Here is a 72,089-nt window from a genome sequence, read left to right as displayed (position 1 = left end):
ATTTTGATGATTAATATAATTAATTTTATTTTTTAATTAGTACAATTAATTTAATTTTGATGATTAGTATAATTAATTTTAATTTTAATTGGTTAATACAATTAATTTTAATTTTCAGGATTATAATTAGGAATGGATAGGGGTGTCGATGTGCTCCTATTATCCTATATTTGTATGCATCATATCCTTAGTTTATTGTTTAGTTCTCTAATTTATGATTGATTTATGTTATTTTAGTGTGTTTATAGGTTTGTGTCAAAACGAGAAGAAAATAAGCTAAAATGAGCTAATATAGATTCAATGACAATTATATTCTTCATTGTCATAATCTACATGTGCAGAACGTCCAACTTTAGTGAGCTACTGTAAGAGTTCCAGATCGAATCAGACCATGAGCCTTATATTATTGGAAATATATGGATGTCTATTTTATGTAGGATTTTACGGATCTTGATTTCGATAATCTGAGATGAAGTTATGATCGTTTGAGTGACGAGAGGTCAGAGCTGAAACCTACCCGGATTCACTAACATTCATGGAGAACTCAAGTTTCATGGCACAAATGCATCAATTTTAATACATCAAGATCAATGATTCAGATGGTGATGCAAATATTATATGGATTCCTACTTTTACAAAAGATATTTCAAGGTTTTCTCATTTCATATCAAGTTATGAGTCTTAAACCAAGTCTTATAAGGAAACTAAAGTAAAAAATGAGCAATAATCTTCCCTATATAAATGAGCACGAATTTCATATGAGACGAGGTCTCCGGAGCACAATGTAGACGACTAAGGAGCAGAGACAATTCATCTATCTTCACTATTACATTCTTTTATTGTTTTTGTTATGTTTTTCTTAGTTATAGTTTGGTAAACCTTTTTCTAGGATTAGGATTATGCGCTATCATGATTATTTATGTAGTTTGATATTTTATTGATGACTTTATAATTTATTTATGATGAATGTTTAAGTTATTTGATTGATTACCTTAGGGCTTTGCATATAGTAATTCGAAGATAAATTTGAAGCATAGATGCAATATAGTTTATGAAGCTTCTTGTGATTAAGTGTGGTGAATTACATTGTTACTCGAGAGAGAATACTGGTTTGCTTGATTTCCTTATTTTCTAGAACGTAATGAGTCATGCATGTTAAATTTATACTTGAGAATGATAGATTGCATAGCTAGGATATATGACCTTACCCGAGAAGGAGAGCATCATACACATAAGGAAAACTATGGTTTCGAGTACATGAGAATGACATAGATACGAGAATTGTCATCTAGAGGGACGAAAGAATTCATTAGTTACATTGACACATAAGTATGATTGTTAGTGGTTGATTTTGATACCTTTATCTTGTTTATTTGTTATCTTATCTAACTTGTTATTTGAGAATATAAAAACCATATTCTAATTATTTTTGTATTCTTAGGTTAGATTAATTAAGTTAGGATTAAATCGATTCTCAATCCCTAATTGGAACGACCTCGTATTTGCACACTATACTAACGACGATTCGTGCGCTTGCGAGTTTTAATTAAAATTTCACAAAAGGTGTAAATGAGCGGAGCCGAGCTGAATACTAGGTTATTTATGTTTGACACATTTTCATTTGATCGAACTCGAGTTGGGCTACACTTTGATTTTTGTGCTTTACGTTTAAGCTCGGTTCGGCTTGGAAAAAACTCAAGCTGGGCTCGGGTCGGCTCATTTTATTAGACGAGCTTAAACTTGAATCAAGCCAGCTTGAATTATATGAAATTAAAATTTTAAAATTAAGAAATTATAAAGAAAATTCAAAATTTGATGGCATAGCATCACACAACATCTTTTTTATTTGTAATAAACTAAAAATATCAAATGGATTAAAGAAAATAATTTTATAATGAGGTTGTATAGACCATCTTCTTTAAATAGAAAAATATAATGAAGCCGATATATTTATACACACACCGTTGAGGGATTCCTTTTTGGGTCTCTTAAAGGGATATCTTATCTACCGTTGGATCTGACTGTGATAAAATTGATTGGTTGAGATTAAAAACAACAATCTTTCACATCGCTCACTTCGAGTCTCTTCTCTCGCCTTCTACCTCTGAAAAATCTCTCTTTAGTTCTCTCTAGTCGGCCACAAATCCACCATTGTTCTTCCTCTAATCCAAATACCCATTACCCAAATTCATTAGATCAGATTTTTTTTCTTCCTCTTATCGAAATACCCATAACTCAAATCCATTAGATCAAATTTCGTGAGGCTAGATCTGAGTTTTTGCTGTCTCCCAACCAATGGTCTAAATAACGGTCATCGGCATCGTATCGGTTTTGTAAAATAAGGATATAACGGGGATATATCGAGATATATCAGATTTATCGTTTTTTCTAACTTTTAATTAAATTTAATATATTGATAAACATATACATCAAAATATACCAAATAAACTTGAGAAATTAAAACTTATAGAAGTAAATGTACTAAATAAACTTCATAAAAAAATATTTGATTGTTTTGACAATTAAAATATATAAATAGTATTAATTAATAAAAATAGAGGTGATTATTCATCATAAACTCTCCCGTCATCGAATGTTATCGACAAAATTTTTATTTTCTTTAAATTATTTTTTCAAAACGACATGGTTTAAAAAAAACACCGATATATCAGGTCAAACTCAGTTTGACTCGATATATCGTCATTTGACTTGATTTTTCGTGTTGACCGATATAATAGACCGATAAGCAACTTATCGTATCGTTTTCTTAATATCAGGGATATATCGAGAATATATCGGGATATTTAGAACATTGCTCCCAACACAAACATTTACAAGATATTCTGGAACTGAAAACAAACTTTGGGTTTGTTCCCGGAGGTTGGAGAAAATAGGAGTTTATATTACTTTTGGTAAGAATTGACGGATCTAGAATTTGTTATGTGATTATGCTACAAGTGATACTAGATTAATTGGAGTGAGTTGGTTTCTGGGTATTGATGAAAGAAGAAGAAGAAGAAGAAACAAGTTAGTGAAATTTGGAAATTTACCCAGCTTCTTCATCACAAAAGTGGCTATTTCAAAACTGAAAAGGGATTGAGAATTCGGATATTGGGGATATGGCCATATGGGCATAAGAATACCTAGGTATAAGAGAGATGGTTGATGTTACATTTTTAATGATTATAATTAGGAGCTGAAACTTACACTCCCACTTTTACCAACCACACTCCAATTTAATTGTTTAATATTATTTTTGTAGTACTTGTGATTGTCTACCATAAATACCCTCACTTGCTTCTTCTTGGTCGTTTTCCTCCTCACAACTATTTACTCTCTCATAATTCCCAGAGGAACCAGACTTAAATTACAGAAAATAGAGAAATAGGATGAACCCTTAAATTGCCAAAAATCTTTTGGCTCCAGCCTTGCAAAAGGGAACAATTTTCTCTAGCAAATTAACTTGTTTGACATGCAAATTTGATTTTAAATTGAGAGAATAGATGGTCTTAGAGATTCACTTTCTGGAAATTTAAATCTATCACAAATGCTAGAAAATCCGTATGAGTGGTTTGGATTTTTGGGTGCGTTTTTCTGATTAAGTTATTGGGTGGAACTTAGAAGAAATTGGGTTGAAGTATATAGTTTAGAGTTGAGCAAGGTTATGGCTTTAAAGAACTTCTCTTGCACTACTACTGAAGTAGCAGAGTGAAAGCTCTCGCAGTTTTCTAGCAATCCTAACTCAACAACTAGGGGCGGAAGTAAGTGGCGGGCTGGTAGGGCTATAGTCCATCCGAAATTTTGGCTAAAATATCTCCAACTATATGTATATCATGATCTCCTCCCTTGTTTCCTTGTTTGGCTTATAGTTTCGTTAACAAGCACTCTTTCTGAGCCCAAAGATTTTATCTTTGTTTTTGTTATGCTGCAACTTGTTATAGCCAAGCAGTAAGAAGTTGATGAATTCATGTACGTGTTTAATGTTGGTAGTTTTGATTGGATCATTGAATTTGAAGTTTGTTTGAGACGCTGCCCATTCGATCGAATTTTTTATGCAAATTATACTTGCTCTTGTTGTTTCTGGGAGGCTTTGTTCATGAAGTTATGTTCCTTTTCTTGTCATATTTCAATGTCTCAAATTGGGATTATCTGTGTTCATTTAGGGTTCTTTAGAGATTTGTAGTTTGTTCTGCAAAACAAAAATTGAATTGAGTTCGTTATTATTGAGGTATCTCTTATTTTTCGTATAATTTTCATTCTCTTATTATTTCTTATCATGAGATGCTGAGAAATTTGATGTGGATCGGATCTCATGTATTGTGGCTACTCAAATAGTTATTATGAGGATTCTCCAGTTTTCCTTTGCAATTGGTCATATTTGTCGACTTTCTGAGTTATCAAGCTCTAATAATGAATGAGGTTGTTTTTTTATATGACTTATATCATAGGATATGGAAACTATATGCCTCGAGTGAGGTTTCTAAGAATGATAAGATTAGCTTCCGGGTGGTATATTTTGAAACTTGAAGTAAATCTTTGTTGAAATCAGTTCGAAGCAATTCGACTTTTTAGCTCATATAGAATACGAAGTGAATAGTATGTCATTTACCATTTGATATCCGATAATGTTGATTCTTGATTCTTAATTTCTTATCATATGTCATGGACACAGGTTTGCAACTTATTCTGGAAGTGAAAATCAGCTTCATGGATGATGGTCTTGGGAAGATAAAAGTGATTCCAGATCATTTTAAAGCATCCCCACCCAGTGGTGACTCTTCTCAAAACGTAACTTCATCTATTTCACGGCCAAGAGCAGATAATTGCTTGAGGCTAATTTCATCTGTTCTACATCGAAATATAATGTAAATTGAAAAACTGTGTGTTGATTGTATTCACTTTGCTTGATCTCAAAACGTAACTTAATCTATTTCACGGCCAAGAGCAGATAATTGCTTGTGTTTTGTGCAGATTGGAACATGTTGATGAAATTTTGCGATCTGCTCGTCTGTCTGGCTATTTGTACATTCGAACTGTAATGACTCTTAAGTATTAACAAGTAAAATTCTACTTTGAATTAACGTTGCCAAATATGGTCTGCTCACTTTGATTTTTGTTTTCTTTATAATAGAGATGGACAACATTACCAAGAGAACCTCCTCCCCTTGATGATACTGATGTTGATGCTGGCTTCCGCGCTTTGTTGTCTTGCAAGGGACCTGTATGTTCTTCTACTTGTTATCCACAAGTAAGTAACCATTTAATCAGACATAGTCATGTTTCTTGTGCCTCCTTAATTTGTGTTTGCCAAATTATTTGCCACTGTCTGGCAACAAGATATAGTTTAATGCCGTAAGATATCCTGGTTTGATTGATTGGCCCTGATTTCTCATTTCATTGCATTGTGCATTTCGTTCAAATCTTAATTTATGGTCAAAAACTCAAACTGGGGTATGGTAGTGCTAATTTTCAAACTTTGAAGCTCATACGAAATTCTCCATCATGGCTTCTCCTATAAAGTGTAACATAATATGTTCACTGATGAGCTTTATTTCTTGTTCATTTTTCAGATATAAGTCCTCAAGACTCTACCCTATTATCTGATATTGTTGAAATAGGCCCCTTGCCAAGCTTTACACGAGATGATGAAGGAACTCGATATGCATTTTATATTTTAACACGTCAAGGACTGCGGTACGAGTGCTCTAGTGTTTCTGAGATACTAGTAGGGTAGGACGGGGTTTCTGTTTCAAGATTGACATTTTGTTTTTGGCTTAGTCCTGAAATATGTGATCAATCCCCTAATTTTCATCCCTCTTTATGTCCCTCATGTTGTATTTTTGAATTTAAATAGTAAAGGCGTGAGGATGAGCCTCCAATTGGGTTCCAAACCTCAAACAAAAATTTATATGCATGTGAAAAGTAGCCATACCCATCTTGAATTCCTAGTTCCGCCCCAATCAACAACATGAACTTTAATTGACTATGGAAATTTGTATCTAGCCGGATACCTGAGTTTCAATCTTCTTGGGGATGAAAGGTGCTTGTAATGACTATGTCATTATGGCTTTGAATATTCTGGAAACAACTAGTTTGGCCATGTAAATAAGGTAGGGATCATGTGGCCTTGAGTTATAAATGGGACGAAAGCAATATATATGAACTATGAAGCTGGTGGCTTTGACTTTACATGGCGGTAGTTTTATCTCTAAGCAATGCATATCTTCATCCTATTTGGTTTCTTCATAGAGAACAATAAAGTGAGAGAAGCCTCTCAGTTCAGTTGAAGAGAAAAGGTGGGGTCATGTGGGGATAAGTTGGAGGGGTGTTTTCAGAAAAAGCAGCATAAATGGAGTGTGATTTGTAAAATTTAGAGTGTAAATTTCAGTTCCCTTATAATTAAAGATTGAAGAAGAAGGAAAAATATACATATCCGTAGTGGCGGATCTAATGGTCGAAAGCTAGGTGAGCGGAAAAAAATAAAATTTTATTAAAAATTGTTTAAACTCTTGGTATTCGCAAAAAAATATTTTTCATAGCGTTCATTGAGAATTCAAAAAAGATATAACAATCACAAAAGAATCAATAATTAATATTACATATAATACTCTATTTGAATTGTGCTCTACAATCTCCGGTATACTCAAAATAGTCAATCACAATAAATGAGTCAATATCGTCTACATAATTATTCTCACATGTATTCATATATCTATAGTTTTATTCTAAATTAACGACACTCATATAACCTACCTACCACAATTTGGCTTTAGCTAAAACCTAAAAGCTTATTATAATTATAGTCTATCATCCTAAAAACTCCCTGCAAACCTTAGTTTGAAACAACCAAATTATATAAAATAATTACAACAATAAAAGTATCATATCATTCATAGTTAGATAATAGAGAAAATTAGAGTTAAACCCAACAATGGAACACTTCTTTAAATCTAAGCCCACATCCATTTTTTCTTTCATTCTACACCCAAAATTATTTATTATTATTAATTTTTATTTTTGTATAAGTCTAATCTACCCTTCTAACATATAAAAGGTTATATTAAATAATTTTCCTAATCTTAGGTTTTAAAATCAATTTTGAATGTGAAGCTCGTCAATTATATCCATAATTATTTCATTGTATTTAATTCATACTGCTAACATCAATGTGTATATATATTCATCACAAAATTCAGTTTTACAACTTCTTGTTCTTCTTCTATCAATTTCATTTTGCAAAATTTTACACCAATTATTATTTTTCAAGCAATAGGTCATGTGAAGATTATATGAGAAATTCATATGAAGGTATATAAGGTACCAAATAATCTTGATTCAGTAAGTGTTTCTTATCGTGAGGTACATATTGTTCTTGTTGAATTATCTTTTTTTTCCTTCTTGTTAGGTATATTGTCACATTAATCCATTGTAAGAGGTATTAAACAATATTTTGGACAAGAATCATAGGTATATACATACACTATAACTTCTAATAAAGAGGCATATTAAACTTCCCTTATATATTGTCTTCCTCAATAAAATGTAGATTTCTATAGATGAGACATATATATCTATGAACTAGGAATTCTACATGAACCTTTTAAATAGATATGCTTCTCATTCTTAGGTTGTAATTAAAGAGATATCTACTATTAGGTTAAACACTTAAAGTCCCACATACCTTTAATTTAGGTTATTTAATAGATGAATGAAACTTAAAAAAATCTGAAAAAAAGACTATGATATAACAAAGTTCTTCAAGTTAACAACCTGATCGAAATCTTAAATCACCAAAATATAAGTTTTACATTCATTATCTCAATGTATTTAAATATAATCTATTGGTAATAATGATGAGTTAAAAAGAAAACTTGCAAAATCGTATTCAATCTATAATTAAGGTAAAAATAAATTTAATACCAAAGTTGACTAATTAGAATTAAGAGGAAAATTCACCAACAGTCTCTGAACTCATGTGGTAAGGACAGTTTGATTCCTGACCTTTAAAAAGGATCAAAGAGATCACTAAACTCTTATTATGATATCAATAAGGTACCTCTGTTAAAACTTTTGGAATATTCCGTTAAAATATTATTTTTTCTGTTAATTTTGTCATTTTGTTAAAATTTTGACGGAGCATGGTGGACCTAATTCTTAAATTTTATTTTTCTAAGCAGTTTACTAATCTTTAAATCTACCATCTATATTCAAAGGTAAACAGTTATTTTATCATCATAGTAATTATCATAGCTTCTAGACTTAGGCTTTTAGCGTTTGCTAAACTGTCTTTAAAAGAACTGCAACAAGAAAAAGAAAAATATAAAAAACTAATAAGAAATAGAAAGAACCTTCCAAAAAATACCAAAAATTATTGGGATATTATCTATAGAATATAGCGTAGAATCTACGCATCCCAAGAAAATATGAAAGTTCTTCAATAAATTTTTGAAGAAGATCAGAAACTTCTTCACATTTTGATCATCAGTTAGATTCGCCCTAGCTGGTATCAGAGCTTGTTTCGCTCAGAAACAAGTGAAGATCAAGCTTATGCCACAAAATTGGTTCCTTTTATCCAATAAAAAAGAGGTCAGACCTAAAACTTACCAGTCTTTTTGTACTGAAAAAAGCTACTGATAAGTGGCAAGTGTGCTTTCATTCAAAACATATTCAAGAAAACCAGTACTCCATAGAATACATTTGTAGAATATTAAATATCTTATGCGACAAACATATTCATCTCCAAAAGGAGATTGGAGTAGCATATATTGATCCGTTAAGACCTAGTCTGATTGAATTTCTATATTATCTATATAGAGAAAAATGCAATAACAAAGTTGCAGAACAACTCGAAAGGTTTAATCTTCGATTAGATCAACTCAAATAAATAAATTCCCAACTAACAAATAACAAAATGACAAAATTAACAGAAAAAAGAATATTTTAACGGAATAATCTAAAAGTTTTAACAGAAGTACCTTATTGATATCAGAATAAGAGTTCATGGATCTCTTTGATTCTTTTTAAAGGTCAGGGATCAAACTGTCCTTATCACATGAGTTCAGGGACTGTTGGTGAATTTTCCTCTAGAATTAAATAGTGGTAATATGTAATTTTTGTTAAAACAAAAGACAATTTAGTATCTTATTTGATAATATTTGAGTAAAAATTATAATTAAATAATAGGTGGGTTCATTTTAAAATTATGCACTAAAAATGGGTATGAAATGAAATACCCATAGATAATACAAATCGAAGCGAGGGGCATAGATTGAAGGGTTTGCACTAATAGGCAAAGCTTCAGAAATCAAAGCTAGGGTTTTGCAGAATTGAATCAGAGAGAGGTTTAGAGAGAAAACTCAAATTGTATTATCATAAACCCTTACAAAGGAAAGAGAGACTGTAGCTATTTATACAGAGTAATTATACATAGCAATTGATAATACAGGTGGCAGAAATACATTTGAGACTTATGTAATCTGTTAGAAAAATATAAGAGAAATATAACAGTCTAAGACCCCTCCTCAATCTCAGCTAGGGTCACTAGTCTGAGATTGATACAGTGTGTTCTAAAAATTGGAGCAGCCAGGCCTTTAGTCAATACATCAGTTGTTTGCTCTGTGGTAGGCACATATTCTAGTCGCAAATCATTACGCTGGACTCTTTCTCTAACAAAATGAAAATCGTTATCCAAGTGTTTAATCTTGGAATGAAAAACTGGATTTGAAGCAAGAGCAAGAGCTGACAAATTATCACATTTAAGCAAAGGAGCATGAGGAATGTTAATCTTTAAATCACATAACAAATGACGAATCCAACTCACCTCTGCTGCTGTATTAGCCAAACTTCTGTATTCTGACTCAGTAGAACTTCTAGAAACAGTACCTTGTTTCTTGGACTGCCATGAAATAGGACACAAACCAATATAGACAACAAATCCAGTAGTAGATCTCTTTTGTATCACTTCACCAGCCCAGTCTGCATCACAAAAGGCTTTGACATTCACTGCATTCTTTAAGGCTCCAACAGAACTATATAAAACTCCTTTATCTATAGAACCTTGTAAATACCTCAAAATTCTCTTTACTGCTGCATAATGCACATCCGTAGGACTTGTCATAAATTGGCAGACTGTATTGACTGAATAGGCAATATCTGGTCGAGTAAAGGTTAGGTATTGTAATGCACCTACTATGCTTCTGTAAGAGGTTGGATCTTTAAGAGGAGTACCTTCATCTTTTGTCATCTAATAATGAGGAAGGCAAGGAGTATTGCAGGGTCTCATAGTGCTTAATCCAACTCTTTCAAGTAGATCTTTAGCATACTTTGTCTGACTCAAGAAGAGACCATTTCTGACTTTCGTAACTTCTAAACCAAGGAAATAAGATAAAGATCCAAGATCTTTCATATCAAAAACCATGCACAATTCAGAAATAACATTATGAATTCCAGAAGTATCAGAACCTGTAATTACTATATCATCAACATATAGTAACATAGCAATCATACCTGCTGAAGTATGTCTCACAAACAAGCTTGGATTACTGTGAGAAGAAGCAAAGCCTAAACTTGGTAAGAAATTTGTAAATTTCTCATTCCAAGCTCTTGGAGCTTGTTTCAAACCGTACAACGATTTCTTTAGCAAACACACATGATTAGGATAATCAGAATCAATAAAACCTTGTGGTTGAGCTATGTACACTTCTTCCTTTAAATCTCCATGCATAAAAGCATTCTTAACATCCAACTGCCTTAATTCCCAATTACTCATAGCTGCAAGAGCTAAAATAACTCTAACAGTGCTATGTCGCACAACGGGACTGAAGGTTTCATCATAGTCAATACCCTTTGTTTGACTAAACCCCTGAGCAACAAGTCTTGCTTTGTATCTAGACACAGATCCATTAGGATTTTTCTTTATTTTATATATCCATTTGCATCCAACAATATTTCTATCTTTAGGACATGGAACTAAAATCCAAGTACCTTGTTTCTGTAGAGCTTGTATTTCCTCCAACATAGCTTTGTCCCATTTATCCTTTCTAGTAGCTGATCTGAATGACTTCGGCTCAATAACATCACTAATATCACTTACAGCAGTAAAGCCACTAAAGAAAGGAAATTCTCTGTAAGACTTTTCTTGAGCAATAGCAGAATAACAATAAAAGTCTTCAAAGGTTTTAGGTTTGAATATACCATTCTTAGCTCTGGTCATCATAGAATGATCATTGTAATATTGATTTACAATGAAATTAAGTTATTCTGGAATATCATGGTCAGCTTGAATATTTCCACCAAATTGCAAAGCATTGACCTGGTTTATACTTAGCCCACCATCTGCCTCATTTTCATGACCAACATCACCATTTGCATGACCAACATCACCAATCTGAGCATTATGACCATCACCATCACTCTGAACATCCCCATTATCCATATTCTGCAATGCAATCTCATTAATCTCTCCACAAGTAACCCCCCCTTTGATCATCACTTATCTCAACAATGTTTTCACCACTTGAACCATTTAAAACATCTAAGCTATGCTGAGAAGCTTTATCGGAGTTGGCGGAACTACACTGAGAATTATTATCTGAACCACTGACTGAGGAACTATTAATAGAGTTACTAACTGAATCACTACCAACTGGACCACTACCACTATTCTGAGAATTATCATTCAAATTTGAAGTACCATATGAGCTTCCAGCACTACTTGAACGACCAATACCCCCGTCCAATGCAGTGGAATGGTCACTAAGTTGGACAACATCACCTAGGACAGGCATCCTCTGAGGAAGAGTAGTGAGACTTGAAGAGGAAAATGAGGACGGAAAAAATGTAGCAGGATCAATTGGAGTTGAAATGGAGGAAGAGTGAAACTTGAATGGAAAAATTGATTCATCAAAAATCACATGCCGAGACATCCACAGCCTATTGTGAGATATGCTATAACAGATTGCCCCTTTATAACCTAGAGCATATCCTAGAAAGACGCACTGAGTTGTTCTAGGATCTAATTTGTCATGATTGTACGGGCGTAGATAAAGATAACAAGCTGATCCAAAGACTTTGAGATGAGAAAGCTCAAGAGCTTTATGGAAGACCAGCTCAAAAGGAGACATCATATCTAACAACTTGCAAGGCATTCTATTAATTAAATAGCATGAATGAGCAATGCTATGATACCAGAATTCTTTTGGGACACAAGAAGTGGACATCAACGAAATAGCTGTCTCAACTAGATGCCTGTTTTTCCTCTCGGCAACTCCATTTTGTTGAGGAGTGTAAGGACAAGTTATGTAATGAAGAATGCCTTTTGAGTCGAGAAAATTTTTAAGGGCTTTACTATTGAATTCCCCTCCCCCATCTATTTGAAATATTTTAATCAAGGAATTGAACTGAGTCTGAACAAAGGTATAAAACTTCACAAATGTTGTAAAAACATCAGATTTATTGATGAGTGGAAAAATCCACACAAACTTGGTACAATCATCAATGAATGTAACATAGTACCTATATCCTTCTATAGACATACATGGAGTCGGACCCCAAACATCAGAGTGCACTTTATGAAAAGGAACATCTGATGTTGTTACAGACTCTGAAAAAGGAAGTCTATGCATTTTACCATCTAAACAACTGGAACAAAGGTGACTAGGAACACAGTTGGGCACTTTTATTTGAGAACTAGACAACATTTTAGACATAATGGGTTTAGAAGGGTGACCTAAACGTTGATGCCATACTGGATAAGTCGAAGTAGAGCTTGCAAAAGCTGAATGAGATAGCGTGGGAATAGATGAAACATGTGGAGACTTGAACAGGAACAAATCCTCCTCACTACTCTTTCCTTGATAGAGAATTTTTCTGGATGCCTTGTCCTGCACAACAATATCAGATTCATCAAGAGTAATAAAACAACCATTATCCTTGCACAGCTTCGTAAATGATAGCAAATTCATAGTTAGATGAGGCACATGTAGCACTTGATTTAGATTCAACAAACAATCTGCAGGTTTAATATAACTAGCACCAACATGAGCTATATTCAAACCTGCACCATTACCGATGGTGATTTTATCATCGGACTTGTAAGGTTGAGCAATTGTGAGATTCTGAAGATCAGAGGTCATATGGTGTGTGGCACCAGAATCACCAACCCACACCTCAGTATTTACATGAGCATTTGTTGGTGTTGTAGAAGATGAGGCACCACCGCTAGGATGAAATCCACCAGGAAACACTGTACGAGGAAACATTGTATGTGAAGAGCCAGTTGGATTATAATTCCCTCCTTGAGTTTGAAATCCAACATTATAAGAACTAGTTGACTAAGCAGTTAAGGCAGTGAGTGAAGCTGGAGGCTCAGTTCCCTGATATGCAAAGTTTGTTCTATGAGAACAGCTGAGAGCAATATGTCCTTTTAACCCACATATTTGACAAGTTGGGATGAACAATGATGGATGATCAACATGAACATCTGTCCTATAAAAACAATTTGCCGCAATGTGACCTTTCTTTGCACAAATCTGACATTCTGGAGAAGGACCTATATTAGGTGTCCTGTTTTGTATTTGGGATGAAGCATGAGCTTTGTAATCTGGATTTTGATAGCAAGTACTTGTCAGATGACCACGTTTGCCACATATTTGACATTTATGGACCTTGAAACAAGTGTCCACAGTGTGACCACGTTTTCCACACACTTGACACTCGAGGCTTGAAGTGTTTTGTTTTTCATCTTTGTTTCGACCATCACCCTTCTGAATCTAGCCTCTGTTAGCATTGTCTCTATCACCATTCCGGAAATTTTCTCCTCTAACTACCATAGCACTCATGCTAGAGTTGAGAGAAACATTTCCCTCAATGCGCCTTTCTGCTGCAAGTAACTGAGACCTCAAGTCTCTAAGAGATATAGGGGTTTCTCTGCCTTCTATGACATTTCTAACTATAGAATATTCATCTGGGAGTCCATTGAGAACAATTATGATTATGTCTTCATCAGGAACAGTAACTCCGACAGATAGAAGTTGATCTCTAGCATTCTTAACTCGCTGCAAATACTTCTCAATTGACTCTCCACCTTTCCTAACTGTTTTTGAAGCTCAGTCTTCAGCTGCATAATACTCACTCTAGATACAGCAGAGAAACGTTCCTGTAAAGCAATCCATGCTTGTTTGGAAGTCTTGCAACCAATGATAACATCAACTATATCTTCATCCAAAGTGGCCATGAGAAGACTCATCAAAGCCATGTCAGTTTGTGTCCATGCTTTGTAAGTAACATTTTCTTCATTAGTAACTCCACCATCAGTAGTGAGAGCATAGCGAGGTAGAGCTAACTCAGTCCCATCATAGTAGCCAAATAGACCATTTCCAGCCATAGTTGATTGAAACTGGAAACTCCATTTTATGAAATTCTTTTCTCCAAGGCGCATAGTAATAATACCCAGCAATGAGTGCACATCAGAATGAGTGAGAGCAGGCTTAGGAATGTCCTGATTAGTCATGACTAACGTTGCAACAACCTTTCAACACAAATCTAAACAGTATAAGCCAACCACCAATTTCAACTAAACGACAACAATCTTCACCAATTAATAGAACTTGATTCTAATCACACAACAATAATCTTCACCGGAGCAACAAGATAGAACACTTTTACTACTCCAATTTTGCACTACACAAATCAGAACCTCAATTTCTCAAAAAAAAAAATTAATCAAGAACAACAAATCTCTAGTATGATTTCACAACTCAAGCTCAACAAGATAACTCTCTCTGCGATTTTGCACAAATTTTTCAACACAAATTTTCCAACTGAATGACGCATCATTGCATCATACTCAGATTTTAACTCATACTCCAACTTAGAGAAATAACTTCAAAATTGACTGTAACAAAAAGAACAAAAACAAGAGCGATTCACCTTACGAAGCTTAGAATTGAAGATTGAAGACGATCGGCACTAGATTTGAACACGGCGACTATCACCGACTCAAATCAAAACAAAGCAAGACTAGCTTTGAGAACAATGAAGGCTAGCGGAAGCACAAGCGCAGGTCCAAGATCTATGAGAGCTCTGATGCCATAATAGGCAAAGCTTCAGAAATCAAAGCTAGGGTTTTGCATAATTGAATCAGAGAGAGGTTTAGAGAGAAAACTCAGATTGTATTATCATAAACCCTTACAAAGGAAAGAGAGACTGTAGCTATTTATACAGAGCAATTGATAATACAGGTGGCAGAAATACATTGGAGACTTATGTAATCTGTTAGAAAAATATAAGAGAAACATAACAGTCTAAGATGCACATTAGTTATTTGAGAAGAGAGAATTTCATATTGAGATTAGCAACGAATTAGTAGAGTATTAGAGTAGACTCAGGAGAGACCAACTGAGTTGAGAAGAGTTTGGTGCGAAGGGTTTGCACATTAGTTATTTGAGAAGAGAGAATTTCATATTGAGATTAGCAATGAATTAGTAGAGTATTAGAGTAGACTCAGGAGAGACCAACTGAGTTGAGAAGAGTTTGGTGCGGCTCTTCACAAATTGAAGAGGAAGTGAGGAACAGACTGTGATAGGGATTGGCGAGAAAGTCAGAGTGAGGTCTAGCAGTGATTGTGGAAACCCTAGCCGTTGCGCGATCTAGTTTTTACGATCTGACATCGCCGATCAACTTCTCCGGGGTGGGGGTTGCTTGTTGTCTTCATCGACCATGAAATTGCTCATCTGGAATTGTCAAGGGATTGTAAACCGACAAACTTGTCATGCTCTGAAGCTTCTGATACAAAAGCATCGCATTTGTATGGTTTTTCTGATCGAAACGAAGTGTAATGTGAGGCAACACAAATCTCTCCAACGCGCTGTAGCCTGTAGGTATGGCTCACATAGAGAAGTTTGATAGAGTGAAGAGGACATGCGGCCTTGCTTTGCTCTGGAATGACTCTGTCCAGATGCATATACGTGATTCTCAATATTATTTCATTGATGCTGACATCACGGGGCTGGGGAATGAGGTTTTCTGTTTCACTGGATTCTATGGCCATCCCAATACGAGACAACACCATCTATCCTAGGAGTTATTAAGGGCCTTAAGGGGCTGCACTAATGAATGATGGGTGGTAGTGGGTGATTATAATGAGCTTCTCAACCTCAATGAAAAATATGGAGGTAGATTACGGTCTGTGGCTCAAATGACTGCTTTCCGAGAAGCTTTAACAGACTGCAACTTGGCGGATATAGGTGCTGTCGAAGGTTAGCTTACGTGGAGTGATAGCCACACGAATGAAAAGTTGGATAGAGGTACGTGCGCGGATGTTTGGCTGTGGGAGCTTGCTTTTTCTTGCATTCTTGTACTGCCTCCTAGTTGTTCTGATCATGCTCCTTTGTTGCTAGAAGTGAGGAAGAAGAAGCCGAAATTAGATCATGATCGGCGTCGTTTCAGGTTTGAAGAGATGTGGGTCTTTGATGAATCTTTTAAGCCAACTTTGGAGCAGATTGGGGTCTGCTGCAACAAGGGGGTTCGATGGTGCAATTGTGTCGTAAGATCAAGGATACCGGGCACCATTTACTCAATTGGGATCGAACAGTGTTTCATGGTCGAAGGTTAGAGATTGAGGCAATTAAGAAGGAATTGAATGTCCTGCTTCAACGTCCTTTTGATCCAACAAGCCAACCCGAGAAGCTTAGGTTGGGAGAGACTGAATGTGCTGATGTCCACTGATAAAACTTTCTGGAGATAACATTCATGAGCTATTTGCATGAAAGAAGGGGATCAAAATTCTAAATTATTCCATCACTGTGCTTCTAATCGAAGGAAGAGAAACAAGCTGAAGGGTGTTTTTGATACTGAGGGGCGTTGGAATGATTCCCCGGGTGGTATTGAGAATGTGGTCATTCATTACTTTCAGGATTTATGTGCTCAATAGTCTCCGAATGTTGCTTCCCAAGATAGAGTTCTCGAAGCTATTAGTCCTCAAGTTACTACTAGCATGAATCAGGGTTTGCTTCGTATACGAAAGATAAGGTACGAAAGGCTCTCTTTTTGTGAGTTCCGAGAATTTTACTATATTAATTTTGGAGGTTACGACAAAGTTAGTAACTAATGATAAAATTCTATAGTAATACGTCATCTCTTCCTACGACGATTTCCTACTTTCGTCAATTATTCAATTTCTAGCTACAACAATTAAGCTCATGTTGTTACGAATTCACCGGTACTTCCAGATTATTTTTCTGAGCTTTGATCTACTTTCTATGATTTTTGCAAAGTTTTGTAATCTTGGAAAATCATTTCTTTTTATTCAGAAAAAAAAGTGAAGAGATCTTGGCCATTTGCCTCTTCCACCTTTTCCCAGATTTAATCTTAGCCCTCCTTTATGCTTACTTGTCCTTTCATTTAAAATTATGACCAGGCTTTTAATTCTAGCCTTTGGATCAAATTCCACCTCTTAATCATAGCCCTTCATCCTTTTATTTAAACGGAGAGAAAGTCAGCAATTTGGCCAAAAAACCAAAGCCACACCGAAATAGCTTCTTTTCCCCCTCTGCGTTTTCTTCCTTTCAGACCTGACAACCCGACTTAAGGAGGCGGGTCGACCCGACTTCTCCGGCCAGCTCCGGTCACCGCTCGATGCCGCCAGCTCCAGATCGGCTTCTCTCGCAGTCACCGACCTCCTGGTGATGACATGCAGAGGAATGGAGCAAAGGACAACGAGCTGGAAATTCAAGTTCTCCACCTCCACGGTTCATCATCTTCAACCTTGCCCAATTTCGATTCTCCGTAGCTTTGGGTAAGAATCACACTTCTTTTTTTTGAAATTCTGGGCCATTTTCCCTTACTCTTTAAAATTCTAATTATTAGTTCAACTAAACTCATTTCATTCACTTCCTCTGTTTTACTGCATGTCTTCATTGGTGTATTCGTCATTCGAATTCTTCTGTTTAGTCACCGAAATAAGAAAGAATTTAGCTAATAGGAAGGGAAACCAGAAGGGAGTTTAATCAGAGAGCAAAGGACTGATTAAATTGGAAGGACTACGTTTGGTAACTTATCGGAAAGTCGATTTCATTAAGGTAATCGTTTCTACCTTGAACTCGACATTTTTCTGGGTCTAGAACTTTTATCTGATCAACTACGTTTTGATATAAGAGATAAAGGGAGTAGCAGCTAGTCAACAAAATCATATTTGAAGATATGGAGTTGGAATTTTGGAGTTGAATTGAAGACACTGGACCTTGTGCTTTTAACTTGGGTGTAGAGATCAATTTTGGTCTCAATATCAACTGTAATCGGTGAGCTGCTTGATCTCAATATACTTTTCTCTCCACATCTGGACTCAAGTTCTAACTTGCTGGCATTGATCTCGATTTAGGAGAAGATTGAGGGAGGATTAGAAGGCTTAAACATTATTTACATAGAGGAATAGAGAACGTACTGCAACCATCTATTTTACCTTCACAAACGTGTAGAAGGTAACTCACTTGATTCAGTTTCACGGTTTTAATCTTCACATTTTGATCTTGGAGTACAGTACTGAGTTGTATGTCTTCACTCTAGTCTAAGGAAATGAAGAGGAGCAGCAGAACACTACCACAAGTTGAATTGAAGGACATAAAGGATAAGAGCGACTTGTATTGACTTCATTCTCCTGGAAATTTCATAAGGTAAATGCCCAATTCCTTTGGGTTATTTCCTTGATTTATTTCCAGTTTGGAATGAAAGAAATATGGATTGATTATCCAAGTAGATATCGTAGAAGGTTGTAAATGAATTTGTGCATCCTTGGTTTTGAGCAGAGAAGGAAAAAGGAGGACTCCGGCAATGATGTCAACTTTCTGACAAGAACACGTTCTATTTGACTAAGGCCCTTAAGGTAGATTTTCCCATCCTTCTAAGTTATGTTTATGACAAGTTTCTAATTGGGAAATATATTTTGGGTGTCCTTAGTAATTTTAGAGATATCGGTTTATAGTTAATACGACTTAAAAACTTAAGTCGTAAGTTACACTACCTTATATTGTCGACATATTAATTTTGTTAAGTATTTGTATGAGTGTAACTAAGGTAATAAATACGAGTACTCGATAGTACTCAAATAAATATGTCGATAAGTGGGTATCATAGTTAGCTATAATCGATATTTGACCATCACTTTCGTCAAACCAGGAATAAGGAGTCAAACCTCATATTTCGTTCGTGTAATGACATTTAAATTATTATTATATTTACAGTCGCTCGTTGATCGATTATTCTGAGACTTGGATGCTTGGTGAAGGTTTTAGCTTAGCGGAAGTAAGATCGTGGATTGCATTGGTTTCGCATATTCCAGGTATGGTGAGCTAACCCCCTTTGTGTATTTCGTGCCCGTTAAAATTCATTGTCTATGCCTCGGTGATGTTTATTGTTGGAAATGTACATATGATTTTAAAAATGTTAAAACCCGAGGATAGGCGGATAGATTGTGAGTGAGTATACCTGAGAGTGTATGGGGCCCGATAATCCGGTAACCCCTCGGTGTCGAAAACCGTAAATCTCTGGAGGGACAATGCCCTGTTTATTATTGGATCCATACCTTACAGTATTATTTAGGGCATTCCATTAAATGGACACTCTCACTCCTTTGTTGTTACAACAAAGGCAGTTGACATCGACTTAAGTGGTGACTCATTCGCCTCATAGTCGTTAGGATCGTTCACCACTAACTTGATATTATTGATGGTCATCATGCATATTTTGCATTGTTTTCTCGTGATTATTAAACTTAGCATGTTTCATATTAAATGATTTAAAGAGCATGCTCATATCTAAATGTTTTAAGTTTTCATAAAACTTAGCCAACCTTACTCTTAAATCACATTGGTGGGCTGGCCCCTACTGGGTGAGCTTCGTCCTCGCTCACCCCTACTTTAGATTCCTTGCAGGTTTTCTGGATTTATTTTCGGGGCTTAGGATACGAGAAGTGTTAGGAGTACATTCCTTATATTTCAAGATGCTTAGACTAGTTCTTTGTATATTATTCTTGATTGATGTTTGTACATTGAACCTCTTATTCTGAGGTTGTGATTTCATTTCTGTCACCATTCTTGTTTATCTTGGGTGCTTGTATTATTTCTAGCTATGGGTTGGTGACACCCACTTATGTTTCCGTTGTTTTGAAACCTTGTTGTAAAGCTCGCATAAACCTTGTTAATATCCTTTTGTGTTGAAATGTAAAGGTTTCATTCGTTGTAAGAATTCTTTCTTGTTTCCTTTCCTTTTGTGAAAAAATTACAGCAGGTTTTCAGTTATCGAGTGTTCAACTCGAACTACATTCGTTTGTTCGCTTGTTAACTTCCAATTTTACCATTTCAATACGGTCATTTTCCCTCCCGGGATGTGACACTTTCATATGCATCTGTCAAAAGCTCCTGGCTCGGATGGTAAGTCTCCTTACTTTTTCTTGATATATTGGGATTTAGTTGGTGATGAAGTATGTTCTGTAGTCATTTCTTTCCTTACTTTTAGAGAGATGCCGCATGATCTGAATTTTACACATGTGGTGCTTATTTCGAAAGTTAAGGAAGTTCAGTATATGACTCAGTTGAGGCCTATTGCTCTATGTAATGTGGTTTATAAGATTGCTTCAAAAGTGCTAGGTAACAGACTCAAAGTGTTCCTATATGATATTGTCTCTCCGGAACATAGTGCGTTTGTTCTTGATAAGCTTATTGGGGATAATACTTGGTGGCGTCTAAATTTGCTCATTATATGCATATACTATGCAGGGGACATGAGGGATTTATGACCCATAAGTTAGATATTAGTAAATCTTATGACAAGTTGGAGTGGGGTTTCTTACAGAAGATTATGTTGAAACTTTGCTTTGATGTTGCTTCGGTGGATTTGATTATGCATTGTTTGTCATCAGCGAAATATTCATTTCTGATTAATGGTAAAGCTAAGGGATTTGTTACTCTTCAGCGTGGGTTGCAGCAAGGAGATCTCATTTCGCCTTATCTTTTCCTTCATGTGTTGAAGGCTTGTGAGCTTTGATTTTTGAGTTTGTGAGGAAAGAGGAGGGGCGGGGTCTCCGCATTTGTGATGGGGCACCTACAGTGAGCCACTTATTATTTGCTAATGATAGTATGTTGTATACACGTGCTACTTTATGAGATTGTGTGTTGATAAAAGATATTCTGAAGTTGTATGAGGAAGCTTATGGGCAACAAGTTAATCTTCAGAAAAGTAATGTGGTTTTTAGTGAGAATATTTATTACCAGGACTGTGGGCTTTTAGTTGCTTGTTTGGATGTGCAGGTAGCGGAGAAACATCATAAATACTTGGGTGTTCCTACGCATGTAGGTAGATCCAAGAATGATGTGTTTACTTATATTAAAGACAAATTGGATAATAAGCTTACGGGGTGAAGATCAAAGTTGTTGAGTGTAGCTGGTCGAGAAGTTTTGGTTAAGGTAGTCGGTCAAGCTATGTCGTTGTATACGATGAATAATTATCTTCTTCCTCAGAATTTGATTCAGGAGCTTCATTAGTGGTGGGGAGGCACAAATGAGAAACGTGGAATGCATTGGAGAGCATGGGATGCTCTATGTATACCGAAAGCTTAAGGTGGTATGGGCTTTCGTCATTTATTTGCTTTCAATCTTGCTATGCTTGCTAAACAGGGTTGGAGGATTGTTCAGAAGCCTGAAGCATTATTAAGCCAGTTCCTCAAACCTATCTATTTTCCATATGATAGTTTTTGGTAGGGCTAGTCAACGGGTCGTGCCAGGGCTTAGTAAATTTAAATAAGTGACGCGTTGAGCTGAGTATTTTCATAAATATGAAGATCCAAGCCCACTCACCTAAAGCGGGCCTTGCGGGCTTGTATTAGAAAAAAAAATTAACACTCATATTTAAGGATTTAGAACAATAAAAGAATTATTAAAAAACATTCTAAAAAAAAGTCACAAATAAATACTAGTTTTGAAATATTGTCGATTGACACCAATAGATGTGATCGATATATATATATATATATATATATTTAGGAGCCATGTAAACATTTCATCTATTTTGAACTTGGTTTGACCGTCCGTACCTACAGTTAACCAAATAAGATGCGTTTTGACATAATAAAACCTCATTAACCGGGGCTTTACTAAATAGGTTTCTTCGTTCCGACTACGCACGATCGGTGACAAAAATTAGGTGATTTCAAATATGTAAACGGCTTTGGGCATTCGTATCTTAGTAACGGGTCTTCCCTTAGGGCATACTAGTGGTGGTTTTGGTTTACCGGAAATTCCGACAGTCAAACGAGCTCTGAATTTGATAAAAAATTTATAGGGTCACTAAATATATATACCGATCACATCGAATGGTGTCGATTGATCCTGAGAAGTTTCCTTCAAATACTCGCTTCATAATGCGGTAGTTTTATTATAAACCTAATATAAAGGTTATGGTACATTAGTAGACACTTCGGCAATCGACAACTCTAGTATGAAATATGGTCGATTGACACCAGCAGATGTCATTGGTATATATATTTCGGGAAAAATTTCGTCCGTTTTGGACATGGTTTGACCGTTTGTATTTACGGTCAACTAAAAAAGATGCGTTTTGACATATTAAAACCCCTATTGACCGGGGTTTTGCTAAATGAGTTTCCTTGTTGCGACCGAGCACGATCGGTGACAACAATTAGGTGATTTCAGATATGCAAACGGCTTTCTGTGTTCGCATCTTGGTAATGGGTATTCCATTAAGGCATATTAGTGATGTTTTTGGTTTACCGGAAATTCTGACGGTGAAACGAGATTCGAATTGGACGAAATGTTTATAGGATCACTAAATATATATACTTATCACATCGGATCGTGTCGATTGATCCCGATAAATTTCTTTCATATAGTCGCTTCATAATGCGACTGTTTTATTATAAACCTAATATAAACATTATAATCTAAGTAGCACGGATACGGACATGGTGTCCGTATTGGACACGATTCGATACGTAGACACATAATATAGAAATGTTTTGGACATGGACACGTGGTGGACACGTTAATTAAATATTATTTTTAATATATATATATATTTAAAAAATTAATTTATAAATTTGAAAGTATTTACAATTTTAGATGTATATATATGTCAAAGTGTGCATTAAAATGATGAAAACATAACTTGTTAGAATGACTAAGGACGTGATAAGTACCTTGGATAACAAAAGTTCGAATCCCACCACAAGCATTCTTATTTTTATAACGAGTTTATCTCCTTATATATATATATTAAAGTGTGCATAAATATAACAAAAACTGAATATGTTGGAATTGTTGAGTTGTTGAGTGCCTTGGATGACCAAGGTTCGAATCTCACTATAAGCACTTTCACTTTTATTATGAGTTGGTGTTGTCCGCGTGTCCGATTCAAATACTCGCGTGTCCGAGCCGTGTCCAAAGTCAGTTCACGTATTTGTGTCCGTGTCGGACACGCAATACGGTGCTCATAGCACGTGCACGTGCTTCATAGGTTATAATACATTAGCAGACACTTCGGCGATCGATAACTTTGGTTCGAAATATGATCAATCGACAGTTCGACACCAGCAGATGGGATCGGTATATATATTTAGGGAACCCGTAAAAATTTCGTCCGTTTTGGACATGGTTTGATCGTCCGTACCTACAGTCAACCAAAAAAGAGGCATTTTGAAATATTAAAACCCCCATTGACCGGGGCTTTGCCAAAAATGGGTCTCCTCGTTGCGACCGCGTACAGATCGGTGACAAAAATTAGGTTATTTCAGATATGCAAATGGCTTTTGGTGTTCGCATCTTGATAATATGTTTTTCTTTATGGCATATTAGTGTTGTTTTTCGTTTACCGGAAAGTCCGACGGTTAAACGAGATCCGAATTGGATGAAATTTTTATATGATCACTAAATAGATATACCGATCACATCAGATGGTGTTGATTGATCCCGAGAAGGTTCCTTCATATAGTCGCTTCATTATGCGATAGTTTTATTATAAACCTAATATAAAGGTTATGATACATTAGTAGACACTTCGGCAATCGACAACTCCAGTTCGAAATATGGTCGATCAACACCAGTAGATGTGATTGGTATATATATTTAGGGAACTCGTAAAATTTGCATCCGTTTTCGCCATGGTTTGACCGTCTGTATCTACGGTTAACTAAAAAAGAGGCGTTTTGACATTTTAAAACCCCCATTAACCGGGACTTTGTGAAATGGTTTATCTTGGTGCAAATTCGCACGATCGGTGACAAAAATTAGGTAATTACAGATATGCAAACGACTTTCGGTGTTCGCATCTTGGTAATGGGTTTTCCTTTAGGGCATATTAGTGATGTTTTTGGTTTACCGGAAATTTCGACCGTCAAACGAGATCCGAATTGGATGAAATTTTTATAGGATCACTAAATATATATACCGATCACATCGGATGGTGTCGATCGATCCCGAGAAGTTTCCTTCATATAGTCGCTTCATAATGCGGTAGTTTTATTATAAACCTAATATAAAGATTATGATACATTAGTAGACACTTCGGCAATCGACAACTCCAGTTTGAAATATGGTCGATCGACATATGCATATGTGATCAGTATATACATTTAGTGAACCCGTAAAAATTTCGTCCGTTTTGGACATGGTTTGACCTTCCGTACTTACGGTTAACTAAAAAAGAGGCGTTTTGACATATTAAAACCTCATATTAACCGGGGCTTAACCAAATGAGTTTCTTTGGTGCGACCACGCACGATTGGTGGAAAAAATTAGGTGATTTTAGATATGCAAATGATTTTTTGCATTTGTATTTTGGTAATGAGTCCTCCCTTATTGCCTATTAGTGTTGTTTTCGGTTTACATGGTCACTAAATATATATACCGATCATATCAATTGGTGTTGATCGATTTCGAGAAGTTTTCTTCATATAGTTGCTTCATAATGCCATAATTTTATTCTAAAACTAATAGTATCTCTATGTATAATATTTTTTTTTGCGGGATTTTACGGGCCGGGCCTTGCGGGCTTTTAGGGGGCCGGTCTCACAGGCATGGCGGAGTTTCACACATCTAAACTTAGCATGGTTCTCTACCCACGGAAGCGGGCTTTCTCACAGGACGAGACGAGTAAAATCTCATCGGGCTTGCGGACCTTCGTGGTCTTTTCGGATCCGCGGGCTAAATGTTGAGGCCTAGTTTTTAGAAGCGGAACTTGGTGATGCTCCTTCTTATGCATGGCAGAGTATTATTGTTGGGAGAGATGTGTTGCATTAGTGTATACGTAGACAGATTGGAGATGGTCTTTTCTACTAGTATCTGTGAGGATCCCTGGTTGGAGGGAGTATATATTGCTCGGTATAGAAGTCCTCGAGTTATAAGGGTTTTTGAGTTATTCGCTCTGCCTGGTGTGTGGAATTGCAACGTTTTTAGCAGAGTTGTTTACAATTAAAATTGTCAATCATATTATAGCTCTTCTTGTTAGTGTGCGGTCTCATTTAGATTGGTGGATTTGGGGTCTTGATAAGAAGAGTCAGTTTACATCTAAATCTGCATACCATTTAGTTCGGCCTCGGGTTCTGGAGGAGCCTTCCTTTCCTAACATGAGCTCATTGTTGTGGAATAAGATCTAGAAGGCTCTTGTTCCAGAGAAGGTGAAGATCTGTGTGGGGAAAGCAGCTGCTAACATTTTCCCCACTCGTAGTAGGCCCAGTGAAAGGGGTATTGATATTGATACCCAGTGCTCATTCTGCGAAGAGGATGTCGAATCCCTAGTCCATGTACTCAAAATTGTAGTCATGCATATCTTATCTCCAGGAGGCACATATGTTGTCTCCAGGAGGCACATATGGTGGCTCCAGGACATGAGTCTCAAGTTTATGATTGGTTAGTGAGATGTCAAGCTATTAACCCACATGGTTATTCTCCTTTGTTGATGAGCTTATGGGCTATATGGAGTAATAGGAATTCAAAAGTATGGGATGATGATGCCAAAACTGCCTATATATTGATGTCTTCAGTTATTGGTTGGTGGAATGAGTATAGACAGGTGTACACTGCTTCGTGGAATCTAAGGGCTCAAGTTTGTCCTCATTGGCAACCACCTCAAATTGGTATGCTCAAATTGAATTGTTAATGATGTTTTTCAACTTTCCGATGACATTTTTGGTTTAGGAGGTGCAATATGTGACCATGTTGGGCATTGTTTGGGAGTTTTCTCATTTTATTGGGACCGAGCTCAGTCTCCTTTACATGCTGAGCTTCTTGCTTTGATAGATGGGCTGCAGATTGTTAAGCGATATGCCTTTACTCCTCTGACCATTGGATCTGATTGTTGCGAAGGGGTTTATTCAGACATATGGTATTGATTATGATGAGACTTTTGCTCCTGTTGCAAAGATGAACATTATCCGAGTGCTCATTTCATTTGCTGCTAGTTTGAATTGGTTACTCCGACAGTTTGATGTCAAGAATTCATTTCTTCATGGAGAGTTAGCTGAAGAGGTGTATATGAGTCTCCCTCCAAGGTACGTAACTACTTCTTCTGGTGATTTTGTGTGCAATTGAGAAAGTCTCTACATGGTCTCAAACAGTCACCTTGTGCCTGGTTTGGGAGGTTCTCACAGTTTATGCAGAAAATTAGTTACAAACAAAGTAATTTAGATCATACCATGTTTCTTAAGCATCAATAAGGGAAGGTAGTAGCTTTGATTATATATGTTGATGATATGGTAATTACTAGCAATGATACTGTAGAGATAAATCGGCCGCCGGAACAGTTGTCTTCTGAGTTTAAGATGAAGGACTTGGGTGATCTCAACTATTTCTCAAATATTGAAGTAGCAAGGGGGAGAGATATGATCTACTTGTGTCAGAGAAAGTACATACTTGATTTGTTGACAGAGAAAAATATGTTAGATTGCACACCTATCGTCTAGCAGAGTATCCAAACCAGACACCGACTGATCGAGCTCGTTATCAGAGATTAGTTGGGCGCTTGATCGATTTGACCCATACTAAACCAGATATTGGTTATACAGTGAGTGTAGTGAGTCAGTTCATGCATAATCCAAACGAGAGTCACATGGATGTTGTTGTTAGAATTTTGAGGTACTTGAAGTCAGCTCCAGGGAGAGGAGTAAGGTTCTCTAAACACAACCATATTCTTGAGATTAGTGCCTTTACAGATGCAGACTGGGCTGGAAATATTACAGACAGGAGGTCGACATTAGGTTACTTTACATTTGTGGGAGGTAATCTGGTTACATGGAAAAACAAGAAACAAAAGGTGGTGGCACGGTCTAGTGCGGAAGATGAGTATAGAGGTATGGTTGATGGTTTGTGTGAGCTATTGTGGCTGAGAAACCTGTTATGTGATTTAGGTGTCAAACCAAAAACTACTATGAAATTGTATGTGACAACCAGGCAGCAATTAATATTTTACAGAATCCGGTACAACATGATCGCACTAAACATGTCGAGGTTGATCGTCACTTCATAAAAGAAAAGCTTGATGCCAATATTATCAGCTTTTCTTTTGTTCCTACAGAAAACCAACTGGCAGATAAATTAACTAAATGTGTTTCAAAAAAGGCCTTTTATGATTCGCTTGGCAAGTTGTGCATGATTGATGTGTATGTGCCAACTTGAGGGGGAGTGTTAGCTCAACAAATTCTTGACTTATGGACATATTATATTTATGTAGTTGTAGTAATTGACTTTTGTGTTCAATGTTCATATTAGATAGGTCTTATATAAATGTATGATCTGAACTTGTATGAATAACAAGTCATTCTATTATATTTGAGTTCCGTAGCTTACCCAATCATTCAATTCTATTTATATATCATTATGGACAACATCCTTTTTAAATTGCAATTCCGATCCACTCGATAGGTGTTATCTCTTCCTCAATCTCATACTCTGCATCTGATCCCCAATCTGTAAAACTAAATATCTAGCAACCGTATAAAGTGAATTAGATCTCTCACGATTGCATGTATGGGCAAATGATGAAGCAGGAAAGGACATGAAGAAGAAGCTAAGGGGAGGGAATTGATGTCGGCGACCTTGGATGTGAATCAGGTGATAAAGATGGAGAAAATACGAATTGTGACGTGGTTGGTGTGAGAACTATGGGTGACGCTAGAGTTTTGAAGAGGATCTGATCCATGGGTGGTAGAGGAGATGGTTGGGGATTGATCTTCGCCTGGGAGGCTTGCTTGGTTGGAGGCTCGGAGCAGCAACGCATAATGCGTTAGGAATGCGGGTGATACATACATTTTTACGCATTATTATCATATAAATTACATACTCTGTAACCAAGGGGTTAATGCAATGTATCTAAACTAAGTCGTATTTGATTCTTCATGTACCATTGTTATAGTTTCAAAAATTAAGTAACTTTAATTTTTAATGGACGATACTTCATGTCCTATTGTTAAAATTTTCTCATATATATATATATGACAACAAGGTGCTTGGTGAGATATGGGGACGAAGTTGGGTCCTTTCTCGACGACGATCGTGTGGAGCGACGAAGGCTTCCGTCTTATGGCCATATATCGATGATGACGATGGCGTTGCAATTTGGTGCGGTATTCGTACTTTGGCATCGCGATTTCCTTGTCGGAGTCTGTGACGTCGAAGATGGTGGAGGTTCCGACTTCTGGCAAGATCTCGTTTTCAAAGTTGTTTGAGTCGGGTTGTTTCGCCGTGGCTCGTGGGGTCAAGGAAGAGTCATCAACAGAGGAGGTTGCTCCCCTTGTTTGGCAATTGGCGATGCTAGTGTCGATTGGATCAGGGTAGCTCGAGATCTTGGCTCGAAGTTGGGCCTCTCGTGTATGGGCTAGAGCTGAGGCCTTTAGGCCTGGGTCGTGGGCCGTATCTGAGGTGGTTGCATGCTATTGTGTGGGTTCATAGGTGGGTTTGTACTGGGCATGTGGGCTCGGGTCTAAGCTCAGCTTCAGGATCATTCCTTCATTTTAGGTTTTATTCGCATGCTTATCTCTATGTTATGTTAGTGTAGAATAGACATGCTTGAATAAGTTGAGTTTCATATTGAATGAGTAAACCTATGTTATGTACCGTTGTGAGTGTCTCTTACAATTTCTTGTTTATCTATAAATGGTAGAGGATGGATATGTAATGGCTATTATATGCTTGATTTCATATTTATAAAAACCTAATGGTTTCCTTAAAAAAAAAAAACAACCTCAAACTTTAAAATATAATTTAAAACTAAAAATTTAACCTTATGAGTTTGAGACGGTTGATGTCACATCGATCAATAATTTAACTTTTAAGGACTAAAATTTTAACCCTATAGCTATTTAAGCATCTCCAACCTAAGAAACCCTAAAGCCTAAGCTAAGGTCCTCCACTCTTGATGAACTGGCCTCACCCATGATGAACTAGTAAAAAGACATAGGGAGTTGACATATGGTTTTGATATCAGTAGGGTTGGATTCGGTACAAAATCGAGTACTTTTAACCAATACCGCAGTCAAACCAATGTTTCTCAGTGATGAAAATTTCAAACCACAGTCGAGCTGAAAGCTTGGTTCTACCAATCGTCAGCAAACTTCGGTTTCGGCAGTGTCGGTCGGCAACTGAGGGTCGACTCTGTAATCTGATGTGACGTTTTGGTTGGTGTTCTTTGTACCCCTTTATCAAAGATTCAAATATGAATCATATGATTTTAAATATTTGGAGTTGAGAATGATTTGATGATGGAGTTTCGGTGAGGTTGATCTATTGTTAATCTAATGGGGATTGGGGGAAAGAAAAAAATAAGAGAAGTACGAGAGATGTAGAGAATTTGATTAAACCCACCATGAACCTGGAAGTGAAGAAGAAGAAGAAGAAGAAAAAAATAAGAGAAGTACGAGAGATGTAGAGAATTTGATTAAACCCACCATGAAAAGAAGAAGAAGAAAACTGGAGAAAGCGAAAAGATACGAGATAGATGATAGATGTGGTCTGACAATGATAATTAATGGGTTTTATTCTAGAATTTTAGTTATTATATAGGTTAAATATAGTAGATGTATTATAGATAATGAGTTCATGGCTTGCTTCAGTGGTGAGGGGCACAGCTGGTGTGTACAAGATGAGGGTTTCAACTCTCACTTCTCACCTAACATGAGTATTTTTGCGTATTTGGTTCTATATTCGGTATGCTGATGTATTAAATTCCAATACCACAGTCGAGCCGAAACTGATACTCGATACGGCTGATTTCGGCACAAAATAGGCGCAGCTCGGTTCAAAAATCGGCTGGCTCGGCTCAAAATGCCAGCCTTAGATATCAGAGCTCATTTTCAACTTCGCGTATTTAAATTCTATTTTAAGTTTGAAAACGATTCCCTCCCCGAGTTGAACAGATCGTGCAGACAACAGAGTATCAGATGAAATGGTGACGGTGCAATTCACCACTGTTGATCTAGGTCAGATCTTACCGCCATAAAGGACCGAGTCTAATGATTCCAGTTGAGATCTTGCTGGAGGCTATGTGATAAAAACTCGCTGACACGTTATGAGGGATTCCGGCCCGGCCAATGTTAATTACGTTCAAGACCTTGTCAAGCTCTTTTACACCAAAATAATTTAACCAAAAATAAAAATAAAAATACTTGAACACTTTACAATAGCAAATATTGTTCTCTCCCTCTAAATCTGTGAGACGTGCCAGCATGTCATGTCATGATTCCTTTCAACTGCATATGACATAAATTTGAAATGTCTCCCATCTATTGTTATCTTATTGACTATTATTGGAGCAAGAGTATCTCTCTGGTACAAGCACCGGTACTGACCGACATACATTAACAATTACAAACCCCACCACCCAAGGCCAACTCTCCAGTAAAATTGAAATTGAAATTAAAATAATTAACCAATAGAATAGAATAAGTGAAGGGATTGGTTGGTATTTATAAACAGAGGGAGCATGGCGAGATCAATCAGAGATGAGGAACACTGTCCAATATTAACTTACCGAGAGAGAGCACGTGAGTCTCTGCCATTTCATTTGCGCCACCACGTACCAATGTCTCGTCTTCTTCGTCGTCTCTCTTTCTTGCTCCTGCTCCTCTACATCTGCTGCTATGCTGCTGTTGCCGCTGCTGCTGATGATGATGAAGACTCGCTCATATTTGAGAACTCGAGGCTCAGCAAGGCTTACACCGCCCTCCAAGCATGGAAGTTGGCCATGTTCTCAGACCCGTTCAACTTCACCTCCAACTGGAATGGCTCGGACGTGTGCTCCTACATGGGAGTCTTCTGCACTGCTCTCCCTTCCGTCGGGCGAGTGATCGCCGGCATTGACCTCAACCACGCAGACATTGCTGGTTACTTGCCTCCAGAGCTAGGCCTCCTCTCCGACCTCGCTCTCTTCCACATCAACTCCAACCGCTTCTGCGGCGTCGTCCCCACCAGCTTTCGGCGACTGAAACTGCTTCACGAGCTGGATCTCAGCAACAACCGATTTGTAGGCAACTTCCCTAAAGTGGTGCTCTCCTTGCCTTCCCTCAAGTACCTCGATCTCCGTTTTAACGAGTTCGAAGGCTCCGTTCCCTCCCAGCTTTTCGACAAGGATCTCGATGCCGTTTTCCTCAACGACAACAGGTTCCGGATGGGCATCCCTCACAATCTCGGCAACTCGCCGGTTTCGGTTCTCGTGTTGGCCAACAATAATCTCGGGGGCTGCATTCCTGGTAGCATCGGCAACATGGGGAAGACCCTCAATGAGATTATTCTGTTGAACGACAATCTCACCGGTTGCTTGCCTCCCCAGATCGGCCGCCTGCGTAATCTGACCGTCTTTGATGTGAGCTTCAACCAGCTTCAAGGGCCTCTGCCCTCCGCCTCCATAGCCAATATGAAGAGCTTGGAAGAGCTGGACGTCGCCCATAACAGATTCACTGGTGTTATACCGGCCAGCATTTGCCAACTGCCGGCCTTGCACAACTTCACCTATTCCTTCAACTACTTCACCGGAGAGGCTCCTGCTTGCACCGCCACTCCTGCCTCCAATAATGGTAGCAAGAACTGCATTCCTGGCAAGTTGGATCAAAGATCTACCAGGGAATGTGCCTCCCCGGCTGCACGCCCCGTGGACTGCAGCAAGCTCAAATGCGGAGGAGGTGGTTCAGGTGGTGGCCGCGGCGGGTCTGTCCCAAAAGCACGCCATCCTCCATCCCCGACTTCTAAATCATCGCCTTCCACTAGATCACGTCCTCCACCTCCATCATCAACATCAACATCACCCCCGCCCTCTTCACATTCACCTTCACCGACAAGGTCGCCTTCTCCTCCTCCACCACCTTCTGAAAAAGTATCACCCAGAACTCATCTTCATGTGCCACCACCACCACCCACCCAAAAGGTATCACCAAGTACCCATCTAGCTCCACCGCCCCCTGGTTCATCTCCACCGCGAGTAAAAGCACCAGCTGTACCACCGCCTGGTGATCACTCTCATGTAGTGCCTCCATCACCTTCACCTTCACCACCAAGTCCAAGTTATCATTCTCATGCTTCGCCACCGCCACCGCCCCCACCACAGTCTGTTGAGCTTCCAGCTCCTGCCCCACCATCACCACAACACTACTACCCACCTCACATCCCACCAACAGAAGCTCCAAGCTGTCAACATTCTTACCCTTCACCACCTCCGCCACATCACTCTTCCTATGACGTCCCACCTCCAAACTATCATCACAGTCCGGTTTACACTTCACCGCCTCCGCCTCCGCCTCCTCCACCGGGGACCAATGAACCTTATACAAAAGCACCATCACCTTGGCACACTCCCGAGCATAACGCACCACCCAAAACAGATGCTAGTCCACCTCCGCCCCCGGGGCCCAATGAACATTACACAAAAGCACCACCACCTTGGCACACTCCCGAGCATAACTCACCACCCAAAACAGATGCTAGTCCACCTCCGCCCCCGGGGCCCAATGAACATTACACAAAAGCACCACCACCTTGGCACACTCCCGAGCATTATGCACCGCCCAAAGCAGCTGCAAGTCCACCTCCACCTCCGCCTCCGCCTCCACCATCAGCTCCTGATACACCATCCGAGCCATCACCTTCCCATTCTCTGCCGCCCGTAGGCTGTATCATTCCGGCATCAATCCCACCACCTCCACCAAGCTATCACCAGTCACCTTCTCAACATTGGCATTATCCACCACCACCACCATCATGGACGCATCAACAATCTCCTCCACATGGTGAACCCCCGAAGTTTGATAACAACGCTCCGCTTCCACCAGTTATAGGAGTTTCATATGCATCTCCTCCTCCTCCCACAATTCCCTACTATTAATTTTATCGTTATTGCTTATTTTCTTCTCTATCTAACCTATATTATTTGTATGAATGGAAATGGATATAATCTTATTTTTTTAAGAACAGAAAAATCACACTTCTTTAGCCACAGATTTAAATGATCGGTTAGAAACTGAGAACCTTTATAGGAAAATGATTGTTGGCCTTAGAAATTTAGGCTTCAAATGTTTTAATTCGATGTGTCAACATGGTCACATAAACACATTATATCATTTTAAAATTTATATAAGAGTAATTATTTTGTGTACCCGTCACACTACCTGACTCTGTAATATTGTGTACTCAACTAATCATATTACGTTTAACTAACATGTATGCGGTGAAAAATGGTAAAAATTTATTTAAATATAAAAATGAATCAGAAATAATTACAGTAAAAAATGTATAAATAACATTAAATGGTATGTATGTAACATGTATATATAATAATTTCTCTTTATCTAATATCATTATTAAGTAGAAAGACCATTTAAATATTTTCAAATCCAATGATTATTTTTCTGAAAATATCTAAAAACCATATTTTATTATATATATTTGAGTTTTATTTTTTCTCAATATATTTTTCTCAAATATTTGTTCTTTAACTTCTTTTTTTCGATAACAAAAAAAAACAAATAAACTCCCATAAAGGTAAAAAAGATGGTTAAAAATATTTTTTTTAATACATATTTGTTTTGAATGTGTGAATACATATGAATATATATATAAGGGCATATATATAAATCATCTGCTAAATATATAATTTGAACTACATATATTGTGTAATTCTAACAAAATTTATATTGAAATTGTATTTTATTTATGAACAAAAAAATTATTTCCTTGTGTAGTTGAACTGACTAGTAAATTAAAGAAAGTCAAAAGATCCAAATATGGAAGAAAAAAAAATTAAGATATTAATTAAATTCATGAGATCCTTGTAACTAAAGAGGTAAGAAATTATCATTAAGTAATCAAATTTAATTAAGGAAAAAATAAAGACAAATATAAAGAACAACTTACAAGCATTAGATATTTTCAAAATAAATAATAATCATTAGATTTAAAAGGATTTTATGGTTTTTTTACTTAACAATGATGTTACATAGTTTTAGAAATGATATGATGTGTCTATGTGACTAGACTTGACACATATGATTAAGACATTTAAGGCTTAAATTTATGATGTCCTATATCACTACTCAACTTTATATATGTCAGCTATTACGTGTAATTTTGTCTTCTTCAATATTGAATGTCTAGTAAGCGCTTAAAACTATGTTCACCAAGGAAGCTATTTTCTTTTACACCAAGGAATTCAAACATTTTCCCTTAACAAATATGTCTGGCACATATGTGAACAGAATATTGGAGAAAAACGTAAACATGATCTGTTATAGCATGCGCTATCTACAAAACACTGTAGCAATCTTAATGGTGCAAAATCCAGCCCCTAATGTGTGAAATAGTTGTTTAACTGGTGTTATGCTGTTGTGTTTGCTAGTTTAATGCAACAAGGAGTTGTCAATGTCAGAGTGGCAGTGACAAGAGGGGGAGGGCGGATGTCGTGGTGCTACAACAATGGTGCGACGGGAAAACTTGAATTCTTGTTGTTTAATGGGGAGGTCGTGGTTGCTTTGTAGCAGTTTTGACAATGGCTATGTTTAGGTGGCGTAGTAGCTAATCAAGGAGCAACATTGTTGTGGCGAAGGATGGCAGTGATAGTATCAATGAATGGAATGTGTTCAAAAGGAACTAGGGGTGGGCACGGGACGGGATGGGACGGGACGGGGCTCATCCCACGTCTCATCCCACTCTTTTGAATCGGGACGGGATCGGGACGGGATGAGGGTTTTTAAGAATGCATCCCACTTAGGATTAATCCCGGTTGAGACGGAACGGGACAAATCCCACCTTCCTATGAAATTAAATAAAAACCTATATTTTAATTTTTCATTAACAAAGTAACATTCAATAATGAAATTTTAACAAAAAAAATATACATATTATGTTTAAAATATTATAATTTACCATTACTATTTCAGTTGATATAATTTTGGAGTTATCAAAAACATAAATTAGTTTCATTTTAATACAAATATATAAGAATTTTTAAGTTTTTAGTAAAGGTGGGACGAGACGGGACGAAGTGGGACATAAATTATTCGTCCCACGTCCCGTCCCACTATTATGAAACGGGACGGGATCGGGATCGGGACGGATAGTTTTAGACCTCCGTCTCGTTCCGTCCCTATGAATTTCGGGACGGGATCGGGACAGGATCGGGATTTCCGTTTTTTATGCCCATCCCTAACAAGAACCGTTCGTTTTTATAGTGGAAAATCATAGTTGAAAATTTGCAGCGGTGATTTATACATTATATTCTAAGATTTGCATAGTCAAGGTGAAATTTTTTGATTGATAAATGAGCTAAAATAAGAAATTGATAGAGCGTTGGTTAAAACGTCTATAATAAACCCTGTAAAACATCATCGTTAGTATAGAATAATCAGGGATCGTTCTTTCCGGGAAATTGAAGGGAACTCTAAACTTTTAGTGTTAACAAATAATTGGGAGTTTGAGATTGATTATTAAATACTAAAATGCATGACTTGGCTCCATTTTTTTTTTTTAATTATCTCTTCAATCCAATCTGAAAATAAGAAAATAAAATCATAAGTAAGAGATAATTAGTTTCAAAACCTAACAAGGATTCCTAGTCAAACTAGGACTCTAAACCAATTATGCGTTTTAACTCATGTAAGCACAAAAATGCATCTAATACCGCTCAAGACTCTTACCACGACTCAATGACTCAATAGTACAACAATAAGGGCTAAGCAAAGTACAAATTGAGGTAAAAATATGTTAAGAACGTCGCACAAAGTGCTCCTATCAGAAATCCACACTAAATGAATAAATAAGGATATCCTTAGTATAGACAATCAAAGGAAAGCATAATCATATACTTTATTAGCCTTGATACACGCGCAAGCGGACTCTTCCGCTTGCGCGTGTGCTTTTCTTCCTTCAGTTTGGACCAAACTACAATTTTAGAACAAAAAAGACTATCAACTCTCTTTAATGATCATGGCCCGTGGCAATTATCCTCTGTTGTAGAAATCGTGCATGAAACTGCCCTAAATTATTTTTCATCTTCTCCCCCGCTCAATCTGATTGGGGAGTTTTTTGTTTTGGATTTAGCGTATAATTTACCATATATCATGTTCATTCAACAATAGACCAAGAGAAATAAAGTTTAATAAGTTTTAGGCAATTTGGGTAGTTCAAAAATTTAACCAGTCAACATATTAACTCTCCCTTTTGTTTTATTAATAGAAGATGTGTTATTATTCAAAATCTAGTTTTTAGTTGATCCACCCTAAATTAAGCCAATACAAAATTATTTAGACTAAAACACATTTTATTATCTCTACTACAATAAAGCGAGCAACCATAGTTTCACCAAATTGTGAATTTTCGGATTTACATCTCTATCACAAACTCATAAAAAAGAGAAAAACTCACAAACAATCCCTGAATTTTTGTGACAAGGTCAGTTTGATCCCTCAATTTGTATTTTGGTATCCACCAAATCCCTCCATCCAATTTCTGTAACTATTATGTTAATTTCATGACTTGACTCATGTGGCGGACATATAAAAAAATGGCAAATGAGACATTTTACTAAAAATGAAAACCTAAACTCATTTCCATTCAATACCCCTGCTAACCGAGTTCTTATTTTCTTAAATCTAAACTCGTTTGGTCAATTGCAAATTTGGCGAAAAGTTGATTCTGATAGAGATCGAGGGTTACAAACGTCATTTTTCCTCTGTTGTGAAACCCACACATGAGCCACATTATAAAATTAACGATATAGTGACTGATATTGGATTGAGGGATTTAGTTGATAGCAAAAAACGAGTTGTGGGATCAATTTGATCAATTTTAAAGGTTAGAGATCAAATTAACCGTGTTACAAAAGCTCAGAGACTGTTAGTGAATTTTTCTATAATAAAAAAAACAATCAGGTATATGATGGTAAAAAAATGAAAATAAATTTTATTTTGTATATGCAGAGGAAAAGTGGGAGATCACAGATCCAGTCACTCAATAAATATCCACGTAATTTCCGACTCCCACATCCATAAGGGTGTGCAATTTCTAGTACCCCTAAAAACTATGTTTGTTATAAATTGAGCTTTATAATTTTGTTTACTTCGATCTAATAACAACCCAAATGATATATAACTAGTATTTCATGAGTTTTTTTATCAGAATCATTAAAAGGTGGGTAGCAACATGAACACGAGACGCCCTTGTAGGCTACGATAAAAGTGAATTATGCGAAACAAATTAAGCAATTGAACCTAGACTAACCAATCAAGCTATTTTAATATCTAAAACCATGAATCTACCCAATAAAAAAGTGAACAAGGAACTGTTAGAAGAGGTTTAACTTATTAAACGAATAAGAGGTCACTACATACAGACCCATGCCCAAAAGAGAAGGGCCCAAACCTATATGCCTTTCTGCTTAGGACACCCAAGCATTAGCACTTTGCCACTACCAACCATCGGTAGCCTTTTTGGTGGCTGACCCAACTCCCACTGGACCAACACCAGATGTTAAACTCGCTTAAATTCGACACCACCTAGAACATCCGGTGGTAATTCCCTGGAACTTCCTTTTTATTGACGTAGACCACCCTAATCCCAGTCGTCGATCTGAGAAGTCACAACCGATACCTTCAAACCTCGTCGCTCTAACCTACATCATATCGAAGTACCAAAAAACCTCTTCTTCTTTTGTACCGCTAGGAAGTGCATAAGACTATATCACTGAAAAACACCCAGAACCAAATGTAGAACCTTCACTTATGCTTGGAATTGAAGAAGAAATCGTCATCGCATGAGATTGAAGAAGTGACCCGAGTTGACAACAACTTTCAGACCAGATTGATCTAGCTCTCAACCCTTTACAAGGGGAAAATGACCAGTCCTTATTTAGGGTTTTGGGTCACTCTTACCGACAACGAGATCAAGACCACCAATGCTGCAACACCTAGAATACTAGGGTTGCTCTCAATGCCGCTCCCAAGAAACGAGAAGCGAATTTTTTTTAGTATTTCATGAGTTAAACTCACAACCTCTCACTAAAACCAAGTGTCATTAGATCTATTTTCAGTAACAATACAGTTAGAGATATATATGCATGAAGTAATCACATTATTTGTCCAAAAAGAAGTAATCACATTACATATTGAGTAAAGTTTCATAATCCGTTGCATTAAGTCGAGTGACCGTTGTTTCGAAATAAATAGAATTGTAGTTAGAACAACCGTCTTTTTCGGACAATGATGGTTTGAATACATTATTTAAGAATCTTTAATATACAGGTATATGCATTTTGTACTGGATAGTTTCATAATAAAGAGGAGTAACAAGGAATTACCTTGAAACTGAAAAAAGAAGCTAAAAAAAAACAGAAAAAAAGAAAAGAAAAGTGGCCCTTGTGAAGAATTGCCAGGCGGTGTAGCAAAAACAACTCATAAGGGGGGCGAGTGAGTGGGCGGTGTAGTAAAGCAATGGCGCTCTCGGCGTCTGACCTACCGGCCATGTTCTCGTTGCTGACCAACTCATTGAGCGGAGATGACAGTGTCCGGAAACCGGCAGAGGCGGCGCTCTCTCAGTCGGAGGCGAGGCCTGGTTTCTGCTCTTGTCTCATGGTAAGCTTTCTTTCTTTGTTGTCTTTCGAGAATCCTAGGGTTTTAGGCCGTGAAATGAAATGTGGTGTGTTTTTTGAAATTATGCAGGAAGTGATAACAGCCAAGGATTTGGCAGCTCATGTGGATGTTCGCTTGATGGCTTCAGTTTATTTCAAGAATAGTATTAATCGTTACTGGAGGCACAGGCGTGATTCCTCGTAAGCTGTTGATCTCCTACTTTCTGATTCATCTTCTGTTATAAAAAAAAGCCTTATCACTCACTCTCTCTTGTTTGTTTTCAGGGGAATTAGCAACGAGGAGAAACTATATCTCAGACAAAAACTCTTATCGCACTTGGGTGAAGAGAACAATCAGGTAATGCCAATCGATTACACTCGCAATCGATTGTTATGGTGTTGTAAACTTTGTGGCTGTTACTACCTTCTTATTCAAAACATCTTAGTGAACAGCTTTACCGTGAGGCCTATTAGCATTTGGATTCTAATTCCCACAAATTAATCTTGTGAGTGATATCTGTAGGTTAAGCACTTGCAAGCTGTATGCATTTTTCTAACCACACGTCATATATCTTATGTTTCATCCTTCTTCATTCTATCAGTTATCTTTCCTTAAAATGTATTACATAAGTGGAAATTTACCTAGGCTATCAAGCTGATACTCGTTATCTGAACTTGAATCCATTAGAGTCACGCCTTAAATTACTTGCTTTGGACTTTCAGACGTGCTACCATCCAACTTTTTGAGAGTATTACATGTTTTTACTTGTTACAATTTTACCACCTAGATGCATAGAGATTGGATTTAATTTTCATAGAACATCTAAAACTACTGTGAGTGTTTTGGGTCACAACAGATTCAGAATTTAAGGTCATTAAGACCCTTCTCTCTCTCTCAGTCACTCACTTGCTCCCACCTCCCCCTCTATTTTCTGAGTTGCAGCCTATGATTACTTAAATCTTTACTCAACTTTACTGATTTTTTTTTCACTTGTTTTTTCCAACACAGATAGCGCAAATGTTGGCTGTGCTTGTTTCCAAAATTGCTCGTATAGATTACCCGAAAGAATGGTATGGTGTTGCTGTTATATTTTTATTTTTATTTTTTGAGAAGAAACAAAGACTTATTTACTGAAATAAGACATATTTCTAAGGTCTTAGAGGCCTTTCTAGGCTTCGTTGCTTCTGTTTTTGGATTTTTTTGTCCACTTCTCTGCGGCTTTGTTGTTATTGTAACTTCATGTTTTCGGAGTTCAAATGTGGTCCTTGTGGCCAAGTTATATGATCTTAATGTACTTGAGCTTTATGGTGCTATAAAACTTGATAATGAGATGAATCGGTCATTCTTTATATAGTTAGTGGTTCGGGAGAAATGGGACTAGGGAACTCGGAGAAAGAACATGCATAGAAGGATAAAACTATATATATTTTTACTACTGTATTTATATGTAGCAATTGAGCTACACTTGGAATAAAGTTTGTGATGCTTTTACTGGCATAAATCTGAGTTCATCTATTTTGAGAAATTGGGTACAGGATATATACTGTGAAGTGTGAACTGAAAGAACAGTGAAAGAAATTATAGGAAGCCGCCTTGCATGGAATTACAAACAAAGAAATTAGTGGAAACTATAATGCAGCTACATGTCTCAGGCTTATGTCATTGATCCTTGTTCCCTATGGTTTGGGATAAAAATGACCTGAGTGAAAAGAGTGGGAAAACTTTTGTATAGATGAACTGAAAGATGAATTTATCATGTAGTGCAACAAGCGAGTTGTAATTTCAGACATGTACATACTAATTATTGATGAGAATGTATCAATACTTGGAAACTTCTTATACCTTCTATATTTTGCTGAGTTTAGGCATTGTAGGTTTTTGAATGTTTGGTTTCAGATCTCACTTACTATCCTTATTTTTTAATCTTTTTTTATTTTATCATCTCAAACAACGTTGTGTAGCACCATAATGAGTCTTCCCTTATCAAGTATATAACAGATCCTAATGTCATATGCAGGCCTGAGCTCTTTTCTGTTTTAGCACAGAAACTTCAATCAGCAGAGATTCTTTCTTCCCAAAGAATTTTTTTGACCCTCTTCCGAACCTTGAAGGAGTTGTCCACTAAACGTCTCATCTCAGACCAAAAGAACTTTGCAGAGGTATATAGGCTACTATAGTCTTTCCACTCTCTACAAATGGTTCCTGTCATTTTTTTCAATTAATCATATTGGTGAAATATAAAGTGTGCTGATTGGGGCATAACTGTTTAATCCGTGGTTGCTGTTTCATTTTCTACCAAGAGGCTTGGGCTTTACATGTGTTTTCTATATCATGTGGCTTTAAAGATTAGTCCGCGTATTTTTTCGTATGATGTTTTTTTTTCTCCGAGTTTCTATTTTGATAGTAGACAAGATATAGATATCTTACCGTATACTGCTTTATTGTAAAATGGGTAATATATGCATTGACATACTATTTTAATGAAGGGAGTCAAGGCACACTTTTATGATTAGAAACTCAAATTATGTTTTCAACCTGGTGAGTTGGTGCATGCGAACTGTAGCTTACATTTGATGCCTCCAGTGTGAAAGACATTGTTACCCAGGACAAATATTTTATCCTTCCATAAATTTTTTTCTTCTGTGAAAGGGGGCTATCCCTCTGACGGTTGATCAGAGATGATGTCGAGCTTTATGTTCTACTTCCTTGTGATGGGGTGGATCTCTTAAAGGGGAATTATATACTAGTTTCCAAGTAGATGGGTTTTTGGAGCTTGGGCTACAGTTCTGATCAGTTTCTTGTCTTCCAAGACATTAGTCTGATATTCATAAACATTCTTGTATGAAACTTTAGTACTTATACACATTCTTTGGCAGATATCAGCTCGCTTCTTTGATTATAGCTGGCACCTTTGGCAGACGGATGTGCAAACGTTGTTGCATGGTTTTTCTATGTTTTCTCAAAGCTACAACTCGAGTACATTGGAGCAACATCAAGATGATCTTTATCTAACGTGTGAGCGATGGCTGTTGTGCCTGAAGATTATTCGCCAATTAATAGTTTCAGGGTTTCCAAGTGATGCAAAATGTGTACGGGTAGGTACCCCCCCCAACCAAAGTAAAAGAAAAGCAGGAACTAGAAATTGTTGGTGTCATGTGGTAACCATGTGTTTCTTGAATATGTCAATATACAATATCACATCTAATCGTCTGTTTAATTTTGTAGGAGGTCCGTCCTGTCATGGAGGTCTCACCCATGCTCCTGAACGCCATTCAGTCTTTTCTCCCGTACTGTGAGACATTGCTCTTCTATCCCATAGTAAAACAATTAATATTGGCTCGATTAGTGTCATTCGTTTACACAACAGTACCTTGTTTTCTTGGAGTACGTGATTGATTGTTAGAAGTAAACCAATATTAAAAGTGAATGGAGAATACTACTTTATATCAGCTTCTGATCTAAACTAATTAATTAAATTATTATATTTATTCTTTATTATTGCTGTTGTGTTTATAGTAGAAACAAAACTCATTTGAAAGAAAGAATAATACAAGAAAGAAAGTGGACGAGATCCACAAAGGAACAGAGCTACATAGCAGAATCCCCAAGCAACAACATCAACGGGGCTGAAGCAAAGACAAACAGTTCCCCTTTAAGAATACCAAAACTAGAATATAGCAGCCTTTCAATCTAACAAAATGGAAGAAAGGCCTCTGTATTGACAGTTTTTAGTAGAATCCTTCTTATGCAACCTATATAGATGATTCTGCATTACCTAAGTCATGCAATAACTAGGGGTAGGTGTACAGGCTGAATAGCAATTAGGGTTGTTTAAACAATATTAGCATGCTTCTACTCTCTCAGTGGAGTATCTTGAAATCCTTTGCGCCTACTGATTATGACTAGTATCTTTGGTTTGATAACTCAGAAAATGTCTTTTATTCTTTATTTTGCATTCATTTTTCCTCATGTTCTTTGTTTGTAATTTGTGAATTTCCATGTAAGATTAAATAATGTGTGATCCCTTGATTTCTGTTTGTTTCGTCAAATGACTTTATGTTGTTGTCAGCTTTCCCCTGTAAACCTTTTTTAAAATATTTTGGTGAAGAAAGCGGTAATCATCATAAATAACTATATGGAATTTACATAAATGTATAATGTATTATATACTGTGGTTTTAAATATGTTTCTTCCTTAAAGTTTTTCAACTGTTGCTTTCTTTTGCAGTTTCATCTTTTCAGAAAGGACATCCAAAATATTTGGACTTCTTAAAGAGGGCTTGTACTAAACTGATGAAGGTTTTAATTGCACTTCAGGGCAGGCATCCCTATTCATTTAGTGATAAATGCGTTCTTCCGACTGTAGTTGATTTCTGTTTACAGAAGATAACAGATCCTGATCCAGATGTATCATCCTTTGGGCAGTTTCTCATTCAATGTATGGTAATGATTAAATCTGTATTGGAATGTAAAGAGTATAAGCCAAGTCTCACTGGTCGGGTGATGGATGAAAATCGGATTACACTGGAGCAAATGAAGAAAAATATATTTGGTGCTGTTAGTGGCATCTTGACCTCCCTCATGACAAGTGAACGCACTATAGTCTTGTGTAATGTACTGATAAGAAGGTAACAATCTCTTTTCACTCAAGTTGTAATGGCCTTCTCTTGCTTGGTTTATAAATTTATACTTAGTGTTTCAGTTGGACAAGGTTGCTATATATAATTATTGTTTATGCAAATACAAGACTTAATTTCTTAGAGTGATGAGAGAATGCACATTGTGGATTAGTAATCCACACAAAAGGGAAACTAAAAGCTTCACACAGCAGAAGAAAGGTAGGTAAACAAGCAAACCATAAACATGGAAGACTTTAATCTGAAACATAAAAAAGTTAAAGATTTATACATATGAGTTCGCAGCCTGGTGAAAAACTCTGTCCCATTAATCCTCTTGAACAGCTGCAGCCATGTCTGTAGATAACTATATTTCCTGCTTAGTTTTTCTCTGAACTCACTAATAAAAGTTCCATCAATTACTAATAAAATAAACTTTAGAAAGAAAGATTGCTACTTAATAACACAATATTGAAGTAATTTTGACATGCCAGTCAATAAAATGTTTTCAGCTTTTTTGGTGCTTCACTCAGTTAGTTTTTGTACAACGGCACCTATGTGATTTGAAACCCATGATGTAACTAGACTGTGTACAAGTTATGATTTGAAACCCATATTGTAACTTTAGAGGTGTGAGATAATCTTGAAAAAGTATGGATGCGACTCGGTTTTATTGTTGTTGTGCAACTCTCTGACTTTATGTTAGGGAATATATTGAAAGCTTTGAACACGTAAAAATTTATAACAGGACATTGCGAGCCATTATGTTCTAGATATGGTATCCACAATGGCACAAAGATGCAAGCATTTAGGAGATTTATCTCACATTTAGAGCTTAATTAAACTCTTGATTACTATGTATTCTGTTTGGAAATTTAGTTTAGTGATCTGTTGCAGGTATTTTGTTCTAACAAGTAGTGATTTGGAAGAGTGGTACCAGAATCCGGAATCTTTTCATCATGAGCAGGATATGGTTCAGTGGACAGAAAAATTAAGGCCATGTGCTGAAGCTTTATACATTGTTCTTTTTGAAAACCACAGCCAGGTGGGTGCATTTCTCTGTGTACAATCAGATGGTTTTGAACAGAATGTTATTCTGCTCAAACTAAGAAAATATGTGCTTATGTTATTTTGATTTTTTTAATTCTAGCTCCTAGGGCCTGTTGTGGTTTCCATCCTTCAAGAGGCAATGAATGGCTGTCCAACTTCTATTACTGAAATCACTCCAGGGTTGCTTCTTAAAGATGCTGCTTATGGTGCTGCTGCCTATGTTTATTATGAACTCTCGAATTACCTGAGTTTTAAAGATTGGTAAGAGTCCATTCAACACCACTTCGAGAGTGTTTAATTATCTCATTATGAGTTTAGACTTTAGATGACAGCTCAGGTTTTACTTTGTTAAAGTTTATGAATGATTGAATGTAGTAGGAGTTGATCAAACAGCAGTCATTTTATCTGTTTCTCTTTCTTTTCTAGCTTCAATAAAATTTTGAATGAGCTGGGCCTTCTGTTTTTGAATCAATTATTTCAGGTTTAATGGTGCATTATCTTTGGAACTCTCAAATGATCATCCAAATATGCGTATCATCCATCGGAAAGTTGCACTAATTTTGGGACAGTGGGTTTCTGAGGTATGAAGTTATATATATATACACACACACAAAATTTCTTAGGTGCGGAGGTCCGGACAGGTTTTCCGTCCAGATTTTCGCCGTTTCTTCATGATCTAGACGCCGGCGACTCCGTTTCTTCTCGCCGGAGTGACACCACACCTCCTAGACGCTTCTACGAAGAAGAAGGCGAAAGAGATTGGGATCGGAGGTCCACCATGATCAGTGGTGAAGTTCTGAGTGAGGTTGCTGCACAGGTTGGACCCCGATCTCTTTAACCTTCTTCTTCCTCGTAGCAGCATCTAGGAGGTGTGGTGTTACTCCGGCAAAAAGAAACCGCGTCGCCGGCTTCTGGATCGTGAAGAAACGGCGAAAATCCAGACGGAAAACCCGTCCGGACCTCCGCAGCAGAGAAGCACTCTATATATGTGTATGTGTGTATACATATATACATATATATATATATATATATATATGTGTATAGAAATTCTCAGCTGCGGATGTCCACACCGTATTCGGCGATTCTGGCCACCGGCGACGCACACCGACCAACATAGCCGCACTCCCCTCCTCCCGGCGCTCCTGTATGTGCCGGCCGGAATCTCGAAATCTCCGCACGGTGCCCAGAAACTTGAAATGCTGAGATTCCGGCCGCCGTAGGCCGGCGCTGCAGCTCCGGCCGGCACAGACAGGAGCGCCGGGAGGAGGGGAGTGTGGCTGTGCTGGTCGGCGCCGTCGTTGCGCGTCGCCGGTGGCTAAAATCGCCGAATCCGCACCGTGCGGACGGTGCGGACGTCCGTAGCCGAGAAGCCCTATATATATATAGATATATTCGTGTGTGTATGTGTGTGTGGCCGACACATAATTTGATACTTGTAAACTAGTAATATACATTGTTATTGAAGAATGAAGTACAACCGAGAAGATGTCCACTTATTGTGTGTTTTTCCTCAGAAACCAGTCCGTAGTGACTGGTGGATAAACATGTATGTGTGCTAGACACAAGTGCATAACATGTATCGTATTTAGACAAACAAGATCCTTAAATGGAAACTTCTATAAAAACTAAAGGATCCCAATGATGTGATCATGTCAGTTTAATAATCTGAACCATTTAAGAGGTAGAACTCTATTAAATTATCCTCCTTCCAGCAAATCTGAAATTTGATGGACATCTGATCCTGTCGGTATCGATGTAATTGGTTTTTCATTTAGTTTATTGTTTGCAAGAACGGATGTTTGAGATCATTGTATTGAATTTACTGTGAAATCCAGTCTGGTTTTTAGCATGAATCCCTCTTAAGACAACCTTGATTAGACAATCTATCAACCAATCAGCTTGCCTTCTTAAGCTAATGTCCCATACTTTCCATGTTTGTGGAAGAAATTGCTGTGGACAAAGTGAAAAGTGTAATTGTTGCATAAATCATAGCATAGAACTACTACTAGTGTAGAAGGTCGTTTTGTCTTTCTCATCATTGCTGTGTAATGTGTAAACATGAAGCTGATAGTGAGAACCACCTTTTTCACATGTCTTTTTCTACTTTGGTAGAGATCTCTTCAGTAGGTTATTTTCTGTTGGGACACTCTCTTCTTCAATCTAAAAGATTTAAGCTTTGGACAGATCAGTAGATCTTTTCGTATATCAGATTTGATGTTCATTGTTGCAATCTGATTATATTATTTTATTGTTATGCCAGATTAAAGAAGACACAAAGAGGCCAGTTTACTGTGCTTTGATCCGCTTACTACAGGACAAAGACCTATCTGTCAGGGTATGCTCATTTTCTTATGAAATATTGTCTTCCTTTTTAGTTTTCTGGTACCCATATCTGGCTGTTTCCTTGATATCACCCAAAACTCCGTTTTGTATGATTTAGTTGGCAGCCTGTAGGTCTCTGTGTTCGCATATTGAAGATGCTAGCTTTTCAGAAGGGGAATTTGTCGATCTTCTTCCCATATGTTGGGATGCAAGTTTTAGGTTGATCGAGGAGGTTCAGGAGTTTGACTCTAAGGTAAATATCACCGCTACTTTACTCAGAGGCAATGATTCAACTAGATTTGTATGTATTATAAACAAATCTGAATATTTGTTGGCTTAAAATTTGAACATTTTTTACTATTCTAACTAGCTGTTGAGGATATGACTTTCATCACTCTCTCTCTCTCTATCTCTCCAAAATCAAACTCTACTGAACCAAAGGAGGGTACAAAATGGTGCACAAAGCTTGTAAAATAGCAGGAGCTAGACTTACAGTAATACCTGAAAGAAAAATAATGGTCTGCTTCCCTTTTCCAAACCAAAAATGCTCAGATAAAACAGGGAGAATTCCTTGCTTAAATTATTATTGTTTTTCCTTTGATTGGCATAGTTACATGCACTTTCTATAAGCTCAGGGTTAGGTCTCACTTTCAGTTATGAATTTGGTAAAGCATAACTTTGATGTTTCAAGACAAGATTTCACAACTGTTTTTATGGATGGTGCTGATTGTAAAAGTATAATTTCTAAGTTCCCATTCATTTGGACTTAATTTTAGGTTCAGGTTTTGAACTTGATTTCTGTTCTCATTGGACATGTGAACGAAGTTACTCCATTTGCAAACAAGCTTGTTCTATTTTTCCAGAAGGTACGGGATCAGCTTACTGCGCTGTCTTGTTTTATTTTATTATAATTCATTTTTTATTTTTTGTTTTGTAGAAATACTTATATATTTCTGTGACCTCTTGTGACGCCTATGGTAAATTTGGGTATTGCCACCCTACGAACTACTTTGTTCACCCGACAAATGTGTTGTTTATCAAAAGACTGAAATATCCTAATGTAAAATTGCAATAGAAGACATAAAACAAATACAGTATGTTTTTTCAATTATACCTATGTTTCTGCTTGATCTTTCTTGCTCGACCTCTTTCCCTCTTCAATCCATGGACCAAAACAAACTCAAATTTAACCTCAGACGATCTCCCATCGTTTTTCTTTTGTCCCAAGAAAAATAATAGGAATGATTATGTATATATATATTTTCATCTTTTCACATTCTTATCAGATTATATATGCTTTATTGAGATAGTAATTTGGATCTGGGTGTTTGAAAAAATAAATAAAGAACCCGAGTGCAAATGAGAATATTTATTGATCCTTTGCTGATGCTGAAACACTATTTATTGATAACTCCAATGAAGGATAGAGTTGCTTCACCTTGGCAAGGCTTTTAATTTTCTCGCATATGATGATGCAATAATGGCTCGAATACAAAGGAAAAAAGCAATCAAGTACGAGGATACTTGGTGATTCGCCGATTACCGTCTCGATACTATCATAAATTTCTGAAAGAAGGTTGAGATGTTGAAAGAACATTTTGGGTACTGCAAGTGTGGGTGAACAAAGTAACTTTAAAATTAAAAAAATAAAATCACGTGGGGTGATCAAATTAGTTTGTAGGCTAGCAGTAGCCGCCCCCTAAAATTTTCAAGATGATCAATACAAGTTGTTTAATTAGATCTTTTACGATATTGGAGTTCAGAAACAGCTAAACCCTGGAACATACATCAAACTATTATATACCGTTTTCCCTATTTTGCTGGCAAATGTCAACAGAAAAATTTCATCTTCAGATGAATATTAAATATAATTCCCAAATGTTTAAATCTGGCAACCTGAATTATTTTGTTCTTTAAAGTAGACTACACATGGAAGAAGAATGTGCTGCTATTGGTTGTTTATATTTATGTTTATATTTCCAGTTCAGTAGTCTCTCTCTCTCTCTCATTGGTGATTTTATTCTTTTTGGCAAAGGTTTGGGAGGAATCTTCTGGTGAATGCCTCCTGCAGATTCAACTTCTCATTGCATTGAAGAATTTTGTGGTTGCGCTTGGTTACCAATCAACACTCTGCTACATCATATTGCTACCTGTTCTGCAAAAAGGAATCGACATAAATAGCCCTGATGAACTCAATCTTCTAGAGGATAGCATGTTGGTATGTCTTTATTATTATTTGTGACACATTAAATATAGGCTATTTCAGGAGGGGTTATGACAATAAAAGGCAGGCAAACTTCTCTTAAAATTTTAACCTCAATCTTACTACCGGGAAGTAAACTCCAACCTTGATGTTTGGGTCTTTTATCTTGTCTTTGCTTTGCTGAAATATGGGTGTGAGTGGAACTAGGTAAGTCCGGGTTTGTGTTGAACTTGAACCGACAAAGATTTGGCTCTGGGGTTGTATTCAAGGTGGTTAATTGCAATATGATTGTTTAATCAGGACTCCACGTTTGTTAGGTCTGTTTTGGCACATTTGTAATGGTGGAGGTGTGGATAGAATCGGATACGTCTGGTTAGTTGAAAACTGTTCAGAATGTTCACGACAGACAACAGTCATAGTATTCATAGGATCGTTCCTGAGCTGTTGTAAGATTGATTTCGCCAGTCACTAACAATATCAAATGAACAAATTTTATGGTCTAGATAAATGGAAAATAGATGAACAGTCGGATGAGCTAAATCACCTGATTCACCTCAAATCAAAACAATGAACAGATGAGCTAAATCACTTCAAATCGAAAACAATGAACAATGTATAAAAGTTCCCAAAATAAGTACAAACACTTGTCTATCATCTGTATCAGGAAAACTTGCTACCCTGGCTGCAACTTTGTGAGCGAGAAGAATACAAAAAAGAATAATAAAAAAGAAAGACTCCACTCTCTGTTCTGGTAATTAAATATTGGCCTGGCCTGTTCCGCTATTGGACCTCCTGAAATTGCCTTTTTTTGTAAGTGCACTTTTTATATGCTGATTCTATTTGCATAAGTATTGCAGTTATGGGAAGCAACACTTTCTCAAGCTCCTTCAATGGTGCCTCAATTACTAGCATACTTCCCGTGCCTAGTTGAGATTCTGGAAAGAAGTTTTGATCACTTGGAGGTTAGAAATATTGGAACCAGGGCTGTGCTATATTTTAAGGACGGTTTTTATTTGTTTATTTTTTTATTTGTTCATTTCATGTGGAACTTCGTCTGATTTTTTGCAGTTTCCACCATTTTATTTTGTTGGTCTTCCATTGCTGTAACCTTTAACTTTTGCAACCAAGCATTTTGTTTGTGATCATACCTTTTCTTTTGATTAACTGAGGATGGGGATTTGGAGTCGGGACCTAGACCAATGTTGTGTTTTGAAGGAACTGCTTTACCACTAAACCAACTTCGAGTGATCTTAATTTATTTTTTTATTAGTTTGGTCAGCCAGGATGGTTCGGAGGTGGGACTTGAAATAATGTTTTCAAAGAAGTATATTACCTTTAGATCATACGGCTACAATTTTGGCCAGATGGGTTTAGCATTGAAATGTTTCAACCATTCTGTACATCAATTACCTTTGGAGACACAGATTCTGAGACTTTATCTTAGGTTTGCTTGTGTATTTTGGCGTTGCTTTAGTGCATGCGTGACATCCATCAATTTTTACCGAAGCTAGTGTATCATTTTGAGTTCTTGCTTACTTTATTGCAGGTAGCTATCACTATAATTGAAGATTATATCATCTTAGGTGGATCGGAATTTTTGAGTATGCATGTATCAACTGTTGCCAAAATACTAGATCTGGTTGTTGGAAATGTCAATGATAGAGGACTTCTTTCAACTCTCCCTGTTATTGATATTTTAATACAGGTAATGCTCATACTTACAAGTGGAAATTATTATGTTAGGATAAATTAGGCCATCTAGAAAACTTAGGGAATGAATTAAGCTCTTCTAGTAGTTCTAAGTGGATGCGCTAGCTACCCTCTAAATCTGCTAATTAAATTTTGGAAAAGCTGGGACTCTTTGGGTTACCAATTCACATTTTCAGAGCTTCTAGCTGTTTTTTATTTTATTTTTTCTAACTGATTTTCTAGAACCATAAGTTTCTGCTTCTTATTCAGTTTGTTTCTCTGCAGTGTTTCCCAACAGAAGTTCCACAGTTGATCAACAGTGCATTACAAGTGAGGTTCTTTGCTATTAAGATCCCCGGTGTTCCTATAATTACTTTCTGTTCACCCAAGAAATATAAAATAAATTTAATAGTTGTATTATTTTATGTTATCCCTTTAACGGCGTTTTTATGGCTAAAATATTTTATATCTATCTGTTGCTAGAGATTAATTGTTATATGTATGACTGGAGCTGATGACCAAGATCCTTCAAAGTCCAAAGTTATAGCATCTTCTGCTGCCATCTTGGCAAGAATATTGGTTATGAGTACAAATTACCTAGCACACTTAACATCCGAGCCATCGCTTTTGTTACTTCTTCAACAGTCGGGTGTCCCAATTGAGGAAAGTATACTTCTTTGTCTCGTCGACATATGGCTTGACAAGGTAAGTAAGATTTCATCTCCACTTCGAGGATACTTCTGGTTTTCAATAATTTTCTTTCACTAACTAGTCCTTGTAGGCACATGTTGCTCGCTAGATGTGTGTTTTATTGTTATTTTTGATATCTGTGGTCATGGACTTTTAGATGTATTTACTTTTTTCATACTCAAGACAATCTTTTTCAATATAGAATTATTACTGAAGGGCTTTATTCTTTAATTCATCGAATGTTCCAGAATGCATAACTTTCTAATTCAGCTTGCAATACTAAAAATTAAATCTCATTCTCACTAATTAGTATCATGAAGTGTATGCGGTTGAAAATCAACCCCAGTGAAAGTCATAGTAACAACCCCAAAATACCAATGTATTGCAAACTCATAAACTTGCCTTTTTGCTAGAGCTGGCCTCTGGGTATCATTGTTTTGGTCCTTCTGTTTCATCGCCTTTCCTGTTGTACCGTTGAACTATTGCTTGAAAATATTTTCATCACTTGGAGAACAAAAACAATCATACCCTCTAGTTAAAATAAACTGTACAGGAGAATGAATTACTGCCTTCTGTCTACACAAAATGGTAGATTAGAAAAGGAAGAATAATAATTTTGGTCGTTCTTGTTGGATTTTGCAGTTGAAAGGTTTCTATACTGCTTTGAATGTGTTGTTCAGATGAAGCTTTTTATAACCAAATTCACACCTGTCTGTGATGTATAGCGCTTCTATAAATATGTAAATATATTCTTTTCTTTTCATTAAAATGCTTGCTGTTTCAGGTAGATAACGTATCTTCAGTCCAAAGGAAGACATATGGCTTAGCTCTTTCTATAATTTTGTCATTAAGACTTCCTCAAGTCCTCAATAAACTTGATCAGATTCTAAGGTATGAGTTTTATATGACCTCAGTGAATCAACTTCTTCTAATTCTTGAAAATCTTGTTTCTGCATCAAATGATGCTTATTGATATGTGCAGTGTGTGTACAACTGTAATCATGGGTGGGAATGATGACTCAGTAGAGGAGTCCAGGTTAGTTTCTATATGATTATCCTTAATGTGTTTGTCTAGATCATACAACTTTTTAACTCATGAATGTTACCCCAATCAACAACAGTGGTGATGGTAAGGACAGCATCCCAAGTAGAGAATTGCGAAGAAGACAGGTGAACAAGTCTTTTCTGTCCTTTGTATTCAGTACACTACTTTTATAAGTAATATAAGCTGTCTATAGTTGATCATTTATTAGTAATGATAACCTGATGAAGTTCTTATATCCCAATAAAGGTCAAGTTTTCAGACCCTATAAACCAAATGTCTCTTGAGGCTTCAGTAAGGGAAAACCTTCAGACATGTGCTGCCCTTCATGGGGAATCTTTCAGTAAGGTTATTGGTAACATGCATCCCTCGGTCCTTACACAGTTGAAGCAGGCATTAAAGATGGTGTAGCTGGCTTTCGTACATTTTGTATTTCTATCCATGATGGTATATGTTAAGGCCCTTCAAGATTCCCTATTCTCCAATTGAAGACTATAGGGTGGGTTCTTTTAAACCACTATTTTGTCTATATTGCTCTGTGTAGCAGCCTCTGCTCTATTATTCTGGCATCAAACTTATGACTAGGCAACATTATGGATTTCCACAAATCGAGTGCCATAGAGATAGCATGTTTTCTTTTCTTAATGTTGTCCTGGATGCATTTATTATGGGTTATTGAATGATAACGCCAATGAATGGGGTGCAAGGGTTATTTTCCTTCCATTTGTAATATAGTTGCAGTATTATTATTAGAGTCAGGTTTTGGGCTTCTGTTTCTGGGGAATTTAGAAACTATAGCCAATCTCCATATTATGAAATGCAGCTGTAGATTAAGCTCAACGTTGGCTGGTTGCCTATCTTTCTTATACTAATTGGACTTCAGTCCACCCTTTTTGTACTTTGCTTTTCTCAATCTTTCAATAAAACCCGTTTCTTTTTCAAACTTCTATTTTGGTCCTATTTTTATGTAAAATTCATATTTTTAACAATTTCAATTGTAAAGTCCTCCATGTTCCGAGAGAATTACTATTCTGCATTTGTATGTGTCTTAGCCTTAATAGGTTTTTTTGTTAGAAATAGATTAACATCTCTGTAATAGATTAGGACTCCGAATTCTACGGGATTGTGGTTTTGTAATGCCTATATATAGGCCTCCATATCATTCAATAAATATACAGTTATTTCATCATGCATCATATTATCACGCACTTTACTCTAAAACCCTGAACTTTTAGAGCCCTATGAAATTTTTCCCCCACTGGCCGCTCGTCTCCGGCCTCCGGCACTCTTCCCGTTGGCGCTCCTCGTCGGCAACAGCCCCTACCGCTCCTCGCAGCTCCTGCCCGCTGTCGCTGCAGATCCCCTGCAGCCCCTTCCTACAGACCTCTTCGCAGCCCCTGCTGTCCCCGCAACTTCTGCCCGCAGCCCCTGCATTTGTCCCGCAAAATCATTTTTTTTGTCCCGCAAGACCCCGCATCAAAGCATTCAAGATTGCTCTCCCCGCATATTCACGCAAGCAACACGAACTTAACAAGCATAGTCTTCGCTCCCGAGAAACTACTCCTGTCTACTCCACACATTCAAAGGTAATTTTTTTCATTAATGTTCCCGATTTTGAACGTATAGATATATTATATCGGGCGCTATTAGCCTTCTTCTTGTCTTCTTTTCGGCCTTTTTTATAACGCTGATGAGACTAAAGAGGGATGAGTTTTCCCTATTGGTCGATGTTTTTAGTGTGACGGTCCTGAGGGAGACGATTGTTTTGAAAGGGAAGTTAATCGATTTTCGTGTGGTTGCCTGTGTGCACCGTTGTTTTGAGTGCGATCGTGAGTATCGTCATTTGCATCGATTTTTCTTGTGACCATATACATCACCCTTTCTAATTCCTATTATACTTGAATCTAATCGATTTCGTATTCATTTTTGTAGATGTCATCGCCATCTCGACTGAAATTTGACCTTCTTAATCTAGAAGGCAAGGAATACCACCGCTGAGTTTCCGACATGGAGCTCACTTTCGAGAGCCGAGGGATCGAAGACATGTTTGCCGACCCTCCTGCTAGTTTCCCACCTATAGTCAAGACTCCAGCTCTCATTTTCATGAGACGTCACATCCATGCCACTCTTAAGAGGCAATATTTGAATGTAAAATATCCTAAATAATTATGGGACAAACTATGCTTGCGGTACAACAACGTTCATGATAAGCTTCTCCCTGAATTGACCGTTAGATATGATAACATCCGTCTATTGGACTATAAGAGAGTGAATGACTTCAATTAGGATATGTTATGCCTGCAATCCGATCTTGGCACCGTTGGTGTTGTCAAGACCGACCTAGATCTTCTTAATAAGACATTGGACATGTTTCCAATCAACTATGAGGTTCAAGCTCATACGTACCGCACTCATGTAGAGGAAGGGAAGATCCGGTCTTTCGTTGACTTAATGACGCTCTTGGTAAAAAAGGAGAGGCATTCTGAGATCCTCCTCAATAATAACAATAGATCTGTTGGCACTAAAAAGATTATACGCCAAAGTCTAACAATGGAAAACTCCTAAGCAAAAGAATCAATCAATGAACACTCCATACCGGCACCAAAACAACAACTCTCGTTGTGGGAGGCAACAAGGCCGTTCTCGGCCCAAGTCCAATACCTGGACTCGAGATGGTGGCGGTGCCGCACCCTCCAGGGGAGGCTGTCCCCATCCCAAACCTCAAGGAGGCCGTGTGCCTCCTCATGCCTCAATTTTCGGTAATGGCAAGTCTCCATGCTTCAAATGTGGCTCATTAAAGTACTTTAATCGCGATTGCCGCGCTAGCAAAGAGATGATCAAGGCATACTCCGCCTACAAGAACTTTCTACAACCCGAATCAAATCATGTGGATGAGGACCTTGAGATCGAAACTCACCACATCTCCATGAAGCTCGAGCCCCTTGCTTCCAAGGCTAAGCCTCTGGCCACTACCATGGATACTCCCGACTTTGATTAGTCGCCTTTATCTATCCTAGGTTTATGATTCAAGTATTGTTATGGCCGACCGTCATTGTTATTTTCATTGACTTTGTAATAGTCTTTGATTTTGGAATTAGAAGTTCATGTATGATGTATTAAAGATTGGCATTCAATAAAATTTCTCAATTTCTTGTTTACAAGTCGATCTCTTTGAGAATTTTATTTACCTTACACTTAGCATGATGATCAACGTATGCAACTCACGTAATTTTTAAATTGGATGTTTTTGGGTCACATGAGACCCCAATAGCACTACATTGTGAATTTGGAACTTCAAATTTGGAAAACGGATCTCAGAACGTCAAAATTGATGTCGTTTGGCCTTTGACCATACTCGGTTACTGTTCCGGCATTTTCGGAACATTTTCTGGCGTTTTGGCTGCCTTCCAGCCACTTGCCAGCGTTTCCGGCGCCACCATCCGGTTTCTTACCGGCGTTCCCTGTCGAACTTGCAGCTCTGGCCGCCGCCGACCGGTTTTCCGGCAATCAACGCCATCGGTTTCCGGCGATTTTTTCGACAATGTTTTCGTTGTTTCTCGTCATTTTTCTGGCATATTTCCAGCAGTTCTTGCTGCCGCATTTTTCCAGTCTAAATTTTACCCGGTTTTGAGTTCTTTTGACATGGTTTTCCGGTTTATTTTCCGGTTTTCTCCAAGTCTGTTATATGCACTCATTGTCACTTTTTATGTGTGTTTTACACCGTTTTTGGATGGTTTCTACCACCATAGTTTATTGGTTGGTATTACACTGCTTCGATACCATGTTGTTCTAACTTTTTAGTTGAAAAATGTAGTACTATTGCCATGTGATATATTCGATGGGATCGCACTTTGTTCTGATTCCCTTTCTTACAATATTTGGTGTATTGTATATAATTGTTCACGTGTCGCTGACTCTCTTAATTTACATTTTGTAAATGTCCCGCGTTGAAATCGAATGTCTAACTGATTGCGGAACCACCCACACTGTTCTATGGTACATGCAGTTGTTCACGGATCTAGTGTTTTCGACTTCTTCGATGACTACAATGATTGGCTTGAAATCTATCATTCAAGGAAGAGACACCGCTTCTTTTATGTTGCCTAATGGTACGACTCTCAACGTCGTTGACGCTCTTTATGCGCCGAAGTCTCCCCGCACCTTGCTAAGTTTTAAGGACATACGTGCCAATGGTTTTCACCTCGATACTTATGTTGAGAATGGAGAGAAATATCTTTGTGTTACCTCTGAGAAAGCATGCCAGCGCCGTATCTTAGAGAAAATGAAGAGTCTCTGGAATGGTTTGTATCTTACTTCCATTCGAATCTTTGAATCATATACGGTTGAACGCAACTTTTGTGATTCAGACTCTTATATGCTTTGGCATGCCCGTATCGGGCACCCTGGACATGATATGATGATTAGAATTCTTAAGAATTCACATGGTCATCCATTTTTCAAGTCCCGGAAGCGATTGAAGGATCACCTTACCCGTGCTCCACACAGTGAGGCCGTGCCTACTAGTACACTGCAAGGTGTGGCCGAGCTTGCCCCTCTCAGTAGCTCCACAACATTCATGCCATCGGTGGCGGCATCCCCTCCTTCATAGGAGCTTGTGATGCCTCCCGTGCTTTCTAATGCCTCCATGAAAATTTCTGATGCCCATCGCTCATTTTGCAAAGCTTGTTCTCTTGCTAAATTTCAAGGAAGTCATTCTTTTGCTAAGGCTTCCACCGAGAACATTCCATTCGTACAACGTATCCAAGGTGACATTTGTGGACCTATTAAACGAGAATGCGAACCTTTTAGATCTTCTATGGTATTGGTTGATGTATCGACATGTTGGTCACACGTCGCTTTTCTATCCACAAGGAATGTTGTATTTGCTAAGTTATTAGCTGAGATCATCAAACTTCGGGCTCACCACCCCGACTATCCTATCAAATCCATTCGTTTGGATATTGCTGGAGAATTCACCTCCAAAACTTTTGATGATTACTGTATGTCTATTGGGATCAAAGTTGAACATCATGTTCCTCATGTTCATTCACAGAACGATCTAGCAGAGGCTACCATCAAGCATATTCAGCTTGTTGCTTGGGCAATGGTTATGGGTACTAACCTACCGGTCTCTGTATGGGGATATGTAGTGTTGCATGCAACGACGCTTATTCATTCAGACCGCGGCTAACCACGCTTTTAGTGCGTACCATATGGTAACTTGTTACGAACCCAATATTTCACACTTACGCATTTTTGGTTCGGCCGTCTATGTGCCTATTATGCCTCCACTGTGTACTAAGATGAATCCTTAGAGATGATTATGTATCAATATTGGCTATAATTCCCCAACGATTGTCCGCTACTTAGAACCAATCACCGGAGATCTATTTACTGCAAGATTTGCAGATTGTCACTTTGATAAGACATGCTTCCCGTCGTTAGGGAGAGATGAGAATGTTATAATTCCAAATGAACGTCAAGAATTGACTTGGTGTGTCCCCACGATGTCTCATTATGATCCCTGCATTGCTCAAAGTGAGTTAGAAGTAGAACGCATTATTGACCTCTAGAAAGTCACGGATTCAATGCCCGACGGCTTTGTAGATATTGCTAAAGTGACGAGATCAAACATACCCGATGCAAATGTACCAGCACGGTTGGATATCCCGAAATATGGGCGTGGAAGACAAACTCCTGGACCTAGAAACGTTGGCACCACTCGTAATAGTGTGACGGCAGCCGACGGTAGTGCAGCCGTACGTGGCGGTGTTGCCAGCGCCCCTGTGGCGACGATGCCGAGATGGACCAGCATGGAGCAGCTTCGACCTCGGCTCCTCAAAGGAAAAGGGGGAAACCGATAAACTCTAGGGATTCAAAGCCTAGAAAGAAGCGAATGACCAAGGCACAACGCGTCATCAACGATGAATCTCCATCGTATGAAGTTGTCTCTGATTACAACTATGTCCATGAATCAACTCAAGTGTTACCGTGGGACGCTATGGAACCTTGTTTGATGCTAGAGAACAACGAAATCTTAGTGAACTACACAAGTGAGCAATCGGTCTGAAACCGAGCTACTACATACATTGATGATGTTTTCGCTTATTTCGTCGCACATGAGATCATATCTGAAGACGACGTTGAACCTCGCTCTGCAGCTGAATGCGAATGCATAGCAGATTGGCTAGAGTGTAAGAAAGCAATCCAGGCAAAACTTGACTCATTAGTGAAGAGAGAAGTCTTCATAAATGTTGAATTGACTCCAAGAGATGTCAAACCAGTTGGACATAAATGCGTTTTTGTTCGTAAGCGTAATGAGATGAACGAGATCGTGCGTTATAAACCAAGACTCGTGGCGCAAGGATTCTCACAACGACCTGACATTAACTATGAAGAGACTTGTTCTCCTGTTATGGGCATCATTACCTTCTCCTACCTCATTAGTCTGGTAGTGTCCGAAAGACTAAACATGCAGCTTATGGATGTGGTCACAACTTATCTCTATGGTGATCTTGACGCAGAGATATACATGAAAGCTCCAGAGGGACTACCTTTACCTCCATCAAGTGCCTCCAGACTATGGAGTGCTCATGCAATCAGATTACGTCATTTATTGTACGGGTTGAAGCAATCTAGAAAATGTGATATAATCAATTGCACAAGTATTTGAAAGAGAGAGGTTATAAGAATGATGAACTATGTCCATGCGTGTTCATATGAAAGACAAATTCCGGATTTGTCATCGTTGTGGTTTACGTTGATGACATGAATATATTTGGTACTCTTGATGAGATAGAAGATACCGTGTGTTATTTAAAGTCAGAATTTGAGATGAAGGACCTAGGGAGGATGAAATTATGTCTCGGCCTTGAGCTTGTGCATAGGGCCGACAGTATCTTAGTCCACCAGTTGAATTACATGCAGAAGATGCTTCGACGTTTCAATATGGATCTATGCAGTCCATTGTCTACTCCCATGGTCGTCTGAAGTCTAGATATCAAGAATGATCCATTCCTTCCAAAAAGGATGATGAAGAAGTTCTATACGTTAGTGCAATTGTGGCACTATTGTATCTTGTTCAATGCACTAGACCAGACATAACTTTCGCAGTGAACTTATTAGCTAGATTTAGCTCCGCGCCTACGCTACGTTATTGGAATGGAATCAAACATTTGTTTCGGTACTTAAAAGGTTCCCTTGACATGGCATTGTTCTATCCTTACGACAGAGAAAACACCATGGCCGTGCCACCTCACACTGATGCCGCAGGCAGCCCCGATAACACCACCGTATGCGGCAGAGCCGCCGCCGGCAGCCACGACGTGGCTGCAGACCACGGTACCAAGAGCAGGGTACAGTCCCAACTTGCTCATTCCCCTGATGCAAAGACTCTAAACAACTTGTTAGTTGGTTATGCCGACACAAGGTACCTCTCTGACCCTCACAAGACTCATTCTCAAACTGGTTATGTGTTTACCATTGGGAATACGACGATATCTTGGAGATCCATGTAGCAATCTCTTATTGCTACTTCTTCGAATCACGCGGAGATCATTGCTTTCCATGAAGTAGTTAAAGAATGTGTTTGGCTACGATCACTCGTTCGTCATATTCATGATTCTTGTGCAATAGTCTCTACAACTGATCAACCTATGTGCATTTATGAAGAAAACGATGCTTGCATAGAGCATAAAAAGTTAGGTTTCATCAAGGGAGACAACACCAATCATATTTCGCCCAAATTCTTCTATAATGTTCAACAACAGAAGTTCTTGAATGTTCAGATTAATCAAGTGAGTTCAGAATCCAATGTTACAGAGATGTTAATTTATCTCTAACAAGAAACCTATTAAGGCTAAGACACACACAAGGGTAGAATAGTAATTCTCCCGGAACACTCCCCCTTGTGTCGCATGCCTAACTTGCATGGTGCACAACGTTGCCTCGGTAAAAACTTTGTCAAGCAAAACAAAAACCTCTTGGGTAAAACAAAAACTTGATCGAAGGAAAAAAGAGCATAACGCACCAACTACTTAAAGATCTTAACATGTGATGTAGACTCCCCCTGAAGTCTACCAAACTCTAAAGTTCCGATAAACAACGCATGTCAATGTTTTTCACATGTTTCACAAAAGTATATTTAGGCAAAGACTTAGTGAACAAATCCGCAACATTGGATTCTGAACTCACTTGATTAATCTGAACATTCAAGAACTTCTGTTGTTGAACATTGTAGAAGAATTTGGGCGAAATATGATTGGTGTTGTCTCCCTTGATGAAACCTAACTTTTTATGCTCTATGCAAGCATCATTTTCTTCATAAATGCACATAGGTTGATCATTTGTAGAGACTATTGCACAAGAATCATGAATATGACGAACAAGTGATCGTAGCCAAACACATTCTTTAACTACTTCATGGAAAGCAATGATCTCCGCGTGATTCGAAGAAGTAGCAACAAGAGTTTGCTTAGTGGATCTCCAAGATATCGCTGTATTCCCAATGGTAAACACATAACCGGTTTGAGAACGAGCCTTGTGAGGGTCAGAGAGGTACCCTGCGTCGGCATAACCAACTAACAAGTTGTTTGGAGTCCTTGCATCGGGGGAAAGAGCTGCACGGGACAGGTTGCTGCTCTCGGCACCGTGCATGGTCTCCACGCCATGGTGGCCGGCAGCAAGGCCGGGGTCGGCGACGGCGGTGGTGTGGGGAGATACCGTGGCGGTGTTCTCTCTGCAATAGGGGTAGAACAATCCCATGTCAAGGGAACCTTTCAAGTATCGAAACAAATGCTTGATTCCATTCCAATGACGTAGCTAATAAGTTCACTGCGAAAGATATGTCCGGTCTAGTGCATTGAGCAAGATACAATAGTGCCCCAATTGCACTAAGGTATGGAACTTTAAGACCAAGAACTTCTTCATCATCCTCTTTAGGACGGAAGGGATCCTTCTTGATATCTAGACTTCGGACGACCATGGGAGTAGACAATGGACTGCATAGATCCATATTGAAACGTCGAAGCATCTTCTGCGTGTAATTTGACTAATGCACTAAGATGCCGTCGGCCCTATGCACAAGCTCAAGGCCGAGACATAATTTCGTCCTCCCTAGGTCTTTCATCTCAAATTCTGACTTCAAATAAGACACGGTCTCTTCAATCTCATCAAGAGTACCGATTATGTTCATGTCATCAACGTAGACCGCAACGATGACGAATCCGGAATTTGTCTTTCGTATGAACACGCATGGGCATAGTTCATCATTCTTGCAACCCCTTCTCACCAAGTATTGATGCAACCGATTGTACCACATTCTTTCGGATTGCTTTAACCCGTACAATGAACGACGTAATCTAACTGCATGAGCACTCAGTGGTCTGGAGGCACTTGATAGAGGTAAAGGTAGTCCCTCTGGAGCTTTCATGTATATCTCTGCGTCAAGATCCCCATAGAGATAAGCTGTGACCACATCCATAAGCTGCATGTTTAGTCTTACGGACATTACCAGACTAATAAGGTAGCGGAAGGTAATGATGTCAATAACAGGAGAATAAGTCTCTTCATAGTCAATACCAGGTCGTTGTGAGAATCCTTGCGCCACGAGTCTTGCCTTATAGCGCACGATCTCGTTCATCTCATTACGCTTACGAACGAAGACCCATTTATGTCCAACCGGTTTGACATCTCTTGGAGTCAATTCAACATTTCCGAAGACTTCTCTCTTCGCTAATGAGTCAAGTTCTACTTGGATTGCTTCCTTCCACTTCGGCCAATCTGCTCTGCGTTCACATTCAGCTACAGAGCGAGGTTCAACGTCGTCTTCAGATATGATCTCATGTGCGACGGAATAAGTGAAAACGTCATCAATGCATGTAGTGGCTCGGTTTCGGACCGACTGCTCACTTGTGTAGTTCACTAAGATTTCGTTGTTCTCTGGCATCAAACAAGGTTTCATAGCGTCCCACGGTAACACTTGAGTTGATTCATGGACATAGCTGTAATCAGAGACAACTTCATACGATGGTGATTCATCGTTGATGACGCGCTGTGCCTTAGTCGTTCGCTTCTTTCTAGGTTTTAAATCCCTAGAATTTATCGGTCTCCCCCTTTTCCTTTGAGGAGCCGAGACCGAAGCTGCTCCTTGCCGGGCCATCTCGGTATCGTCGCCACAAGGGGCGTCGGCAACACCACGGCGTACGGTGGTGCCGCCGCCGGCCTCCGTCCCACTGTCAGGGGCGGTGCCAACGTTGCTAGGTCCAGGAGCTTGTCTTCCACGCCCATATTTCGGGACATCCAACCGTGCCGGTACGTTCGTAGCGGGTTTGTTCGATCTCGTCACTTTAGCAATATCTACAAAGCCGTCGGGCATCGAATCCGCGACTTTCTGGAGGTCGATAATGCGTTGCACTTCTAACTCGCTTTGAGCAGTGCGGGGATCATAATGAGACATAGTAGGGACACACCACGTCAATTCCTGACGTTCATTTGGAATGATAACATTCCCATCTCCCTCTAACGATGGGAAGCATGTCTCATCAAAGTGACAATATGCAAATCTTGCAGTAAAGAGATCTCCGGTGGTTGGTTCTAAGTAGCGGACAATCGTTGGGGAATCATATCCAACATAGATACCTAATCGTCTCTGAGGACCCATCTTAGTACGCAGCGGAGGCGTAATAGGCACATAAACGGCGCAACCAAAGATGCGTAAGTGTGAAATATTGGGTTCGTAACCAGTTACCATCTGGTACGCACTAAACACTTGGTTAGCCGCCGGTTGGAAACGAATAAGTGTCGCTGCATGCAACACTGCATATCCCCACGCAGAGACCGGCAGGTTAGTACCCATAACCATTGCCCAAGCAACAAGCTGAATATGATTCAAAGATCCGAATGGAAGTAAGATACAAACCATTCCAAAGACTCTTCATCTTCTCTAAGATGCGGCGATGGCCTTCTTTCTCAGAGGTAACACAAAGATATTCCTCTCCATTCTCAACATAAGTATCGAGGTGAAAACCATTGGCACGTATGTCTTTAAAACTGAACAAGGTGCGGGGAGACTTCGGCGCATAAAGAGCGTCTACGACATTGAGAGTCGTACCATTAGGCAACATGAAAGAAGCAGTGCCTCTTCCTTGAATGATGGATTTCGAGCCAATCATTGTAGTCATCGAAGAAGTCGAAAACACTAGATCCGTGAACAACTGCCTGTGCCGTAGGACAATGTGGGTGGTTCCGCAATCAGCTAAACATTCGATTTCGCCGCGGGACATCTACAAAATGACAATTAAGAGAGTCAGCGACACGGGAACAAATCTATACAATACGCCGTAGGATATTGTAAGAAAGAGAATCGGAACAAAGCGCGATCACATCGAATGTATCACATGGCAATAGTACTACATTCTTCAACTAAAGAGTTGGAAATCATGGTACTGAAGAAGTGAAATACCAAACAATAAACTAGGGTGGTAGAAACCATCCAAAAATGGTGTGGATACACACACAAAGAGTGTCGGTGAGTGCATATAACAGATTTGGAGAAAACCGGAAAATTGAACCGGAAAACCATGTCAAAAGGACTCAAAACCGGGTGAATTTTGGACGAGGAAAACGTGGCAGCAGGGACTGCTGAAATATGCCGGAAAATGACGAGAAACGACGAAAAAATTGTCGAAAAACTCGTTGTAAAACCGGCGGCACCGATTGCCAGAAAACCGGCCAGCGGTGGTCGGAACTGGCCGGTATGGAGGCCGGAACTTTAGGTCCGACAGAGGACGCCGACAAGAACCGGGTGGCGGTGCCGAAAACGCCGGGAAATGGCCGGAAGGCGGCGAATACGCCGGAAAACGTTACGGGAACGCCGGAACAGTAACCGGGGAAAACGACGTCAATTTTGACGTTCCGAGGTCCTTTTTCTAAATTTCAAGGTCCAAAATCACAATATAGTGCTATTAGAGTCCCATGTAACCCAAAAGCGTCTAATTTAAAAACCACGTGAGTTGCACACGTTGATTATCATGCTAAGTATAGGGTAAATAAAATTTTCAAAGAGATCGTCTTGTAAGCAAGAGAATGAGAAATTTTATTGAATGCCAATCTTTAATACATCACGCATGAACTTCTAATTCCAAAATCAAAAGACTATTACAAATTCAATAAAAATAACAATGGCGGTCGGCCATAATAGTACTTGAAATCATTAAGCTAAAGAAGCTAAAACGACTAATCAAAGTCGGGAGTATCCATGGTAGCGGTCGGAGGCCTAGCCTTAGAAGCAAGGGGCTCGGGCTTCATGGAGATATGGTGAGTCTCAATCTCATGGTCCTCATCCACATGATTCGATTCGGGTTGTAGAAACTTCTTGTAGGCGGAGTAAGCCTTGATCATCTCTTTGCTAGCGCGACAATCGCGATTAAAGTGCTTGAAAGAGCCACATTTGAAGCATAGAGACTTGCCATTACCGGAAGTGGAGGCATTAAGAGGCGCACGGCCTCCTTGGAGTTTGGGACGGGGACGGCCTCCCCCAGAGGGTGCGGCGCCGCCACCATCACGGGTCCAAGTATTGGACCGAGGCTGAGACCGGCCTTGTTGCCTCCCACCACGAGAGTTGTTGTTTGGGTGCTGGTATGGAGCATTCCTTGATTGATTCTTTTGCTTAGGAGCTTTCCCATAGTTAGACTGTGGCGTAGAAATTCTTTTAGTGCCAACATGTCTATTATTGTTATTGAGGAGGATATCAGAATGTCTCTCCTTCTTAGCCAAGAGCGCCATTAAGTCGGCGAAAGACCGGATCTTCCCTTCCTCTACATGAGTGCGGTACATATGAGCTTGAACCTCATAGTTGATTGGAAACGTGTCCAATGTCTTATTGAGAAGATCTAGGTCGGTCTTGACGATACCAATGGTGCCAAGATTGGATTGCAAGCATAGCATATTCTGATTGAAGTCATCCACTCTCTTATAGTCCAATAGACGGATGTTATCCCATCTAACAGTCAATTCAGGAAGAAGCTTATCATGAACGTTGTTATACTGCAAGCGTAGTTTGTCCCATAATTCTTTAGGATATTTTACGTTCAAGTATTGCCTCTTGAGAGTTGTATGGATGTGACGTCTCATGAAGATGAGAGTCTGAGTCTTAGCCATGGGTGGGAAATCAACAGGAGGGTCGGCAAACATGCCTTCGATCCCTCGGCTCTTGAAAGCGAGCTCCATGTCGGAAACCCAGCGGTGGTATTCATTTCCTTCTAGATCAAGAAGGCCAAATTCCGGTCGAGATGGCGATGACATCTACAAAATGAATACGGAATCGATTAAATTCAAGTATACTAGGAATTAGAAGGGGTGACGTATTTGGTCACAGAAAAATCGATGCAAGCGGCGATACTCATGATCGCACCCAAAACAGCGGTGCACTCAGGCGACCACACGAAAATCGATTAACTTCCCTTTCAAAACAATCGTGACTCCCCCAGGACCGTCACACAGAAAACATCGACCAAGAGGGGAAACCCATCCCTCTATAGTCTCATCGGCGTTATAAGAAAGGCCGGAATTAAGACAAGAAGAAGGCTAATAGCGCGCGATATAATATATCTATATGTTCAAAAGTGGGAACGTTTATGAAAAATTTACCTTTGAAGGTTTGTAGTATACGGGAGTAGCTTCTCTTGAGCGAAGTCCTTGCTTGTGAATTTCACGTTTCTTACGTGAATATGCGGGAGGAGAAATTTTGAATGCTTTGATGCGGGGACTTGCGGGGCAAAAAAATGTTTTTGCGGAGGAGACCCTGCGGGGCTACAGGGGTGGCGAGCGGGGCTTGCAGGTGTCGAGAGCGTGCGTGCAGGTTTCGCGAGCGGGGCTGCAGATGTCGCGAGCGTGCGTGCAGGTGTCGCGATGCGGCGGCGAGCAGGAGGTGCGCCGACGAGGAGATGCCGGAGGCCGGCGGAGGAGAAGAGAAAAAAATTCTAGGGCTCTAAAAGTTCAGGGTTTTAGGGCAACATGCTGATAACGTGTTTCAGGATGAATAAAATTGTGTATTATTGAATGATATGAGGGCCTATATATAGGCATTTACAAAACCACAATCCCGTAGGATTCAGAGTCCTAATCTATTACGGAGATGCTAATCTATCTCCTAATGGGAAACCTATTAGGCTAAGACACACACAAGGGTAGAATAGTAATTTTCCCGGAACACACTCAACTTTACAATCCACACGTGTTTTTAAAGGCAAATTTAATTTATTAAAAAAAGTGAATGTGAATTGTAAAACTGGGAATATAAATTTGAGTTTCCTACAATTTTTAAAAGGAAATACTCAATAATATTCAAAGTGAAAATATGCGGTAAAATGAACATCTATTCAGGTGTGGACAGTAGAGACAATATCATGAATTCATCTACATACGCCAGTGAAAATATGCACTGAATAATTCTCGATAGAGTATAGACAAAATCCTTCTCGTGTTCTACGTTTCGGGTATTAAGCATCAGCTATGAGCTAGCAACGATAAGTACCTCAGAGCTTGACACGCTTCAGGTTGGGAGCTGAACCTCAACACTGAATCATCATCACTTAATAGGGATAGTACAACAAGCAACGGGATTAGGTTTACAGCTGACTGTCTACTGTTGCAATCTGAAGCTACAAAGTAATCAGTCCCGCGACAAGGATCATTCCGCAAAATAGTACACACTGCTAACCTCATTGAGAGCGAAAGCTTAATGACGCAATCCGCTCCGAGAAATGGGAACCAGAATTACAGAACTCCTAGAAGCACAGTAGTACCGGCCATCTTTTCCATTGAGCTGGGTAGTTTCACTGTTCTAGCTAGCTGTAACTCCGAACGGGAAAGAACATTGCCACAGTCCAAGCGTATTAGTTCGATGATGCCTCACAGATGAAGTATGAAACCTACTCTTTTTAGGTCTTGTACGTAGTTGTAGATGAATTGAAATTGCTAATATTGACGCGTTCCGCAGTCCGCACATGTTGCTTTGACGTCAAGCAAGAAGGTTCTGTGGCACTTAAAAGTCAATTCTTTTACGCTCGCACAAAAGAAGAAAAAGTCGTATATATTTTTGCAAACCGACGTTTCAGTTTGTTGAATTATAGTTACAAAAGGCGGGTTTATATTTCAGAACCCCCTCTTCCCCAGTAAACTGGTTCGCACGGTACGCACCTGCTACCGCTACACGTACTCCTACTCCTACAAAGTCAAGAAAAGGATGCTTCGATTCGATCACCCTGAAACCGTGTTATATATTACAACGACTCTTCCTACCCCTGGAAGTTTTGCAGGCTTATAAAGACCCGGTGTACACAATTTTCATACAAGCAGATCGATCCTCGACTTAATAAGAAAGCTAGAATCGAAAAAGAGCTAGACAGGAACAATGGCAGATCACCAGAGAGTCCATCCAGTCCCAGATGTTGGAGCAGTACAACCGCACGCACCAGAGGCACCCTTGGTACCAAGGGGAGCTGCTAAATCGGATAATGGCGATTCAACGGGCAGGGACATGGAGGCCGGGCGGTATTATTCACCATTCCAAGGACGTAGCATCCCTATGAATCACTCGACACCACCCAAGAAAAGAAGTTGTTTACGTAAGTGCCTGTGTTGGACTATATGCCTGCTTTTGTTGCAAGTGATTGTCGTTGCGATCACCGGTGGAATTATATACCTTGTATTCCGACCAAAGCTTCCTAAATACACGGTGAGCAAGCTGCAGATAACCCAGTTCGATCTCAACGCTGATCAGAGCTTAAATGCTACATTCGATGTGAGCATCACTGCCCGAAACCCCAACAAAAAGATCGGCATATACTATGAAGGTGGGAGCCGCATAAATGTGTGGTACACGAGCACTAAGCTTTGTGAAGGAGGTTTGCCTAAATTTTACCAGGGTCATCGCAACACAACCGAACTTGTAGTACCACTTAGCGGACAAACTCAAGATGCAAGCAGCCTGTTCACCACACTCCAACAACAGCAGCAACAAACTGGCAATGTTCCGCTCACTCTCAGGGTTCGGCAACCAGTGAGGATCAAGCTTGGGAGCTTGAAGCTCCCAAAGATCAAGTTTGTAGTCAGGTGCAGGTTGTTGGTTGACACTGTTTCAGAGAATAACGATATCAACATTCAAAGCAGTAGCTGTAAGTTCAGGCTTAGGCTATGAAGTCCCCCACTGAATTGATGTTATTTTTCCATCTTTACTGTGCATACATTATCTGATACTGTGTATTTCTTCATGTGTAATATTTCATTTATTAATAATTTTCAACTTTGTTTTAGGAGATACAGTATTTATTTCCGGAGGATTAGTCTCCATTTATTCCTAGTGTACTTCCCTTCGCCTAAAACTTGACACAAGAAATGATTGACTAAGATTAGCAAATTTCAAGGGATATTAATTCCAATGAGCTAAACACAAGACTAACTCATAACAGTTTGGAACGTAAAAGTTGAGAATGAAGATTTTTTTTTACGAGTGGCACATTAATATCGTATACGATATGCACACCCAACTCCTCGCCACTATACATACTGTCACGGGCCTAAAGTACGCAGCGGAATTTTTCGTTACTTTGGTCTTAACAACGATGGTGTCAAGTGGCTCCGTGATGGCGCTAGGACATCCACAAACTCATAGCTCAGCATGTATCTTTTCAACCCTATTGTAAGCGAGGCTGCGCTCTTCTAACATACTCGATAGGTGTGAGATCCCCCAAATCCCAACTCACTAAGTACTTTTGATAGTACTTCTCTCGATCACTCAAGTGTTTCTCTTTCACCTAATGATCTATATATGACAAGTCTAGTCTATGAACATACACGAGTATGTTGGGAAATAGCTTTCCTTTTCATTAATTAAAAGCAAACATACATAGATAATAGATTTAGTAAGAATCTTGACAATGTTCAACTAGAACTTCTCCAAGTCTCATGCTAGAGTTCCTACTTATTTAAATACCTACATTACATGGAAGATGTAACTTCCTTCAACTGCCTATAACACTTGTCATGCATGCCTTATTCTAGTATGTAGTGGACAACTTCCACTACTTAGGTAACTATCTAGGATTACCACCAAGAACATAACTTTCCTTGCCAACTCATCCCATTATTGCTCCACAACTGCCTATCTACTGGTGAGGCTAATATCTCCATAACTGCTCCGCAACTGCCTATCTGCTGACGATGGTAACCTATTTGTAACTATCGTGCTAGTGAGGATAATCTGCCTACATTCTGCAATTGTCTGCTGACGAGACTAACCTGTCTGTAACTGTCCTGCTAGTGAGGCTAATTTGCATGCATTTTGCAACAGTCATACTGGCGAGGCTAATATCCATGCAACTGTCCTGTAGGTGGAGGCTAATCTCCCTGAAACAGTCCTGCATCTGGGTACTAGCGAGACTAATATCCCCGCAACTGTTCTATTGGTGAGGCTATTCTCCCTGCAACTGTCATACATCTGCCTACTCCATATCTTGCTTGTAACTTGGTCTCTAAGTTTGGCTTGGTCCTTGCTTGCTTTTCGTACGCGCTTGGCTTGGTGCAAGGGTGAACCTTGCCTGCGCACATGGTGCATGTAGCACTTAGGGGTGTGACAAAATTGCCCCACCAAAGCTTGACAATGCCCTCTTTGACGCACTTTCCGGTGTGTCCTCTGTTGCTTGCTCCAGCTTGGACTTCGACTCCTCTTCTTTCTTCTCCCAAGCAGGCCATGCTCCATCTTGAGTTGCTGACCCTTCCTTGACAAAGTTGGACTAACCATCAGATCCCAAATCAGTCTCACAAACCAATTGGACACTATCAACCTTTGCTTTTTCTTCTTCTTTGTCGTTATTGCTTATGACAATCACTTCCATTCGCTGAGGTACTAGCTTGTTCATGCGATCATGTCTACCAGTGTTGCACATCCATTCGAAGTTGAACTCTTTCATTTCATCTACCATCTTCTCGTATCTTGCACTCTACTGCTTGAATTGTGGAAAGACACTCGGTATGAAGTGCGACATCCACACCTTCATGTAAAGCTGGAATTTTCCTAGCTCTAATAGATTGCTCCACATCTTCATTATGGTTGAGGCCGCTAGCATTTCAGTCTCCTCCAAGGTATAGTTCTAGATATCAACTCCCACGAACATGAACAACTCCTCATCGAATATGGTGACACCTCGAACTATTAAAGAAGATTTGAATGAATACTCATCGGGATGATAAGCATAAACATCTACATATATCTCAATAGTGTTATCTTCGAACTCCTAAAGAGAGTGCATTGAGTAGCATTATCAAACTCATAATGACTTCTGACTTTTCTGATTTCTCTCTCTCTCTCTCTAACAAAGCAGCGACTGAAGTTTTTTGGGGGTACTGCCGAGCATAGTGGTTTCCTAAACATATATAGTAGTGAAACTACCCCTTGTTTTGGGGAATCATGATAACTGCTCCTTGGATCTCTCCCATGATGGTTAGTGGATGGATAGGCAGTTTTGTAACCGCCTCCCCCACTTTCCTGAATTTTAGGGTTTAGGGTTTTAGGGTTTAGGGTTTAGGGTTTAGGGTTTAGGGTTTAGGGTTTTAGGGTTTAGGGTTTAGGGTTTAGGGTTTAGGGTTTAGGGTTTAGGGTTTAGGGTTTAGGGTTTAGGGTTTAGGGTTTAGGGTTTAGGGTTTAGGGTTTAGGGTTTAGGGTTTAGGGTTTAGGGTTTAGGGTTTAGGGTTTAGGGTTTAGGGTTTAGGGTTTAGGGTTTAGGGTTTAGGGTTTAGGGTTTAGGGTTTAGGGTTTAGGGTTTAGGGTTTAGGGTTTAGGGTTTAGGGTTTAGGGTTTAGGGTTTAGGGTTTAGGGTTTAGGGTTTAGGGTTTAGGGTTTAGGGTTTAGGGTTTAGGGTTTAGGGTTTAGGGTTTAGGGTTTAGGGTTTAGGGTTTAGGGTTTAGGGTTTAGGGTTTAGGGTTTAGGGTTTAGGGTTTAGGGTTTAGGGTTTAGGGTTTAGGGTTTAGGGTTTAGGGTTTAGGGTTTAGGGTTTAGGGTTTAGGGTTTAGGGTTTAGGGTTTAGGGTTTAGGGTTTAGGGTTTAGGGTTTAGGGTTTAGGGTTTAGGGTTTAGGGTTTAGGGTTTAGGGTTTAGGGTTTAGGGTTTAGGGTTTAGGGTTTAGGGTTTAGGGTTTAGGGTTTAGGGTTTAGGGTTTAGGGTTTAGGGTTTAGGGTTTAGGGTTTAGGGTTTAGGGTTTAGGGTTTAGGGTTTAGGGTTTAGGGTTTAGGGTTTAGGGTTTAGGGTTTAGGGTTTAGGGTTTAGGGTTTAGGGTTTAGGGTTTAGGGTTTAGGGTTTAGGGTTTAGGGTTTAGGGTTTAGGG

General features: G+C 38.6%; 3 protein-coding genes and 1 pseudogene across 4 annotated transcripts; all 4 read left to right on the top strand.

Moving 5' to 3' along the window:
- The first annotated feature begins 3,835 nt into the window (after window positions 1–3,835).
- Window positions 3,836–5,734, top strand: LOC126790698 (uncharacterized; annotated as a pseudogene).
- A 25,294-nt stretch (window positions 5,735–31,028) lies between these two features.
- Window positions 31,029–33,441, top strand: LOC126791136 (leucine-rich repeat extensin-like protein 2). Its single transcript, XM_050517542.1, has one exon. It carries the CDS (start codon window positions 31,075–31,077, stop codon window positions 33,364–33,366), a length of 2,292 nt encoding a protein of 763 aa, XP_050373499.1. The 5' UTR covers window positions 31,029–31,074; the 3' UTR covers window positions 33,367–33,441.
- Window positions 33,442–38,860: 5,419 nt separating this feature from the next.
- On the top strand, window positions 38,861–53,605 carry LOC126789957 (uncharacterized). Of its 2 annotated transcripts, none has more exons than XM_050516052.1 (23): window positions 38,861–39,103; window positions 39,191–39,300; window positions 39,385–39,457; window positions 40,109–40,170; window positions 41,118–41,259; window positions 41,977–42,195; window positions 42,326–42,392; window positions 43,328–43,727; window positions 44,634–44,760; window positions 44,866–45,026; window positions 45,247–45,346; window positions 47,026–47,100; window positions 47,206–47,340; window positions 47,864–47,953; window positions 49,123–49,305; window positions 50,148–50,252; window positions 50,837–50,995; window positions 51,265–51,309; window positions 51,463–51,684; window positions 52,454–52,560; window positions 52,652–52,705; window positions 52,791–52,839; window positions 52,961–53,605. In XM_050516052.1, exons 1-23 carry the CDS (start codon window positions 38,963–38,965, stop codon window positions 53,120–53,122), a joined length of 2,988 nt encoding a protein of 995 aa, XP_050372009.1. In that variant the 5' UTR covers window positions 38,861–38,962; the 3' UTR covers window positions 53,123–53,605. The 2 variants fall into 2 exon arrangements, with proteins under 2 accessions (XP_050372009.1, XP_050372008.1); XM_050516051.1 differs by having other exon boundaries at window positions 44,613–44,760; window positions 52,961–53,600.
- Window positions 53,606–68,045: 14,440 nt separating this feature from the next.
- On the top strand, window positions 68,046–69,007 carry LOC126791492 (NDR1/HIN1-like protein 6). The gene has a single exon (XM_050517949.1). The coding sequence runs from the start codon at window positions 68,124–68,126 to the stop codon at window positions 68,907–68,909; it is 786 nt and encodes a 261-aa protein (XP_050373906.1). The 5' UTR covers window positions 68,046–68,123; the 3' UTR covers window positions 68,910–69,007.
- Window positions 69,008–72,089: the final 3,082 nt, after the last annotated feature.

This window comes from Argentina anserina, chromosome 4 (assembly GCF_933775445.1).
Source record: "Argentina anserina chromosome 4, drPotAnse1.1, whole genome shotgun sequence".
Lineage (NCBI taxonomy): Eukaryota > Viridiplantae > Streptophyta > Magnoliopsida > Rosales > Rosaceae > Argentina > Argentina anserina.
The sequence above is the reverse complement of the archived record's forward strand: the minus strand, read 5'-3'. Positions and strand labels throughout refer to the sequence as shown.

Excerpts from the sequence above, each read along its gene's own strand:
- LOC126791136 (XM_050517542.1), top strand. The coding sequence starts at position 31,075 with ATGTCTCGTCTTCTTCGTCGTCTCTCTTTCTTGCTCCTGCTCCTCTAC.
- LOC126791492 (XM_050517949.1), top strand. The coding sequence starts at position 68,124 with ATGGCAGATCACCAGAGAGTCCATCCAGTCCCAGATGTTGGAGCAGTA.
- LOC126789957 (XM_050516051.1), top strand. The coding sequence starts at position 38,963 with ATGGCGCTCTCGGCGTCTGACCTACCGGCCATGTTCTCGTTGCTGACC. Across the intron at positions 41,260-41,976 it reads ACCAAAAGAACTTTGCAGAG|ATATCAGCTCGCTTCTTTGA; the intron begins GTATATAGGCTA and ends ATTCTTTGGCAG. Across the intron at positions 44,761-44,865 it reads TTTTTGAAAACCACAGCCAG|CTCCTAGGGCCTGTTGTGGT; the intron begins GTGGGTGCATTT and ends TTTTAATTCTAG.